A 66153-nucleotide genomic window follows, 5' to 3' on the forward strand; every position below is an offset into this window, starting at 1 on the left:
GAGACTAGTTTTAAATGCTGCCAAAACTAAACTGATGATTTTTTTCCAATGTCAGGGAAGTACCTGTATGTCCTCCCAGTATTTTGCCATTACAAGGGTGTGAGATAAAACATGTGACCTGTTACAAGTACCTTGGCATTTTAATCGATGATCGGCTTTCTTTTAAACCACATGTGGAAAATCTGATAAAAAAAAATAAATAAAAAAAATTAGATTGAAACTTGGATTCTTTTTCCGTCACGGGTCTTGTTTTTCTTTTGCTGCCAGGAAAAAAATTTTTGCTTCTACCCTCCTACCTGTACTAGATCACGGCGACCTTTTATACATGAATGCCCCTGCAAATTGTCTGTGATCCCTGATACAGTGTATCACTGTGCCCTAAAGTTCGTCACTGGTTGCATAGCCCTCAATCATCACTGCACTTTAACTCAAGTTGAGTGGTTGTCTCTGGCAGGAGACGAACGCAAATAGTATTCTCCGAAGCTCCATCAGTCGTGTTGGTGGCCATGGCTGGTCTGTCCTATTTGCCGGTGTCGCCTCAGCATAACCTGATTGGCCAGACATTGGATGAATAGAGATGGGGATCGATTGCTTCTCCCTGCTCACCCGGAAGTTAAGTCCACCTTTTTCAGAGGTTGAAAGTTGGAGGTTGAAGGTTTGTGGTTGAAAATTGGAGGTTGAAGGTTTGTGGTTGAAAGTTGGAGGTTGAAGGTTTGTGGTTGAAGGTTTGTGGTTGAACTGTTTGAGGTTGTACCTTTCAGGTTAAAATTTTGAGGTTGTTTTTTTTTTTTAATGCTAAATTTTATTAGGTTGATTTTTTATTGTTGAATTTTATGAGGTTGAACTTTTTTTGATGTTGATTTTTTATGTAAACTACATTTACCTAGCAATTTATATTCAAACTCTGATGGCACAGAAAAACTTCCATAATGTTGTTATATAATCCAAAAGATGAAAAAACAAACAAAAAATCAGCAGCAAGTCTGTTTAGACAAATATTGAATAGAGAGTGGATTCGAATTACCATTGTCAGTTTCAGCTTTACCAGCAATTTTAAAACATTTCTACATGTAGCCTCAGCATATTGTTAGTTAAAGCATGTTAAAGCATGCAGTATTTGAATTACCATAACCCACTTTGGTTTGCTCTACTGACAAAATTCCTGGGTGTCCCCGTTCTTGCATCGCTCCCCAACCTGCAGCCGACAACAGCGGTGCATCATCATTTGCGTTTTTTTCATGTACAGGCAAATGTTCAGGTCTTAAAGGATTAAGGAAAGATAATTCATTTTCTTCATCGTTGTGTATCTCACACCATACAAATAACAATAAAACACAATGTTGCATCTAGCCAGGTATCTCATACAGCGAGATGAATGCCATTACTAATGCAAGAAACTCAGATCAATTCAAAACACACACAAGTCTCCTCTTGATTTTGGATAGATTGTTTTTAAATCAATGCTCATGATTAAATAAGAGCTTTTATATGAAAATACATGTTTGGAAGCAGTGCAGCCAGTGGAAAAGCTATGAAAGGAAGCAAACAGATCATTTGGAATTATTCAATAGGCATTCATGGAAAATATAATTAAGTCTGTTTTTCAGAATTTTTTTAGGCCAGCAGAGAAGGCCTTGGAGGCCCTAACGGCCCGCCTACCACTGCTCTATAGAGAATGTAGTAGGGTTTATATCATGTACTATGCATTTTAAATTTAACATCCATCATTGTTGCTGGTCTATTAAAGATGTGGATTTAAAACAATGCAGTATTTTATAACCTAAATACAGCATAATGTTGGAATCTTTGTGGGGACCAGACAGTTCACATGCTATACACAAAATATAGTGTGAGTATCTTGTTAGAATGAAAGAACAAAAACACAAAAATATAGTACACCTCAGAGTCATAATGAAAGCCAATAGCCAATGGTAAATTTGCTGTCAGTCATTGCTGTGTTTGTACTACATTACAGTACATGACAGTTGAGATGGGCTGCAGTCCCCCTATGACCCCCTTGATGACAAGCAGTTATAGAAGCTGAGAATGAGAAATATACATATCTACATTCATGGATTAGTATACTATCAGAAGAATGTCTTACAGGAAGTCAAGTAAGACTTGAGACAAGACAGCTGGCATTCCTCTGAGACATCTAAAATGAATGCCAGCCAATAAGTTTCTCTTCTAAGCGCTGGTATTTCCTCCTGGAGTTTATCATTACTTAACACTGAGTCGATTAACACAGAGCCTATGTCATAACCAGCTATGCTTGGGTAGACATTTATGCTTGTGTTGCACCACTGAAATGGCAATCAGCAGCTAGTCAGCTGTGTTGAGTTTCTGTGTATTTCACGATGGAACTGGAGCTATTAGAAAGAAAAAGGACAACTGTCCAGTTGATAATCCACTTTTCAATTCCAGTGGTAAATGACGTTGGGGGGTACCTTTTGCAGAACCATTGAATAAGTAGAACTTTCCCCAAAAGGTAATGATGGTACAATACACTCACCTACACCACATTGGCTCAGTTTCCAAAACTGTTGTTCTGATAAAATGCAGATGAGAAATAACTCTTGTTGTAATTCACAGGATCAGAGACACATAGCATACAGATTTGGTGATTCTGTTGATTAAGTGATTCTGTTGAAAATACTACATTCATTGATGAGGAAATGAATGATCAGTACCTTCTAATAGAATTTGATCTCTATTAACCACATGCATACATATTACTTATAATATGAGGCCTTATATTCAGATATATGGCAATTAGGATTTCTCTACAGGATCCAGGTAACTCTATGATTCCTTTGATTAAAATGCTGTAAATGAAATGCTGGTATTTTATCCACATTACATTACAAAACAGATTGACACAGTGATCAAATACATGATTCATAAAAAAATACACCAAATTACATTAACTTCGCCAGATAACTTAATATATTTATTGTACATTTTTTTAAAAAAGGATTTATATTTATTAACTGCCTGAATTTTAAACATCTTTTTGAATTTAGAGACAGAAGTACTTGAATTTTACTCATCACAGAGACTGTTCCATGAGTTTACTCATTTAACTGAAACGCTTCAACTTCAAAAATTAATCCTTTAAAACTGTTATCATTTAAACATATTAGTTCCCCTATGTTCATATCGGCCTACTCTGAGAACAGTTTTTGAATGCAGCAAGGAAGTTGATTGTTTTGTGCCTTGAACATTACAAGAGGGGCTCAACAATATAAATAAATTTTAAGGTATTTAATTTAATAAAGATCGTGTTTGTTGAGTCACAGTGTTTTGAATGGTTTACAATTCTTATGGCCTTCTTTTGTAAAGACTTAGACAGACTTTAATGATCCACGAGGGAAATTACTTTGTTACCAGCTTTGTTGCTTATAAAGGTAAACACAAGAAAGATAAAATAAAATGAAATCAAAGTAAAATATAAAATAAAAAAGTTAAATCAAAAATTTACAGAATTAGCATTATGAAAAACTATACAAAAATAGTTGGCAAAACAGTGTCCGATATGGTGGTTTGGTCAGTTGCATAGCAACAGCGGCATGGATCGTGTCATAGCATGGTGTTTCATGTCAATGGTGTTTCCTTGTCTTGTCCACTGAGGGAAGGGTGTAAACGCCAGCAGAGTAGTGTCTGCCCGTAGAGTCTGAATCCGGGCACAGACATACTGTGGTCCTATGAACCAGGTCTCCAAAGCTCTACTCAAGACACACTCCCTCTGGTTCCCGTCAAGCGCACACAGTCCATCCATCTCGCCACCAAAGACCTCGCGTTCCCCTTGACGACAGACGGCACCGCCGACCCGAACCTCCTTCTCTGCTCTTCTACCTCCAACTCCAGTCTGGCATCCCCACCACTTCTTCTGAAGCTCAGCGGGACTTTCAGGCCCCACAGGGCAGGGGACACGGATAGGAACACACCAACAGATCACAATGGCCGCAACGACACAGCCAAAAACAAAAAGTCAGAAAAAACAAACAAAATAAAAGCAGCACAATAAGACCGATTCAAGGCACAGAAGAACAAGTCAGACAAAAAACAAAAACAAAACAAAAACAAACAACCATCAACACACTCAGAATAACCTAAACAGCTTATTCTTTGTGGGGCTACTGGCTACATGCAGCCACTCTTTCAGGCAAATTTTTCAAAAAAAGAAAAAAAAAGTGTGTCAGCCAGGTGTCAGCCACACTTCCTTACCTTCGTCAGACACTTTTAACATTGCAGACGCATTTTTTCACTGAAAGCAAAGCCCGGATGTTTTGGTTCAGCAACACGCTTTCAAAATAAAAGTTCGAATTTAACGTCTACTATAATATAATACAAGAAATAGCAACAGGACCTCAAATAAATACATAAACATGAAAAGAGTTTTATTATAAGCTCAATGGGCCTCATTCACTAATATGTGTGCAGAAATGTCCTTACTCTCCACACAAAAAAAAGATCCATGATCAGCAATCAGCATACTGCCGCATATGGCAAGCCATTTTAATATTTAAAAGTCAGTTAGTATGGAGGATTAAAAGTGCCACAATTAAATAAATAAATACACCATTAAATAATTACTTAAATGTGTAATTAATAAAAATTGGAATTAGATACATAAATGTTTTATTAAATGTGTCATTAATTCATTAAATACCAATTCATTTTATGTAAAACAAACGAACAAAAAACATATTTAATTATTTCACTATTTAATTAATTATTTCATGGTCCTGTGTTGCAGAGCATTTGTAACTGATGGTTCATATTGCTTTATTTTTATTTTTTTTGTTAACCTTATTCAATGATGAACACACTGTAAGAGCTATGAAAGAGAACAAAACGAAAATACAGTTACCTTTTCCTTATAGTAGTAAACTTATCATAACCTTACGAGAATTACCCAAATCAAATTATGTATTTTTACACTAATATACACTACCGGTCAAAAGTTTTAGAACACCACACTTTTTTCCTTTTTTTTTTTTTTTTTTACTGAAAATTATTCAGTTTGTGTCATTGCACTCTGAAATGAAAGCATAGAACAAATAAGCAATTTGAGTTGAAAAACAAATCATGGAATCAATTTATAGACCAAAATGTATTCTAAACTTTTGACTCATCAAAGTAGCCACCTTTGGCAGACATAACATCTGAACACACTCGTGGCATTCTTTCTACAATAGAAATCAAATATTCTTCAGAAAGTTTTTCCCATGTCCGTTGCAGAAGTTCCCATAAATGTTTCGCACTTGTAGTTTGCTTGGTTTTCACTCTTGTGTCCAGTTCATTCCGAACCAGCTTGATGGGGTTTAAGTCACTCCATGTTTTCAAGCTTACCATCTTATTCTTTTTTTCCTGACGTAGTTTTGGCATAGCTTGGACTTGTGTTTTGGGTCATTATCTTGCTGTAGGATGAACCATTCTATCCAGAGGGTCTTGCATGGCACTGCAGAATGCTGTTTTGGCTCAGGGTGCCGCTCACTCTGTACAAGTCACTGTTGGGTTTAAAGGGGTTAATAAATCCGTCAGCCTATCTATAACCTTGGAAGGAATCAAGAAGAATGTTACTTACGCTATCTCACCATATCAATCGTTGTCTTTCGCTTCGCTACAGCTTGCTCACAGATTAGGATTAGGATTAGGATTATTACACCCTAATATCTCACATGCTGGAGACCAGATAAAGCTAATCGGCTACACATAGAAACTCACTGACATATGAAAGGCAGTACTCCTCCCCATTGTCTTACGGGCGGGGTCTAGGTAGAATAAGGTCACTGTACGTCCCTGAAGTGGGGCTTTTGGTTCTTTTTACCCATAAGGTGAACTGACCAAAGCCTCAGCGCTGAAATCAATATCTATTTTCTGTGTACGAAATAAATACCCAAAACGTGAGAAATTGTCACGTGATTTGTGCGTAGGTGAACTACCCTTTCCAAACGGTATAAAGATCTTGGGCTGAAGGAGACCATCACACTTCTTCCTCCATGTTTGACAGTTGATGTCACACACTGTGGAACCATCCTCTCGCCTACTCGACGACGTACAAAGATCCTGCGTGATGAACCAAAGATTTGAAATTTTGATTCATCAGTCCATTATACCTTCTTCCAGTCTTCAGTCCAATGGCGGTGTTTCATGGCCCAGGAGAGCGTCTTATTCTGACATCTTAACAATGGCTTTCGTGCAGCAACTCGTCCTGTCAAACCTGCAGCTCAAAATCTTCTCTTCACAGTTGAAACTGAGACTTACTTACTACGACTACTATTAAGCTGTGTTTAAAGCTAATGTCCTGTGAGTCGCCTATCACACAAGCTTTTAACTCTCAGAAACTTGTCCTCTGATTCAGTTGTGGCTTTGGGTCTGCCAGATCGCTTCCTGTCAGAGTTTTCCTCAGTTTCTGAATGCCTTATGATGGTGAAGAAAACTGTACTCACTGACGCCTTGACTTTCAAGAAAGACCTACATTTTATGTTATGATGGTCTGTCTCTCTTCCATTGTTAATTGCCTTTTTCTCACCATTTTTGTAGCAACACACTACTTTCTGCAGTACAGTACTGTTCACCTCATGCTCATGAGGGTCTAGTACCACAGCATGTTCCAACACTGCTTTTATACAGACAGAGTAAGTGATCAAGAAAAGTCGGAACACCTGTAGGAATTAGTAGCACCAGCTTTCAAGGCTGATTCAACCTTCATTGCTGCAGAACAGCTTTAAATTGTTAACCCACTTCATGTTCCCTGAAAAAGGCCTTTTTGTATAATTTTGAAATGTACATCAATTTTTCAGTTTTGGGTTACCAAATCTTTTTTTTTTTTTAACCTCTGGCTGTTCAGTACTTACCTTTTTACCATTTCAAGCTATTCATTGGGCTTGCATGACTTGAATTGCAATAAATAACTGGAAAAATTAGGGTGTTCTAAAACTTTTTAGTGTACTTTTTTTTAACAAATATGCAGTTTTAACCCTATCAAAGATAACACAACACACAAAATATGACTTGTTGCATTAAAAGAACGATCCGATGTGAAGTGTTAATATCTGATAATGGACTCCTCGAAGGGCATTAACCCGCTTATACCATGGTCACTTACGAAATAAATAAATATTAGGTCAATTATTAATATGTTAATGTTGTTTTTACCATTTAAATCATAAGTTTTTCACAAGGAGTGGCTCAGCGGACTATTTAATGTTACATTACGTGATACAAAAGGTGTCCAAAGGATCATGCGAAATTTCCACAGAGTCTACAGATAGTTTCCTAAATCGTTTTTATTGCAAGAAATATTATCCACCATTCACTCTATTGTCCAGTTCCTCCGGTGTCACCTCCATGTGTCGCATCTCCTTCTTTTCATCTCCTTTTGTATTCCCTTCTCTCTTTCTCTTCTGCTGCACCCCAGTCTTCAAAATTATCAAATTCACCAAATAGGTTAAAGTTAACTATAAAATCACAAATTTTTTGTCAACTGTATTGCCGTTGTGATAAATAAACTGAAATAACGTATGTTCTATTTTTCTGTTACCTCCTACAGTGAAGAGCAGCAACAAAAGGCTGCGGCCGAGGCTACTAGAAAGAAAGCAGAGGTAGAAGCCAGTCTGCACACACTGAGGCTAGAAGGCGCAGCTGCAGCTGCTATCACTGAAGCTAATGTTTTAAAGGCAGCTGCTGAGATCAAGCAAGGAGAGTGAGATTGTTTGAGCTTAAAAAGTGAATATGCAGAACATAAGTCCATGGACTTGCCTTGAACCTCACCGAGACTCAAAGCTACTCAAACCCACGCCAGCACCAATGCACCAGCAAAAAATGGACAGCAGTGAGGCAGCGGAAAATAGCATGGGGAAAGGTAGAGACCAGTCAAGCGAGATCAGCCACTGCGAACCCTGTGGATATGACTTACCTGTTCAGCAAACATTCAAACAGGATGATGTCACTCTATATTATCCTCATCTGCAAACCTCAACCAGAATTGGCCCAAAGAACATCTGTATGATTCAAACCCATCCAAAAGCAAGTCCAGTCATCAATCTCAATCAAGCAATATGAGACAAACTGGCTGTAGCAACCAACCTCCTCAGCTACAGATGTATGCTTCTCCCAGATCCAATGAGCCCAGTTCCTCACCCACAACACATCTGGCCAAGTATTCAATACGTCGTGAGATGATAAGCTCCGGACTGTTGAGGTTTGATGAAAATGCTGAAAATTATTGGGCCTGGAAGGAATCTTTCCACAATTCTACAGCTGATCTAAGTTTGACATTTAGAGAGGAGCTCGATCTGCTGTGTAAATGGCTTGGGCCAAAATCTCAGCATGCAAAGAGGATACCAGCAGTTCACATCCATGATGCAGCACTCAATGACCCAAGCTTTGCAGCACTCACAGGAGGTTCGGAGCATAGGAAAGTCAGAGCATTCCTTTTGACCAAATGTGAGAACACCCATTTCTGTCAAAAAGAGGTCTCAGTGAACTCTGACAATAGCTATAACAACCACTCAGAAAAAAATATGGCTGGCCCAGACAAGCAATGTCCACTCCACAACAAACCACACCCCCTTGTCATTGGATGAGAGGAAAGCCTACCTTAAAGAGACAAACATTTGCTATAGGTGCTGTACATCAACCAGTCACCTAGCCAAAGACTGTGGTAAAAATGTTCAGTGCAGAAAATGCCAGAGTGATAGACACCCCACTGCACTACACCCAGGGCCGGCCCCCTGGATGACTAAGATCTCTGTAACCACAAGAGATCAAGGCGGGAAGCAAGAGGAATGAGCCACTCAAACTGTCACATCAAAATGCACCGACATCTGCGGGGCTACTGTCAAAGGAAGATCATGCTCCAAAATCTGTCTCATTAGAGTGTATCCGGCAGGCCATCGGGAGAGAGCGGTCAAGGCTTATGTTGTTCTCAATGAACAGAGCAACAAGTCTCTAGCAAGAACAAAGTTTTTCAAGCTCTTTGGGATTACAGAGGGCACAGCAGCATACACTCTGAAGACTTGCTCAGGAGTCATTGAAACCATGGGCCACAGAGCCACCAATTTCATCATGGAGTCATTAGATGGTAAGACTCACATTCCACTCCCTACACTAATAGAATGTGATATGCTCCCAGACGACAAATCGGAAATCCCCACGCCTGAGATCACCAGACACTATACTCACCTCAAGTGGGTCGTGGACAGGATCCCAGCTCTGGATCCCTCAGCAGCCATCCTCATCCTGCTTGGACGAGACATTCCAAGGGCACACAAGGTTCGAGAACAATGCCATGGCCCTCACAGTGCTCCTTATGCCCAGCGTCTCGACTTGGGCTGGGGGATCGTAGAACGTGTTGAGCGACGGACTTACATCTCTGTTTGGCCCTTTCACTAACAGTCTCGATATCAAAGAGAAGCTTGAAATTCCAGTACATCGCTTTGGCTTCTCAAAGGCTAACACACCGGAAGACCTGTTTGATGAAAAAGATAGCGTTGGTGAAGAGGTCTTCCAGCAAACACCACATGACGACAGGTCTGCCATGTCTGTGGAAGACAAAACTTTTCTGGAAATAATGGACAAGGAAGTTTTCATGGATGACTCACACAGTTGGGTTGCGGCGCTACCTTTCAGACTACCAAGTCAGAAGCCCCCCAACAATCAAGTGCAAGCAGTCAAGCACCTTTCAACTTTACGCCACATGCTTGCTAAAAAGCCAGACATGAAAGAACACATGGTTGCATTCATGCAGAAAATCTTCGAGGCAGGTCATGCTGAACCAACTCCACCACTCAATGGGAAACAAGAGTGTTGGTACTTACCAATCTTTGGAGTTTATCATCCACACAAGCCGGGTCAGGTGCAAGCAGTGTTTGACTCCAGTGCAAAGCATGATGGCACCTCCCATCTGAGTCCTGAAAAAGACAAAAGAAGTATTAGTCAACTCAAACATACAACTGCATAAGATAGCCTCTAATCATAATGCAGTAATGGAAGCGTTTCCACCTGAAGAATGTGCTAAGGATGTTGAAATATCTGGAGCTGGGTGTGGATCCTTTGCCACTGCAGAAAAGTCTAGGTTTTAATTGACAACTTCAAATTGACAGCTTTACTTTCCTTGTCTCTACAGAGGAGAAGCCATTTACCGGTAAGGGAATTCTCTCTACAGTCAACAGCGTATTCGATCTGCTGGGGTTAGTGGCTCCAATGACAGTGCAAGGCAAGGCTATAGTCAGAAACTATGCACTGAGCAATATGGATGGGACGACCCAATACCTGCAGAAAAGGAGACACAGTGGAAGTCCTGGAAAGAATCGCTCAAAGCACTTGAGCAACTGCACATACCAAGACCATACCTACCTGTTTCTTTACTCTTTATGCAGCAGAGGGAAATATGTGTCTTCTCCAATGCGTATACTGTGGCCATCTCTGCGGTTGCCTACCTCAGAGCCATTGACGATCAAGGGCACAGTCATGTAGGATTCTGTTTGGGGAAATCTAAATTAGCACAACGTCACTCCCACACTGTGCCTCATCTGGAGCTTTGTGCAGCCATGCTTACAGTCGAGCTAGCTGACATGTTAATGGACGAGCTAGTGGACGAGATATCAACATCCCTACAGTAAAGTTTTACGCTGACTCTAGAGTTGTGCTAGGTTATATCTACAATGCCAACCAGAGGTTCTATGTGTACGTTGCTAACAGAGACATGCAAGGAAGTCACTCGCTGATTCATTCTGGAAACGATGGCACCAAGAGTACCTGGAAACACTCCAGCCAATGAGGAAATGGCAAGCAGACCAAACCAACTTGCAAATTGGAGATATTGCGCTCCTAAAGGACAGTCAAGCCAAACGTAATGAATGGCCTACAGGACTTGTATACTATACCAGACGGGGAGTGTGCTGCCCCTTTAAGGGAGCAGGGGGATTGTTTACTCTGTCGTGCTGTGTGTCTCTTTAAACTTGCCATAGCTAGTTCCTTTCCATGCTCATTCACTTTTTCTCAGCTGTACCCGGCAATGCCTATGTCTGTGAGTAATGGTTGTTATTGTGTTGAATTTACCTGTAAAAATTTCAAAGACAGTTCATAATTCATGTGGGAAAAACCTTTTCTTTAAAAAAAAATCGGAGCGATGCTAATGCGCTAGCCTTTCAATGGCATTTCCAATGTAACGTTACCATTGAGCTAATCGGCGATTATTTGTTGGTGTTAAGTTGATTAAAAATTACACCTCTTTATGTGGATTTGTATTGTATAGGATTATTGTTTGTGTAAAAGAACAAGTCAAAAAAATGTAACATTTTATTGTTTATTTTCATGTTGCAGTTTCACAGTGCATCAACCGTGAACCGTGCATCAACCGTAAACAGACTGAAAACTCAACTGCTGACTCACCTGTTTATTGAAGATCACCTGTTAGCTATCTGCCAAGTTCACAACAAATAACTATGGCAGAATAATATATATATATATATATATATATATAATATATATATATATATATATATATATATATATATATATATATATATATTTATACCAAAGCAATGGATCAGACTAGACCAGCGTTGACCCCGCCCACTGACTTTGATGGGTGAGTTTGACAGATAAAATAAATTCATGATGCGCTGCAACACAGGACCATGAAATAATAAATTAAATCGTGAAATAATTAAATATGTTTTTTCAAAACATTTTTTTACATGAAATGAATTGGTATTTAATGAATTAATTACGTATTTATTAAAACATTTATGTATTCAATTCCAATTTTAATTAATTAGTGATCCATTTAAACAATTATTTAATGGTATATTTATTTATATAATTGTGGCACTTTTAATCCTCGATAGATATGTGTTGCAGATATCTTTAATTCTGTTTTGCCGCAACTCCATTCCTCCTATCCACAATTCTCATTTCAGATATCCGCAACTACATTCGTCCTAGGACAAATTACATCACTTTGGCCATTCATGTGTATGGGGTTTGTTCTAACTCCATCACAAAGATTTTATTGATAGCACGACATCACCACTTAGCACAACTCTAAATCTAGTTGCTCCTCTTAAAAAAAGGTAATAAATTGGGGGAGGGTAGCTCCATGGTATAATTCACAGTTGCGTAGTTCAAAGCCGGCAGTTTGGAAGCTGGAAAGAATTCGGCATTCCAATAATTCTGAAGGAGCTCACATAGCCTGGAAAGGTAATTCAATAATTTCTCCGTAAGATTAGAACAGCATATTGTTCTTCATTAATAGAAGAAAACAACAACAACCTCAGATTCCTTTTCAGCACTGTAGCCAGGCTGACAAAGAGTCACAGCTCTGTTGAGCCATCTATTCCTTCAGCCCTCAGCAGTAATGACTTCATGAGCTTCTTCACTGATAAAATTGTTGGCATTAGAGATAAAATTCATAGTACCCTTCCAGCTGTCAAAGATGTAAGTACAGTGCATTTAGAAACCTCTGTAGGACCTAGTTAATATTTGGATTCTTTCTTTTTGACTTCAGTTATTACAGCATCTAAACCATCAACTTGTCTTCTAGACCCCATCCAGACTAAATTGCTCAAGGAGGTTCTTCCATTAATTAATACCTCCATATTAAATCAGATAAACTTATCTTTATTAACAGGATACGTGTCCCAGTCTTTTTAAACTACTGTAATTAAACCATTACTTAAAAAACCCACTCTTGACCCAGATGTTTTAGCCAACTATAGGTCAATTTCCAACCTTTCTTTTATCTCTAAAGTTTTATAAAGGGTCGTTGCCAATCAGTTGGTTGATCATTTAAACAGGAATGGTCTGTTTGAAGAGTCTGGTTAAAGTTACCAATGATCTCCTCATGGCTTCAGATGATGGACCTGTCTCTAGACTTGTCCTACTAGATCTCAGTGCTGCATTTGACACTATTGAAGACTACTATTGTATTCTACTACAGAGACTTGAAAGCGTGATCAAGATTACAGGAACTGCACTAGACTGGTTTGAATCATATCTGTCAGACAGATTCCAGTTTGTCCATGTAAACAACAATTCTACTATATATACCAAAGTAAGCTATGGAGTTCTTCAGGGTTCTGTGCTACCTTATACATGCTTCCCTTAGGCAATATTATTAGAAAGCATGGTATAAACTTCCAATGCTACCCAGATGATACCCAGCTATATTTATCCATGAAACCAGATGAAACTAATCAGCTGGTTAAACTCCTAGCATGCCTTAAAGTCACCTGCTTTCATTGGATGGCATTACTTTGGCCTCCAGTACTACTGTGAAAAACCTTGGTGTTATATTTGACCAGGATATGTCCTTTAATACTCACATAAAGCAGGTGACCAGGACTGCTTTCCTTCGCCTTCGTAATATCATTAAAATTAGGGACATCCTTTAACGGAGTGATACGGAAAAGCTAGTTCATGCATTTGTGTCTTCCAGGCTGGATTATTGTAACTCGTTACTGTCTGGCTCCAAATAGCTCTTTAAAAAGCCTCCAATTGATTCAAAATGCTGTAGCAAGAGCACTGACAGGAATTAGCAAGAGATATCATATTACTCCAGTATTAGCTTCTCTTTATTGGCTCCCTTTAAAATCTAGAATTGAATTTAAAACCCTCCTTCTTACATACAAGGCCTTAAAAAGCCTAGCTCCATCATATCTGAAAGACCTCATAGAACCATATTGTTCCAACAGATCACTAAGATATCAAAGTGCAGGTCTACTTGTGGTTCCTAGAGTTTCTAATAGTAGAACGGGAGGTAGAGCTTTTAGCTATCAGGCTCCTCTCCCGTGAAACCAGCTCCCAGTTTGGGTTCGGGAGGCAGATACTGTCTCTTTAAGGTCAGGCTTAAGACTTTACTTTTTGACAAAGCTTATAGTTAGGGCGGGACTTAACCATCCCTTAGTTATGCTGCTATAGGCCTAGACTGCAGGGGGACGGTGCACTGAGGACAATTCCGCTCCTCTTTCTTCTCTGGCTCCTGTCCTCTAATCTCTTATAATTTATTTTCTATTACTGACCACTCCCCTCCCCTCCCTTCCCCTCCCTTCCCCTCCCCTCCGCTCCTCTATGGAGCTCCTCTATGGAGCTGTAATGCGTACATGGGTGCAGTCTATCGCTCCAATAGTATTTGGCATTCCAGCAATGCCATGAAAACCCCCCTTCACTTCACAAGTTCACTCAAGCCTTGTTTGTCATAAGGGAATGTTAAGAAGATTAGCATTTGTTTTATGATGTCATTTAACACCGGAATGACACGACTCAGAGTGGGTTGTGAAATCCCAGTCTTATCTGCAATTTCCCTCTGGAATGTAGTCTACCTGGGCCAGCCAGGTAACCAAGTGCGGACTGGACTTGCACCTGAGGAGGTACATGGATAGAGCGGTGTGTTGGGTGATGGAGATGCGGCTCCAAGGAGTTGCACAGCTCCAACAAAACATGCCTTGGCAGTCGGAAACGACTCATAAGCCATTCTTCACTTTCGTCAACCATGTTTTGCCGGTCCCTAAAGATGCGCTCTCCTGAATGCACAGGCAGCACTATCTTTCAGCAAGGCTAGATCTGCCATCTCTCCACTTCGTTGGAGGTAAATTTGACTCCTTTATATATCTTCCATGCCAATTAATTAATGAAATCAACTACAGATGGGCACAGTCATAGCACTACAAATCTTTCGGAATCACCTATCAATTATAGGCCAATAAACTATTTAATAAAGGCCAATATTGTTACATTTCAATATGAACATTTTCATATCGTCTACTCTATTGTAAAATGAATAAACTATAATTGAATTGCTATGATTGATGATTTTAATTGTGATAATAAATTATGAGGATTACACAGCATTTACGTTTGGTCCATACATTAGTAAATTCAATTATTGTTATGATTAAAGCCTTTTTTTCCTGATAAATTAAATTTTACTATACTATGCATTTATTTATAAGTGTGTGGGTTAACATTTCCAAGGACATTTCTTTCATCAATTACGGTCTGAAGAAGTTCTAAGTTTGTTTGCAGAGTAGGAAAAATATTAGGTAAGAAGAAATTGATGAATCCCAGATTTGTGCATCAAACATGCGTGCACACGGTTCACGCACAGATTCGTGCGTAGCCTATGCACAGTTCCTAAATGATGACCAATGTTAAGTGTTGCCCCACACCTCCACACAAGACTTCATGTATGGCACAATAAGTTTACAGTGCATGAGTATATAAGAATATTTTTCATTTAAAAGTTACTTGGTTGGAGGTTTGGTTTTTTTAGATTTAATATTGTGTATGTGTGTTTTCCAGCTAAGTTTGTCATTAATTGTCACACCCAAAAACTTGGTTTCACATACATGTTCAATTTTAACCTTATCAATTTTGAGCTTTGACTCACAGAGTATTTTCAATTACCAAACATTATACATTTTGCTTTACTTAAATTTAATGAGAATTTATAGAAACCAGTTTTTAAGGACTTCTTACTCATTTTCCACTGCACTCAGAAGCTGTTCCAAATGTTTACCAGAGCAATATATATTGGTATCATCGGCAAACAGCACAAATATTTGGACACCTCACAAATATCGTTCTACAAAATAAACAACAAAGGGCCGAGTACAGAGCTTTGTGGCACACCATATGTGACTTTCAATATTTTTTTTATTCTTTTGTTGTTTAAATGTACATAGTGAAATATTTTCCCCAAATTCCTTTGTTACTAACTATGACCTGTTCCTCTAATATTATATTTTTCAATTTTCTTCAAAAGCCTATGGTCAATTGTATGAAAAGCTTGTTTCAGAATGATAAATAGTCCTACCAGTTGCATCAAGGCCATTAAGGTGGACCTGGATCTGAAACCAAACTGATGATCGGTCAATATATTGTACCATAAAAATCAAGCCTTTGTATGAACAATTTCTGTGAAATCTTTGAAAATCGTGAAAGTAAAGAGATTGGTCTGCACATGGAAATGTCTGATGTCTGTCCATGCTTGGGAATGACTTTGGTTATTTTCATTTTAGGAGACAAGATACCAGTTTGAAAGGATTGGTTGCGGATGTGTGTCAATGGGGTAACAAATACAGTCAATTATATTTTTAACAAAAGCCATATCAAGTCCAGTTAGTGGACTTTTTGTTCTTAAATTAATGTCAATTATATCCGTTTCGATTACTCCATTAATAAAAATAGTAGAAATATTTTGTCTTATCATTGTTTCACCCAAGCCATCCTTATCTATCTGTTTCACAATCTCTGCTACTAAATTTTGGCCAACATTTATTAAAAGGTCATTGAATTAATTCATCAGCAATTTCCTTCGTTCGATAAATGCCATGACCCAAATCAAAGAAAATTAACCTCTCAAATTATCTCAAACTTCTCAAACTAATTAATCAACTTCTCACATTGTGCAATTTGAACCTGGGACTGTAAAATATAATATCACAGTATGAAAACACACACATAAAAAACAAATGTAATGAAAAACTAAAATGACCAGAAAGTTGCAATACTAGAGAGGGAACTATTCCCTTTTACACTAAATTAGCATTTTAATTCAAAACACAATTCTTTCACTTAAGTAACTTCATCCTTTTTTTAACAGTCTCAACAGAGCTTTCACACAAGCATCAAATAAAAAAGCAACAACTGATAAGTACTTTCAAAAAGAAAATATGTAGCTTTAGCTGAGTAAGCACTCATCTTCTATCAAGTGTTGTGCAATTCAGTCATTTCTTCAAGCATTAATCATAAGGCTGACATGACAATCACAACATTTCACTAACAGCCATTTTTAACAGACTCAGTTGGTGTTTTCATGCAAAATATGCGAAATAAAAAAGTGCAACTTCTGGGAAATATTTACAAAAAAATAAATAAATAAATCATTTGTAGCCAGCATCACTAGCCAGCATCACTAGCCACTATACTATCAAACCATATGGCTTGCAATGCTTTTTCGCAGTTTAACACTGTTTCTGATGTTGTGTTACAACAAATGTTTCAAATCCACACTTTCTTTTTGTGTCCATGACATATCTCCTCCAAAAAGTAGACATGGAAAACAGAAAAGTGAATTCTTTCTTTAAAACCAAGAAACACTCGTTATTTGAGTTATTATTATCCCATTCTCTTAACTTCCAACTTTCCTTCCAAAGACATTGAGGAAAATGGATTACAAATCAAGTAATCCACCTAATTCATGCTAATGCCACCACAGCTGAATTTCTTCTCCCTCCTCCCACTCTGGCACCAGCAGCACTTTTGACCAGTAGCCAGCAGCCTGATTTAACCCAAATGATCAGTGAATTACGGTTGCGTGACATGACACCTGTCAATCCCTTACAAGAATTAAATGAATGTAAGCAGACACAGCTGGGGCTTTTTTTTTTTTCTTTTTTTTTTTTTGCTGTTTACCAAGGGTAGCTTGGTTTAACCAAAACTTAAAACAACTTAAAAAATATTTTTCTCATCTTTTTTGAGTTAGTTTGGGAGGGCTTAGTACTGTTAGCCCATTTATACCAGGTGTCCCTGATTATATAAAGGGTATGCACCTGACATCACAGCAAACGAAGTCTGTGGTTAAAAAGGGACAGTTGAGCAAGGAGATTAGCCACATTAGTTTGAATCACAGGCTGCAATAGCGTCTAAATTGTAAAATTAATTTAAAAATGGGGAAGAACTGTTGTGCGAGTGACTGTACCAACAGATATGAAAAGCAGTGGGAGATATATATTTACAAATATCTTTTATATGTAAATATTCATTGTTGAGTCCAATTGTCCTTGATTTGATCTGATTCACATTTTTCCCCAGCCATGCTGTATTTACTAATACATTTCACCGTGTTTTCGCCACTCAGGGGGGCGTGGCCCAAGATGGCAGTGACGTCAATGCATACGCTCTGTTATTAATTATTCTCCATGTTCCTTGAACATTACATGACTTATATCTTATTTCTACTTCGTTAGTTCTATGTCTTACAAAGAATTTATATAAAATATTCTTCTTTTTACATGTATTTTTAATTCCCTTGGCAATACAGGGGTTTGCAATGTTAAAAGTTTTCCTACATTTCTTAATTTTTATAGGGCAATGTTTATCATACAATTCAAGTAGTAAGCATCATAGGCTTTATTTGGATCATCATTGGCATAGGCCGCATTCCAAGGTCTGCATGTTTTATGTTGATACATTTTACAAGGGTTACAACTAAGTAATTTTTTTATTTTTTATTTTTTGTCCTTGAAGAAATTATTATTATTATATTATTGCAATGGTTCAGAGCACAGCATGACTTGGGTTAGGGTTAGGTATGATATGGCTGTTATGTAAAATTTATTGAATTTGCTTAGGTGGCCCCTAATGCAAACTTCTAGTGTTGAAGGGAATAATTGAAAAGAACTCTTCTATTTTAACATTGAAGCAAAACCTGTGTTATATTCTGGATGCTGGAGGTTGCAGGCCGTTTTTTGGAAAGTGTCTCGAGATAATTTGTATTGTTATTGACGCTATATAAATTGAATTGAATTGAATTGAATTGAATTGAATTGAATTGAATTGAATTGAATTGAATTGAAGAGAAGAGAAATTCTTTTTGGGAATACATACAGTTCATACAGTTCGTAATGGTCAAATGTTTTGTAATTGAAATGATCATACTTACAATATAGACAATGCACATCATCAGCAACAATATCTAGTGTAGGAGCTAACTGTCTTTGTGTGTTAAGGAGCTGTCCATGTCAGAATTATTTATAATTAATAGTCCTTGTACTGTCAGTCCTCGTACATGCATAAATCCAGCACAGACCCACATACACACTCGATTCATGGTTCATGATAATAATGCATTGGTTTTTACATAGCGCTTTATCATAGACACTCAATAATAATGAGTATATTATTAATTCGCTCACTCAGTCATACCCAGTGGTGGTAAACTGCCTTGGTAGTCACTAGAGATGGGGACTTAAGTCATTATGACTCGAGTTGCTGTTTTGATGACTTGTGACTTGGACTTGAAAGGTTAAGATTCGGGACTTGACTTGACTTGAGACATGATGAATTCAATGACTTGATTGATTTTTTACTTCATGTTTTCACTTTGAATTTGAAATATAAAATAAATATCTCTAGCTTAGGAATGCTGTGATGATTGGATGACAACCCTGTCAATAAGTCATGCCTCTCTACCACTCTACCTACTACCTTACGTTTTGGAGAAATGTGCCCCCTTCTTATATTGGACAATCATCATCATGTTGGCAGGAGCATGTAAATGCTTTTGACTTTAAAAACGACATGAAGGGAAATGGGGCAACTACAGAATGCAAAACAGTGATTTCAGACAGCTACGCTACGATGTCAAACAGAGCTATTCTGGCAAGTATGTGCTTGTAAATTAGTTGTTATTACCCTGTTAGTTAACATAGCAGCTAATGTAATTAGCTAATGTTATACCATGGTCTGGGTGAATCCTCATTCTGATTGGCTGCGGTGTGTACATTAAAAAGTGTTAATGGACACCCATAAAGAAGTTCTGGTCAAATTACCTAATGACATTCTAAATGATTGCCCTGGCTTTGGTAACTGTGGCAACAGAAACAGAGAACATTATTTCACATTATACAACGACCAAGCAATCTGATTGGTCAATAAGACATGTAGAACATGCTCAAATCAGCATTACAGCACGGCTGACTAATCACTAAAAATATTGCTCCACCAAGTCTGTGGCAACATTGTATCCACCTCCATGGCAACACTGTAACTGACAGAGCTGGAACAGGAAACGGCTGAAAAATACGCTCCAAATGGATCGGTTTATTGTTAATTTCAGTTTTCAATATCTCAGTTTCGATGAATGGTTGGAAGAGGATGAGAATAACCAAAGAAAAAAAAGAAAAGAAAGAAAAAAGAAAGATTAGTGCCTATTTTGGATGAAGAACTGAATCAACTGGACTTGTCCAGGAATGAACGGATCGTGGCCAGATCAATGTCTTGGGCAGTCAGATATTTCCAGGACTATCTGAAAAAGCAGGATGTAGATTTTCCAACTCTGACAAAAGAAGAGCTGAACAGAATTCTTCATGAATTTTATGGGTCAGCGCTTTATTTTGTTGGTAATTGTTGTATAATCGAAATATTACCCTCCAGGGTGTGCTTAAACATAATTTGAACACTTCCATTTAAATGAATAGATAAGTCTTTCAGTTTTAGAAAGAACAGGCCACATGAGGTGTCACTGAGTTTGTTGCCATGGAAATGAGGACGTATTTAGCGACGTCATTATTATGCAAATACAGAGAAAGAAAAAAGACGCCTCTTAAAGAGACTGGAAATATGACAGTTCAAATAATAAAAATCCACATATAATCCATACATATATATGAAAAATTGTAAAAACAAAATGCCATTCAATTATTTATTACACACATATACAGTAGATATTCATCTAATATAGATGGGTTCAGACCCATCTTTCACACAACCAACTTGCAACTGTTACAAAAACACTTGAGACGTGATATAGTGAATCAACTACTACTTACTTAAACATTGTGTAAACACAGTTTATAAAATGCCATACATAGAGGGCCAGATCTACTAAAGGGTTGTGTGTATAAAAACGTGTGCAAAAAACAAAAACAAAAAACGTACAAACTGATTAACTAACAGCGCACACTAAAGGTTGCGTCTTTGCGTCAGGTGCAAAATAGCGCTTCGGCTTCCACTTAGCACGTTTGCCTCAGTTAATATGTAATACGGGGTGTTTGCATGCAATTTTGCGTTTCAGCCTTTGGGAGACAATGCAAATATATTAATTTAGCACGCGCAAAGCGATTTAGCAAATTCAATTCACGCATCTTCATTTTGCAACTAAATGTTCACCCATGAAACACATTCTTTTTTTATGCAGTAAATATCCAAATGGATCAGTTTTATCCAGTAAATAACTAGCGTGTTTCATATGTGCTTATCGTGGTCTACAATGAGGGCCCCTTTTATTTGGCATTCCATCACTGCGCCTTGTCTATAGATATATTGAGATGTTTTTTGCGTTTGTGTTTATTTGTCTCTACAGCAGACACTTACGATACAATAACACCAGATGTCATTTTATGCTTGCGGTCCCAATGGTGAACACAAATAGCGCACGCAACAAACTCATTTACATACGGCTGTAAGACTGTAGTCAGTCTTAGTAAATCACCTGCAAACGCAGTTCCAGCCCGCACGCAAATTGGGATCTTAGTAAATCCGGCCCATAATGAGCAATTTTGTTGGTTTAGCTCCCTTCACCTACATTTTTATTCTGTTAAATTCATATTGCGATCACAAAACTTGCTCCTCATTTAGACAATGAATTCAGAAAAAGGCACTTTAATTTTTTGATGCATCATAGTTATTAATCCCTATTTACTAAAACTAATCACATTGTGACAGATAATCATGTAGTAGTCAAACATAAATAGAAACATTAGTTTTAACTGTGTACAACTGTAAAAAAAAAAATAATAATAATAATAAAAATAAAATAACTTTAAGTGCTTGAAGAAACTCAAGAGCATCCAAAACTATGTACATTCAATTTCCTGCACGCATTGTTTTTGTAGTGATAATCAAAAACACAAAACAGGTAAAACATTAATATCGGTTCATAAAACCTACTAGAGCCAAAAACACTGGCTTACATTTTTTGCAACACCTTCCTTCTTAGAGGAAACTTATGTCTTAAAGTTTTGGGGCTGTACAGGTTTTTTTCTTTTCAGACAGGCCACACAAGTATTTCTAGTTTTTGAACTGCAATGCTGTACTGTGCTGACTGGCTTTTTGGTTTCTACCCATGACGCCTCAAATGCTCTCCTCAGTCTTCCAGCCACTGGAGTTCTTCCCGAATTTGTATACAAGCCTCCGGCCATCAACTCGCTCCAAGATCTCCCTTTTATAGTAATACCTGCAGGTTGAGAAGGATTACAGTCTCTGTTTAGTCTACTATCTATGACTAGTAGATACACACAGTGCATGTAGTCTTGTTCAACACTTGCTGTATTCACTGATTTAAGGCACTGGCAAGGGAATGAATGTCAAAGGCGGCCTCCTGTTTGCTTTATAATATCCTTACTTGTCATTGGACAAGGCCTACATTATCAATTTTACAAGTCAGGCTATTTGTCATGGAGAGTACTGAGACTATAAAACAATTGTATTTGTAGCCCCGGAAGACTTTTGTAAACTGAACTAGCTAGCTCGTAACATATCTATGACATTACCAGAAATGTGTTGTTTTTAGGTTTCAAATTTAGCACACAAAGAGCCAGCAAGTTTGGGGTGTGTGACACAGAGTCATTATCTGATCTTGATGTTTGTGCAACATTTTATTTATGTAACAAAGTCAACACAAATCTCAGTTACAGCTGGTATTTGAAGTACATATAAACTACCACATAAAATATTTGGGCAGATACTGTGGAAAGCTTGTGCAATTTTTACAATTTCACAATTTTCAAACTCTTCTGCAGCTGCACAGACTTACCTCATGGCACGGCTGAGTTTCTCATAAGTCATACTGCTGTTCTTTTTCTTCTGGCCCCACATCTGAGCCACAGCCTCAGACTTGAGGAACTTAAAGACACCCTCACGTCGGTCTTCCCACTTCATCAGGCCCTGATTCCTCTCTGGGTGGATCAAAATGTCCCTGATGAACTCCCACAGGTGAGTGCCACGAGGTACTGTGGACAGTGTGGCATAATAAGATAAATGTGTGTTTTCATGTGCATCGGTGTATTTGCATGGGCATGCAAGGCAAACAGACATACATGTGTGGCCTGATAAAAATGCAAAATGGATACAAAGTAGAATCTGTAAAACAGCTCGGGTACAGGTGTTTAATGAACAATGTTTTACATGTTAGCTAATACTGTATGTCACACCTCACCATGTTTATTTTTCTTTAGGTTATCATACATGCTGCCATGCTCTCTGCTGACTTTGGGAGGTCGTCCCCGTGGTCTTTTCAGTCGAGACTCCCCTTTCTCTGCTTTGACTGTGGGATAAATTAAAGGATTATCTTGTGCTTTTAAAGGGTAGATACTAGTACTAAATACTTGGAGCAACTCTGGGTCATGTGTCAGTGTACTAAAGATCGAACTGCTAAACCTCTGGTTAATGGATAATCCGCCACAGCTGCTTTTACTAAAACTCTGCAAGGAAGACTTAATCCAAAGAATCTTACAAAAATGTGTTTTTAGGCTTACTTGAGGTCAGAGAGTAGGAGAACTCTGGATCTGATTCACTACTTCGAGACTCGGGTGAACCAATGCTTCCAAAGCCAAACATTTGACCTTAACACAAGAAAATATGTTTCCAATATATATAATTCTTGGAAAACTACAGCAGTATTACATGTTAAATGTGAGAAATGTCAGGATGAAATACTCACTGTTGGAGGAGCTGTACTCACTGTCAGACTGATTATCTGACAAGTGCTCAGGCTCTCTTAAAGGTGGCATAGGCTCCGTTGCCAGACTTATCAGATCATAGTCATCCTGGTAGTCAAACTCTTTCTTGCTTACAGCTTCCTCAGCTGTAGATAGTAAGCAGTATTTATTAGCTTATTGTTTTTCACCCAGTTTTTATAGTATGTAAAATATCTATACAATATGTACCCTGGCCAATTCTAATGGTACTCAGCAAAGGGAAGTTTAAGTTGTCCAAAAAGTTGTCCAAGAGTTGACAAGTCTCACTCAGCTCTGGTCCTGATAGGCTCTGCAGCTCTGCAAAAAAGGATTTAAAAAAAGGCAAAAGGAGATGAAATTGAAATCTTTTGCCATAAACGTCATTCATCTGAAAGCACTGAAATATTTTCCAGACATGTTATTTCCACTTTTGGACCAGAACAAAATGTGAATATATTTCACTGTTGAAATTCTATAAATCATTCCTAAATGACAGATGTAGTTTACCATATTTAGTCTTTTGTTCTTGCAGACTCTGGTAGAGGTCTGAGCCAAGTTGTGGGCCAAAGACCGTAATGATCTGGTCCCGGTTCATCTGGCAGAGAGCAGGTCCATCTATGGCACAATAGTCCAGACTCAGGGTGCTTGCATCGAACTTGGTGCTTTCTACGTGGTCACTGATCCACTCCAGAACATGATCTGCTGTCCAGTAGTGAGGGCTGATCTGCCGGTACCACATTTGCCTGGTGTGGATTCTAGCAGGACTAACACTTGCTGTGGCAGAAGCTAATGGGGTTTCAAATATAGAAACAAATATTCTTTATATTATGACTTTATCTTTTTATTTCTCTGTTCTCTAGTTGCACTGATCAACAGAAACTTCATCTTCCTTCATGCATCTGATTAACTTCAATTGATTTACTGTTACGTTTCCAAATCACACAAGACAAATTGGGTAACAATTGTAATGCAGTAAATCTGTTCAGCTGCCTTTAATGTGGACAGATGCCTTTCTGAAGCACCATGCAATCTGGCTTTTTGTTTCTAAGGTCAGTCAAACAAAGCAAACAGAGTCATTTCAACTGTGATGTGACATCATTCTTCTGTTTGAGGATTGTGCTGAGTTAAACATTGACTACCTAGTAAATATTTGATCCAGCAGTGTCTAAATGAGGTCAAAGTAAAGGTGAGCAAGCTAATACTCCGTTGGCTGAAGTTTGAAAATAAAGGATCATGTTTACTGTGAGATTAGTCTTCAGCTAAAACAACCACGGAACTCAAACTTGTATATAATGTTTAACAAAGGTTTCAGAGTCCATGGTCTAAACCTTTATTGTTTCTATTGTGTCACGCAGGACACACATTTCACAAAAGTTTAAAACAGTGGCAGAAACGTCACAGCAACAGATGATGATCCACTTACCATTTATGTTGTATGCTGCATTACTGATCTGAAGGGTATTGATGCTGGGCAGCACAGTGGGCTGCTGCAGCAGGTCATCTGGCAAGCTGGTCTGATACATGGTGAGGTTGGCATGAGTTAGGACACTACTTAGGCACGACGAGGACATGTAGACACTAAGAAATATACAAGATACTTGATTACACACTCAAACACACAAATAGAAATAAAGAAAAGTGCCACATATTTAAAATGTTTATCACTTACATGACCAGAATTAGATTTCAGTTAAATTACAATTTGTTTACCTGATACAGTGCAATATGACGTCAAGAATGATGCTCCAAGACAATCCACAGTGTGAGTGTGTGTTGTATAATTTCCACTGTTCCAAGTATTTCTGCCCTTCTCTGCCTGTCTTCGCCGTCTCTGAAGAAAAGATGCACCTGCTGTTGCATTTAACTACATGTGGAGTTTTATAGCTCTGTAAAGGAGTGGTAGACAGACTCAGGTGAATTCAGGGGAATTCCACCTTAACCTGGCCACACCTCCATCCCTCCTCCTCCTCCTCCTCAGTTTTCTTGAGAACTTGATCAACAAAACAAACCTGTTCTGCTTTTCTTGTATGCTTCACTCTTGTCTCTTTCACAATATCAGTTGGCACTCAACTGTATTATAGATTAGCTTGTTTTTAGTTTTACAATTTGATTTTTATTCAGTTTTACTTAGGTTTGCTTTGACTTTTAGATCTCTTTAATTCAAGTGTAGATAGCAGTGCTGTAAAGTAAAAATGTTAACCCAGCTTCATACAAAATATCAGTTGTAATTTATTGCAGGGAAGAATACATGACACTGTACCTTATAGTAGACAATACGTTTACAGATGGTCACAGTTTTAAAAAACTGATGCCTGTTGAGTTTGTGTATGTCACTGAGACTTAGAAGATTCTATACACAGATATTACTTGTAATGCATTATAAATATATTTGTAATAATCGCAATCCACCATTTCATCTTTATATTCTCTCTGTTTATTGAATGAGGTCAGCTACTGGGGAATTTGTTAAATATCTGCTCAGAGATTGTAGGTTAATCACTTGAGTCTATCTTTAATGCCGCATATACTAAGGATGTCTCCGGCAGGCAATATAATAATTATATAAGAATTTTATTTGAAATGTACCAGTTGCTGTCATCCAAAAGGAGATACAGAGTCCCCAAAACTACATTAAACAGGCTGAAGAACTATTTTCCCTCAGTCTGTCAATATGTTGAATCAGTCAGTTTCTTAAGGGTGTCGTGACACCACGGTATTGAATCATTGTCAGTGCGGGGACATGGAAGCACTGCAGCCACTTTAATATTTATATACCATGGCACATGGCTGAGGTTATATTTTATGCATTGTCTGATATGTGTTTACTGCTGTACATTTGACCCTGAGACTGTGACTTGTAGTTTCTAATTAACTTTATCTCAAAATGTCAGTCTCTGTGCCAAGTTTGGTTGGAAAGGCCAAAACAAACCATACCGGCTCAACATCTATCAATGCAATGTGTTGGTTAGATAACAGTCAGGCTGCCTTCACTCAATTGAGGTCACCCAGCAGTGCCAACAACACAACTGAAGCCAACTTGACTGTTGACTTTAGAGGTGTAGCTCTATATTTTACTTGGCAGCTTACATCTAACTGCATATCAAGTAAGTGAGTAAGCTGAAGTTAGTGAAAGATGGTAGCAAAAACATGCATGATCTACTCAGAAGGCATTGTTTTTGAAAGTGCAAGTATTACCGTAACACTAGAAGGACAAATTCTATGGTTGATATTAGTATTTAAATATTTTGAAATATATACTGGTGCACTGCATGGAGTCATGATACAGGTATTTATCTTTCCATTTTAATGTTACCATATTAAACATGACTAACCTGTCATTCGTAACTATGCACCACAGACTTTTAACCTTGTTGTAAGCAGACCACACCTAAAGAATCTACTCTTAGTAAAGCTTACTATAAAACTATATCCAGCCTCCCCTTTATTTCCTATACCTTGGCTTTAGGAAATAAAGCACCTTGCACTACAGTTGTATTTGACTCAGAGTTATCATTTATCACTTCACCTTCCCCTCACCGATTCAGTATTGTCAAATTTAGGAATATGGTGTGACACTGAAAAACTAGTTCATGCATTTCTTATGTCCAGGTTGGACCACTGTAATTCCTTATTATAAACATGTCCAAATAAATCTCTAAAATATAATTTCATTTCTCCTTATATATGAGCGTATACTACTATGATCAAACCTGATCTTATCTTGAAGACTTCATAGTCCTTTATTACTCCAATAGAATTCTTAGATCTCAACACATAGGCTTACTTATGGTTTCTAGAGTCTCTAAAAGTAGTGGTAGTAGTGGGAGGCAGAGCCTGCACATTTTGGCTCCTCTCCTAAGGGAAACAGCTCACAATCTGAGAGACATCCTAGTCTGCTGGGGGTAAAGTCATGCTTCATCTTATGCACTCAGCACCTCTCTTCCCCCTCCATGCTTTTAGTGTAAATATTACATGTAATTAACTGTGTTTCTAACATGGTTATTTGAACGTATCATGAGTGATTGGATAGCAATATACCACCTGAAGATGCATGCCTTCACACCAGGTATCCAACAACATTTTTGCATTTTTCATGTAAATTAACAACATAATTGTGGGGCACAGTGGATGATTGACAGCTACCACTAATACTTACACTGTATCAGAACCACATTCAGCACTGTTAGTTGTGTGTGCTTCTCAACATTGGTGGTCAGGATGGATTGATATTCAAGGCCTGATTCTATTTATCTTTTACACATCGCTTAGTTGCAGTACACCAAGAAGAAATAGGGTGGGTTTTGGTTTGCTGGTAATTCAAGTCATCTTTTCAGACCTAGACTACCCTCTAGTGGCCAATGCTACAGTGGCCTATACAAAATCCTGCATTTGGTGGCATATTCTCACATTAACTCTTATCTTGTAAGGAAGGTGCATATGACCTTTACAATAATCTCATCTTCATGGGTCTTATGTGTAATTAGTAGAATAGTATTAAGCAGAATAAGCAAAACCATAAATTCTCACAGTGAACAATATTACATACACTTACTAACATACACACATACATCAGTAGTTTTCAGCTGTGTACAGTAAACATCTCAGTTTTCCGTGTAGTAGTCAGTTTTAAGCAGAATAAGCACCACTCAAATTCTCACAGTGAACCACAATATTCTATATTCTTATTAAGAGTAGGATATGGTTGTTATTGCCCTCAATTTTACTGTGAGAATTTGAGTGGTGGAATAAGCACCAGGTTCCTGACAGTGCTGCAGCTGCTGCTGTTGTACTCAAACCTCTTTACAGTCACAGATACATTTACCCTTTCGCTCACACAAGGGCATGCACTGGGAGCAACTGGAGGTTCAGTGTCTTGCTAAAGGACACTTCAGCATGCGACACTTTCCGGGGATCGAACCTCTAACCATTCTGACTACTTAGCCACAGTCACCCTGTCATCACCCACAAGCACCAAATCAACATCACAATCATGTTCTGCCCCTTCAGGTCAACCTAATTCGCCGATATTAGCGGCAAATGATGCAAAACATCGACCAATATTGCAATCTGCAATCTGATTGGCCACACCGTGTAACCACCCAATTGTCATTGGGTCTTGGTCATGTCACTCAGTGTGCTGGTTGCAACCCGTTGTATGATCAAATGGAAACAAAAGTGAAACCTGAGGCCTGTATCACGAAGCAGGATTTCGGACGAGGCGAGGTAACTTCAGGGCAGGACCAGCTCTTGGAGCGCCGCCAGGCACCCTTGGCCTCGAGGGGGGGGGGGGGAAATAAAGACGATAAAAATAAAAATATTTTTCTATGGAATTTATCATGGTTTGGAATACATTCAGAGATACCAGACTTTGGAGTTTGAGCTCCGATTTGCAAAATGCTCAATGTATTCAGAGCAGAAAGTCTAAAAGCTTTCTTCCCCATTCCCCATCTGTTCTGACCTTAGGAACAGTAAAATGATAAAAGTCCTGGGAGCGAAGACTGTAGGCCCTATTATTCAAGATTAGAACTGATGATAAATAAGAATGAGTCATCTGAAGAATAGCCTTATAAATCAACTCGTAACCAATGGCCGAACCGGCGCATATATAAAGATGGTCAATTTACCTTACTGTATAAGACACAATGATGAGTTAGATGTAACCCCTTTAACACATTGGGCTACATTAATAAATTAGAAAAGAAACAGAAAGGAAATTAATGTTTTATTAACTGTGTAGTTTAATAAGAAAACTGTATGTGGGTCAGACGTATAAGGATTTTAAAAGTGAAAAAAAATCTAAATCAGCTGCTATTAATAATAATAAAAGAACAACAGTACAACATCAAATCAACGTCTAAAAACCTACAGCTACTGAATTGATTAACATGTCCCGTCTTTCTAACAGAGGACATGTCCTGGGTAACAGAATACCTTTGTTATCCAGGAAGGACATATCGTTACCCAGAAGGACAAAACAACTATTTTTCCTTTATAATCGGGCACTAACTGGGTCTACTGTGTAAAAACATTAGGTCAATCGTCAACACATCAATGTCATATTTCACATGAAATAGGTCATTTTAGAATTTAAAAAATTATAAATGTGTTATTAGCGTTATCCAGAAAGACACATCATGGTGATACATCACGTACCACTGAGTGAAAAGGTCAAAATATCAACATTTTAAGAGAGATTTACTGACATTGTTATCTCTTTTGGGGGTACTTCAGAATCTGTTGGCTGATACAACACCCTGTAACATGGCTGTCCAAATCCAATTATGGTCATATAGCCACTTTATGTGTGATACACAGGAAGGACATTTGAGAATCCAAAAATGGGGACAAAAGTATTTCTTGAATAAAAATGTAAATGAGCTTAGTGTTGTTACTATATTTGTAGGTGTCATTACAACCACCAACATAATTATGCCCCAGTGTATCATTAATGCCTTTATTAAGATTTTTGACATTTTTAGCATAATTTTGTACTTGGATCTTTAGCCCGGACGTTATCCAGGAAGGACAGTTTTGTACTTTTGAGCTAAATAGGTCCTTAAATTTTCAGTTCTTACAGTAAATACTCATTTGAGCAAGTAAAGTGGGGAGAATTGAGTAACAACTTGTACTTTTTAAAATTTTTTATTTATTTTTACTATTAAAAATATGCCTCGGACACCAGAATTGCCATGTCTCGTCTTTGACCCATGTATGGTTTCATCCAGTATCAGTGTTTCCCATGTTTTTATGTCCCCTGAATGCATCAGATCAGATCAGCCAATTAGAAAACTGAAAACAGTTTAGCCCCGCCCACCGGTGTGAGTGCGTGTCAATCGAGGGAGGAAGAAAAACGAGATGAATTCAGTGAAACGGAGTCTACTGAAGGCAAACGAATAATCAGTGAGTGTTTGCTAAAAAAAAAGCCGATTAGCCGTTACACGATTTTCTCATATATTCATGCTCCTTGGAACAAATTTCAAACTGATGTATTTCAATTGGAAGTTATTTCGTGCTATGAAGACGACTGTCAATGAGACATTGCGCAACGAAGGAGTTTGATTTTATTTCATTTTTGAACCTTAATTACAATAACTGTGTTTTATTCACCATATCCCTCGATATTTCACGATCGTCTTATAGTTACAGTCACACGTTATAGTTACAGTCACAAAATCAGCATATATGTATTTGAGGAAAAAAAGATAGAAAGTGACTGATTTTCAATGTAAAAGTGATTGGAGGCCACAGACCACACAAATGCAGAAGCGGAACATAGAGCTTAGTAGAGTAGATAAATATTCTGGAAATGTTCTTCCCAATTCATAAACAATCATCTCCTATAATTAGGATTGGATCATCAGTGTAATGTAATGACTGACATCATTGCCACAGTAAATAAAAACACAGCCTGTCTGGAATGTATGGCTGCATAATTTGGTTGTGCATCTGTTTGATCAAATAAAATAATTGTGAACAAGGAAAATGTGTGACCTTCATTGCCTTCATGCTGACCCTGAGCCAGTGGCTAAGAGACATTTTTTCTTTCTGCTGTGGTACAAATCAAGACAAAATGCCACCCGATTTGACTGTTGTCATGCCATTGGAAGGGCGTAATCCTGATACAGTTAGCCCTTATATTCTTGATCATCAAAGATAATCCTTTAAAACAGGGGGAGGGGTTAAAGAGTTTTTTAACAGTCATATTATGTAAATAGGAAAATATGATCTGTGAAACATGAATTGGTTTATAGGGCAAATGAGCTCTGAAGTGGTCCTAATTTATAAATATGACTGTTTATAAGACAAAAATTAATATCTTGAATAAATTTGTTGACTAAATATCCCCTAAAATATGTTTGACTGATTTCATCCAGCTTGGCCCAGAAAGAGGTCTTTGGATGTACACCTGAGACAGCCATGGCTGAGAGCCAGATGAAAATTAAACTTTGTCGTAGGACAACAGTGGTGACATCGTTTGAAAGGTCTTGACCTGGGGAGTAACATATGTCAGTATGAGAGTTGTGGGCGGGTCCTGCTCCTCAAGTGTGCCCTTTGAACCTTGTATCTGAGACATATTTGAAAGCTTACTGTCCAACAACAAAACATGCTACAGACACAGGGTAAATGGTTTTGGAAAAGTATTGACCTCTGTTATAATACCTGATGGCAAACTAATACGTGGCGCTATTGACTAGTGTTGAAACCTTGAAAAAAACCCGATTTCACCTTCTTAACAATGACAAAGATGAAATCTGATCAAACAGTTGTGCTCCCCAGGCCCTAAAGCCCATGCAAAGTTTCCTAAGATCACAGTCACAATTTTACATAATAGAGAGAATACATCAGAAGTACAAAATGTATGGCGAGGCAAGCTGTTGTGTATTATGACGCGGAAAAAAATGTAGTTCCTGAATTCTTCTTCAGTGTTAGGGTTAGGATGCCGATATTACGGATCAGAAAACATATATCCACGCATTTTTCAAACAGAAAGGTGTATTCCCAACCTATATGCCTATATATATGTGTGTGTGTGTGTGTGTGTGTGTGTGTGTGTGTGTGTGTGTGTGTGAACAATATGTATATATATATGTGTATATATATATATATATATATATATATATATATATATATATATATATATATATATATATATATATCCTACCTGGTGTGTAAATTATCTGTATGTGCAAGAAAAAACTAAAGAATTTCATTTCAGCAATGCAACATTTTTTATGTATCATTAGGGTGATAACAGAACAGTGCACATTTTAAGAGACACTTATGTCATTCAACACGTTTGAAAGTAAGCCAAACAGAAACAATGTGGCCCGCCTCTCACTGGTGGGTCAATCACCAAGCTGTGTCTGCTCTGCATCTGTCACATGTACTCATTCACACAATCACACACACAGGGGTGGGGTCCATGTCCTTCACAGTCAGTCAGACAGCATCATCTGGGGAAAAAAAAAGATTTGGGAAGAAAAAGGTGAAGTCTAGAATTAACAGGCATACGGTAAACAATAATCCCAGGAAACTACCAAATTTGTGATATTGTCTTCATCTTAACTGCTGTCTGGAGTGCTGAGAGCACTTTGATCCTCCTCCTCCTCCTCTATTGTAGAAGGACAGAGGCATCAGGACCTAAGGCAGTCTTGTACTGCTGGAGGACCACGTGCATCTGCTCTGACACCTCTGAATGTTGTCTTCTTAAGAGACAGCAAAGTCCTTCGATGGTCTGGTCTACATTTCAAAGTACACAAGAGATTACATAATAGACACAATCCACAGTAAGATTTTGTATCTCTGTGATTGACAGACCTTGGATTTTTTTTTTTTTTCATTTTGAAAGGTATACTTTCAATGAATAATTTTTGTTTCAGATTACCATTCTCAGCCACTTTGTTCATAAGATCCTCTGCCTGCTTCTGCAACCATGTGTAGTGTTGCACCATCTCTAAAACCAAAACACTTTTTTCCTCCTTCAGTCGCCTCGTTATCACTTGGTCATGCAGTCTCTTCTTCATTGTGATGTTTGCTAAACCCAGTGACAATAAGATTAAAATACACCAACAAACCAAATGAATATTAAGACAATTTATATCTTATTAGTATGATTAGCTTAACAAAATTGACATACCACTGCCATGAACTTCCCATGGCCACACAGGGGACACAGTGCTCTCTCCAGTTGATATCTGCTCCACAAGAGCTACATCAATTTTTGCAGAGTCTGGTACTAGACCATTGTATCTGTGCATTTCCTGAAGAAGCATTTTTTTTCCTCTCCCAGTTTCCTTCGAAGCCGGTGGCAAAGCTTGCTGCTGTCTAAAGAGACATTAAGAACAAGAGCACAATCCAGATTGTCATGTACGGTACATGCAATTGCTGGTAGAATGCTAACGTATTAACCTGTTAAATGCAGAGATTAGATTGATTTCATGAATCTATTTTACTGTTATACCATTCTGGCGGTAGAGGGTTTGCTTGCATTGCACTGAGAACACTGAGGTAGAGTCCCACAATTGACTGCTGTAGTTCCTCCTGTGTGGTGCCTTCAGAGGTATGAGGTGTCCCTATAGAATTAAGAGTGGACATAAATTCACTATAACAGAACACATGACTTGAATGTAAGACCTTGTTTTGGACTACATATAAAACATTTTAATACACCTTGGTTGTAAAACATGCTATGTGCACTCTCTGGTGATTTGTGTTATGCTTACTGCCAGCTGCCCATTTGGTCACCTCAGAGATCCACTGTGTTGCCATTTCAGCTTGGCAATGTAGCTCTGTTTTTAGCTCAGCTAGCTTTGCAGTCTCGTCCAGGAGTCTTTGACATGTCTGATAAACAGCGTTATACAATAATAAGATTAAAGCACTGTAGGATAAACAGGCCAAGAGAACAGCAAATGTGTCACCAAATGGACCCAACAAAACCCTCAATACAGACTTAACTTTACATATCTAGTGGAAAGCGTTTGGTGTAGAAAGGCCCTTTTTTTGTGGTTCCACCCCAAAGCATGCAATGTAAGCATGTCAACACGCACTGTTGAAAACAAATAATGAGTTTATCAAATGCAATCTAAACAAAGGGAGCAAAATTGTGGCGACTGGATTAATCACCTGCTTTCGACATATATTCCGTAGTCAGGGCACAACGAGATAGGTAGCTGTTAACTTACTCCACCTCCTCACCAGCAGTTGTCCCTGCTCCTTCCTGGTTCATACCACTCCATTTGATCTATAGGTAATGATATGGCAGAAGGCTACATAACATGTCTGTGTATTAACTTGAAATTGTATCTTATTGCTGTTCTTGTAAACATCGACAATGAACATACAACACAAAAATACCTCACACTTAGTTGCATGAGCATGAGAGGGGGTAAGCAAATATCTCACCCCTGAACATATTAAGGGTTTTCAAAAGAAACCATGGCGACAGACAGTGACCTCCATTCCCTCTTCATCCAACTGCGAAGCCTTCTTGGATCTCTCCCTTGCTGCTATCCACTGGGAGTCCCCACACTTCCCTTTTCCCTGTGTCTGTGACATAGACAACAAATAAATTAAAATGAAAGCAATGGGGTCAGCTATATAGGCTATTGTTTCTCTTATTTCTATTTCAGTAATACAGCTATTTTGTGACATTAAAAATGTAACTTGCATTTTTCACTGTTTTTTGGATGGCCTCAGTAAATGTGGCGACTTCATTGTTCTTTGCCACAAAGTGCCCCTCAAAAAAGGCAGGATCATCAGAGCTAAGGAAGAAACAAAAATAGACAGATCCATTAATCACATAAAAATATAAAGGAATCGATAAAAACACTGGAAAAAAAGAGCACCTTCCACTGTGACCAAAGCGATATAACTTTCTGTTTCCATCAACAGAAACAGCCAACATTTCAGGTGTGCAGGCTGGACAGCTGAATTCACCACCGCAGCAGAGTTGGTTTTCCTCAAATGAAGAGTAGGAAAACTCTAAAAAACTGTGCTGCAGTGCATCTCCGTTGATATGTCCAGACTACAAGATGAAGAGAATTATACACTTTTGGATGTTGTCTACTGAAATACAGCTTTTTAATATGGTGAAGAACAAATATACTTACTCTTCCTCCACACTTTGTGCGATGCTCCAGCAACTTTGCAAAGGCCTGTCTGATTAAACCAGGAGCAATGATCTTCAGTTCCTGAAAGGAGCTCAGAAGGTCCAACGTGTACAATGTGGACACGTGAAGAGAGGCTGGCCAATATCCACTCCTAATGAGGTCCTTTAATTCAGGAGTCCACTGCCTCTGACATGTTCCACACAAAAATAGTGGCTGATGCAAATCATAACACCCTCGGAACTTAATGCAAATAAATATCATCATAAATACTTAACAACCACATACTTAATACAAATGATCTGTGTAGTGTAGTAAATTGTTCTTACCATTGATGTAATTAAAATCACTGGTTTTCCTGGTGATGTGATCACATGTGTGCCCCACAAGAACAGCATGGTGGCTTCACAGTTGGCAAAATACATGCTGACGAAAACAGGAACCACTCAGTTACATTATCTGTAACAAGCTAGAAATACATAAGGAAAAAATTAAGACTTCAATTAAGACTTACCTTGCTCATGGGTGCAATATCTATCCTCCTGTTTCATGATGCATGTAGTTGGTGGAATGGCTTTAAAAAAAACATTAATGATGCATTCTCTGTTGTGGAGTGGCTGCTTTTTGTGATGCAGTACATCACAGTCACCACAGACCCACTCTTCAGGAAGACGATCTTTTCACCTAAGAAGGCAAAATGATTATGAAAAATTTCTTGGGAATAAAGTGCTATAAACTCTATTTAAGATATTCTGCATTAGGTGAGTTAAACAACTATTATTTATTGGAATATCTGTCTCAGGGTTTAGCTCCTCACAGTTGGGCACAAGAGGTCCTAATTCATTTTTACATATACCTGCGGGTTGCTTCCGAATATCCAAATTTTCTACCAGCCCAAAAGTTACAATAAATACACAATGATGAAAATTTAAAAAAAGCCCATCATGGAGTAAGTTTAGTATTTAAGAATACCAACCGAATGATAGCAGGCTCATTGCAGAGGCAACACAAGGGATGACCAACAGCTTCCTTCTCTATGAGGCACTGGAGGTTGTGTGGTCTTGACTCTTTCCAGCGCTCTGAGGCTTTGTGCTAACGGACAAACCAGGATGATAGAGAGCTTCTCTGAGGCTCAGCAGAATGACATAATGCCAAAATAGCAGAGAGCTTTTCCATATATTTTTTTCTGTTAAAAAAATTATATACTTGAGTTATAAAAGACGATTTTAACAATCATTGGATAACAACCATAACAACCAACTCAGCTAATCAACAGATAGTATACACATGTTTTCATCAGTATGGAACTGGTGTTAATCATTTCTGTTCTTCATCTATGTAACGTGTTGTCTTTAGAGTTTAAGGTTTATTGTAGGTTTATTGTATCTAAAGTTAGATTCATTCTTCACTGTGATTTACCAAATTTCTCCAGAGGAACTGATGTTGATGGTAAGGTAGGCACATCTTCCACACTGGATGACAGGGAGCACTCAGCTTGAGGCTGTGCATCTGTAAATCAATCAGCACACAGAAAAATAATATTGGATTATGGATGATCTTGATTGCAATCATGTTCACACAATGTTTTTTGTTTTTTACCTACATACTCATTGCTAAATAACAACTGATAAACTCATGCAAACTATATTAACATGAAATACTGCAATGCCGGTTAAATAAATGTTATCTGCTTATCAATACATCAACAATTTACCAACAACTACCTGTAGCTGAGGTTCTGCGTTGCCCACCACATCTCCCCCTGGGCTTTCCTTGTTCTTGCCTTGTCCTTTTAGCCTTTGTTGCAGAGTCTTGGAAGGATGCCCGTTTCCAGATCTCAGATGCTTTCCATATGTAGATAAAAGTCTGGTCAAACTTGTATGGTTAAATGTACTAAGAGCAAAAACAGATGAATAATCAAAGCAAACACCAGCATCTATAAATTCAGGGATCTATACACTGTCTGACCTTTACCAGATTATCCCCATCTGTATTCCATTTCATGATTTCTACACATCCACACAGCATGCCTGGATGTTAAGTGCAGTACAAAACCTTTCTATACACATTAAATCAGGTATATAATTTGTCACCCACATGTATGGTCAAGTAATGTTTGATGTAAACACTAACCTTGGCTTCAGCAAGAATCCGGTCAAGCCTCATTTCAACAGCTATGTGCCTCCCCTCTTTGTAATGGGGATTCTGGGGGTCAGTGGTACAAGTTTTGTCCATTGGAATACAGACAAACAAATAAACAAGTACAGACAAACGGGCAGACTAACAAACAGTTGAACCAGCTGGCTAGCTACACTGTAAAAAAATAAATTGTAAAAAAAACGGTACATTTCTGGCAGCAGGGGCGCAATTAATTAAAATACAGTTTTAAAACATTTTTAAAAAATTAAATCCCCTAAAAATATGGTAAATAAATGTTGTATTACGAACAATAATTCTTAAATTAACAGAAATATGCTGTTATCCATCGATTTTAATTACGTTATTTTGCCAACAAAAGAATGTGATTCATCTTTCAAAACACGTCAAAAACTGTTGCAAAACTAGATATTTGGTTAGATTGCAAGAATGTACTATTAATTTTAGAAAACATCAAATGGATTTCATTGTTTTACGTTATTTTTAACGTTTAATTACAAACATTTTACATTTTAAAATAATGAAATCACCAATAAAGTCGGAAAATTAACATTGTAATATGAATAATAATGCTTAAAGTGCAGAAATGTGCTCTTATTAGTTGTTTTAATGGCATAATTTATAAAAAAAAAGAAAAAAAAATAGTTGAGTTACCAATTTACATACAAGTCACCACACATCCACAACACTGATTAGAAACTTGGTGAAACGTCACTGGAAATGAATCCATACTCTATACCAGGGGTCAGCAACCCTCAACACTCAAAGAGCCATTTGGAAAGAAAACACTGGGAGCCACAAAACCCCTTTGACATCTAAAACGAAGCCGCAACTTCGAACACCACAACTGCCGCACATCGGCAGTTGTGGTGTATATTTTCTGCAACAAAAAATTAAATACATTTTATTTTAATGTTAAAAGATCACCATCATCAATTCAAATTTAGAATTATATTTAAAAAACTAACGCACTAAAATAAAAATACATTTGAATTAAATACTCGACAGCAACTAGTAAATGAGCTGCAATGCACTGTGGGAGTTCAGTGTTTTTTGGTTGATGTTACAACCATGAGTGTGGTGTGGCATTCAGTGTCATTCAGTTGTTGTGTAACTCTCGCTCGTTCACTGATGAGTGACGAGTTGCCACTATTCTGAGGCAGTAAGTTAGCGTGAAAAAGTGAACAGCTTTGATCAGCATCCTTGCTCTGCACCGCTCGCTGCAGAGAGCTGCAACAGAGGAACGAAAGAGCCGCATGCGGCTCCGGAGCCGCGGGTTGCCGACCCCTGCTCTATACAGTTGACGAGGTGTGGTGTCCGTACTTGAACTACTAGTTGATCGTAGTGAAGTTGCAGTTTCTGAGCTGTAACCACCTGAAGAGAAGACAGAAAACATTAGCTGTTAAATAATAACAGCTAATTACAGTTTAAGAGGCAGGACCAGGATAAAGGTGCAAGAAGATACAGCCTTTTCCAACACCACAGCAGTCACACGAGCTCCACTATAGATGACACCGTTTTTTTGGGACAGACAAGCTTGCAAGATCTCAACACACTACAAAGAAAATACACACCAGACTGATTATACATGGGAACTAAATGAACAACATATTGTTGTTGGGGGAACTATTGCTACTGCTGGATACAAAAGTCATTTTTTTCTGTACATTGTGATAAAGTATCCTGTGTTCATCCCATAATCCCATCCCATCATTAGTTGTGTGTCATTTGCTACCGAATCAGAATCTAGAGAAGATAGACCCAACTGATGATACTAATTTCTAAGCACACTGTCAATTTACTGCTGCTGATTGTACTATATTACACTAAGTTACAGGTAGATTTCATTATTTTTCAGCCCATCTAACCCAAAAGAGTAACTGTGTGCAACAGATGCATGTACTCACCAGAGAGGGGCATCTCATCAGACTGTGTTACTGGACTTGTACTGGTACTGGTGTTGTATATTGATGTGCTGAAGATAGAAGTGATCACCGCTGACAAGTCTTATCTTGCATTTAAAAAGGTTTATTTACAAGAAAGAACAATGTCAAACTCTTGCCGAATCTGAGAGAGCCTCTGGCCAATCGTCGAATCCCCTCTCCCATTCAGCTCCCACAGTCACCTTATATAGGATGGTCATCCCCGAGAACCCCCATACACAAACAAAGCTTTAGGTTGTATGTCCTGGCTCGTTTTACGAACTGGCATCTGGTAAATGACCTTTTTGACCTTTAACCATTAACCTTTAACTTTATACATCCTTCACAACCCCCAGGCACAGGAAAGGGACAGATAAGAAGAACAAGAAGATAATATACTACATTCCCCCCTTCGAGGCTCCTAGAGTCTCGACCACCAAAAAACACGTACACACATTCAAACACAAAAACATATTCATTATTATAACAGAATAATATGTCCTTCTTACAGTGCCAGTTACAGCACAACCCTTAACGATACAACAAATTCATGGAGTGTGAGAGCGAAAACCTATCAGACAGTCATCTTTCTTAAAATGTCCACCTTTCAATCTAGACAGGAAATTCTCTCACGGCCCCTCTGTCTCAGGCGACCACACAGTAGTACTCCAAGCCTACTAAAAAGAAGGATTTCTAAAAGTTATAGGGAAATATCTTAAGCAGAGTATATATATGGATACCTCAGAAAATAAATCAAAACCATATCCAACATCAGGCTGGTCGACCCATCGGACCCTCCATTGGACCTTTCCCTTCCTAGCATTACTTTCCTTAAACACCCCGAAAACAAAAAGAAAACAACTGAGGTTCCAATACATCCACTTTCTTAACAAGCACATAACTCAATTACATTTTTTACAACACTGATAAAACAAAAGTATGTTGCACTGTGATTCTTTTCCACTTTGCTCCATTCGTTTCCCACTGGCACTGCAAAGCTTCATCACAGCGTCCTAGTTCAGGGTCCTTCAGTCCCCGAACACCCAGCTTCTCACATTGATCCTCCTTCAATGTCCTTCTAAGTGGAGAAAAGACAGCACACCAGTATCTTTGCAAACATTAAAACGAATAGACACAATATATTTAAAAACAAACATCAACACACACACATTTCTCCTTGACTCTGTGGATGATAAACTGCCCCAAGACGCTGTTTAATACCCAGTTTCTGTAAAATCAATTTCACAGTCTTATCCACAAACTCCTTCCCGTTATCCGAAGATATTCGATCAGGAAGTCCCCACCTGCTTATGACCTCCCTGCACAGAAACTTTGCAACTGACTGAGCATCCTTTCACTTAGTTGGACAAGCTTCAGGCCATCGTGAAAATCTATCCACGACGACCAACATGTACCTCTTTTACCTGCAACCGGTTTTATCATATCGACAAAATCCACCACCAACTCACGCATTGGACCCCTTGGCGTTGGAATATGACCTGGAGGAACCATCACACCCCTCCGAACATTATTTTTCAGACAGATAGTGCACCTGCTTATAACATAATCAATTTGCTCAAGCAAATATGGTGCCCAAAATCCATACTCTTTTATAATCTTCCTCCTAACTTCCCCCCTTGCAACATGGGCTAAGCCATGTGCTTCCTGAATCATCAATCCCAACAGGTCTGGAGGTGCTACTATCAGTCCCTCATGATTTCTCCAAAGACCAGTAGAATCCTGTGTTGCCCCTCGATCTACCCACAACTGTTTATCCACCTCAGAGACAGCTTCCTGCATTAAGACCACATCTTTCACTGTAATCTTATCCTCCAAATCTACTTCATGTGTGACCAAGAAAACTTTACCCAACTTCTCAGCTCCTGTCACTGCTTTTGCAGCCTCATCAGCCGCTTTATTACCCTGAGTGACTCTTGACACATCCTTCTTATGTGCTGCACATTTAGCTATTGCTATTTCTTTAGGTTTCATCATAGCATGGAGATGTTCCATTATCTGAGTGTGATGTTGTATTGGGGAACCATCTGTTTTCTTAAACCCTCGATTTTTCCATACCGATCCAAACAAATGACACACATTATGAGCATATGCAGAATCTGTATAGACCGTCACACGCTTGCCTTCCGCTAAAAGACATGCTTCAGTTAACCCCACCAATTCAGAAAGCTGCGCTGATGCAGGCTGCGGTACCACTTCCGCTTTCTCAACAACAAATCCTGTTCCCTGGGCTTTTACCACCGCATAACCAGCACTCAAATTATCTCCCACACGATAACAGGACCCATCTGTCCAATACTCTACATCTGCCTCACGCAGTGGGAGAGCTTTCAAATCTGACCTTAATCTTGAGTATTTCTCTGCTTCTTGAACACAATCATGTGGTTCACCATCTTCTGGAGTTGGCAAATTCTCAGCTGGATTTATCGTAACACATCTGACTAATGTGACATCCTCCTGTTCTAAAAGCCTATTATAGTCTCTAAGTCCAGGCATGGTCAACGTATACCTGCCATAGTTCAAAAGATTTCTGAGACTATGATGAGTAAGAATTGTCACTGGATATCCCCTCGTGACCGAAGATGCTTTGTCATACATTAAATAGACTCCCACCATTGCTCTATAACACAGTGGTAGTCCAAGTTCAACATCTGAGTAAGCAGTAGAATAATATGAAATAGGTTGAGGACTGGTCCCTGTACCGGTTGGCTGACAAAGAACTGCACATGCATATTTTCCTTCAGCTGAAGTAGATACGTACAACAGAAAATTCTTAGAATAGTCTGGAAGTGCTAATGCTGGAGCTTCTTGTAACCTCTGTTTAATCGTTTCAAAGGCTAATAAACCATCCTGTGTCCAGAGAAGATTACAGTGAAGTTGAGTACTCCCAGTATCTTTAATCATAGCCCTTAAAGGTCCTGTCAAACTTGCATAATCTTCAATCCATGCTGAAGAGTAACCAGTGATACCGAGGAATGTCATCATCTCCCTGACTGTTCGGGGCTTTGGAGCCTTTCGAATAGCCTCTAAATGACTGTCAGAAATACTTCTGTGGCCCTGTGATATTGTTTGACCCAAATAAACTACCTTCTCCTGACAATATTGCAACTTCTTCTGTGAGACCTTGTGACCATTTTCTGCCAAAATCTGCATCAGCTTAATTGAGTCTTCATGACATGTTTTTTTATCTGGTGAACAAATAATAATGTCATCTACATATTGAACCACTGTACTTTTTAATTTTTGATCTAGTCCTGCCAAATCATCTTTCAATACTTTATTGAAAATATGAGGACTATGTTTAAATCCCTGTGGCAACCTTTTGTACACATAAAACTGTCCCTTGTATGTGAACCCAAACAAACCCTGACTTTCTACGCTCAGTGGAACACTGAAAAATGCACCACATAAATCCAATACTGTAAAATGTGTAGCATTTGGGGGAATTTGAGCTAACAAAGTATGCGGATCTGGCACTTCTGCTGGAAAATCGGCTACTACTTCGTTCACAAATCTCAAATCATGAACCAAGCGATAGGAATCATCTGGTTTCTGTAAAGGCAACAATGGCGTATTGCTTATAGGATTTTGAGTTATCTTCAGCACATCTGCTCTCAGAAGTCCTTCAAGCTGTGGTTCAATCCCTTGAACTGCCTCTTCTTTCAGTGGATACTGATTCTTCCAAGGAGGTCTGGCTCCAGGTCTAAGCTCCACTTTCACTGGTTGAGCTGATTTAACAAGACCAATATCAGTACTGTATCGAGACCACAAACATTCAGGTACTTGCTGTAACATTTCTCTCCTCAAAACGTCTGCGTCCATTTCAACCCCACATATCGTTTCATGTGTCATTTGGACAACTTGTGGTCGCCCATGTCCTTGAGCAGATATCATAATCTTGAGAAACCGCTGATCCTCACTCTTCCAGATGGCAGAATTTCCCTCTACTGGTGCAAAAACAGCTTTTACTGCTTCCGCCATCATTTCTCCTATATCTTTCTGTTCATATTCTTCAGACACCATCAAAGTCACATGTGGTACACTCTCTTTGATTTTATATTCTTCACTCACATATTCATTCATATCAATCATCATTGCTGCTCCTTGTGGTCCCAAAATTATACAAGACGAGGTGAGTTCAACTTCTTTTGGTTGATGACTTATCCACTCCTCACAATTTGACTGGGCAGCGTCCTTAAAATACTTGAGCGTACAATGAAGCGAATAGTCTGGAAGTTTTGCATCAGGCATATTTGCTACAATGAACTTCTCCCACAATTTAACAGGTTCCAAAAACTCTGCACTAAGATCTCCAATCCAGCATACTGAAGAGGCCTCCACATCTGTTGTCATCAATAGTTGGTAAGCAGTATCAGATGGCATCTCCACCAAACAGCCATCGGGTGTACACTTTATAACACACTTCAATCTGCATAAAGCATCTCTTCCTAACAGTGCAATAGGTGTGTGTTCTGAAACCAATATAGGTATTGTAGTCTTTTGATTTTTGTAACAGAGCTCAATTGGTTTTGTAAGAGGTACCAGCTGTTTCACTCCCTCAAACCCCGACCAGACATAGGGAGGTGTATAGCATCTTCAGGCCGAATACAGATGAAAGCCGCTCCGCTATCTACCATCACTTCTAATGGTCTATTATTTACTTTCACCATTATTGTTGGATCTTGTTCCGGCCCTGACACCACCAGCTGACACCCCCCTTTCGAATTTTCCGGGCACCCCTAAAATCCTTGCTCTGGACCCCTATAAGGGTTCGCCGGTCCCCGGATTATCAATTGCTGACCTCTGAATCCTCCTCTTGCATTTCCCCTGAAGTTTCCTCTGAATTTCCTCCTGGTCTATCACACTCACGAGCAAAGTGTCCAAACTGTCCACAGTTATAACACACTTCTGAGAACTGTTGGAAATTAAAGTTTCCTCTTCCTCTTCCAAAGGTTCCTCGACCTCTTCCTCTCCATATTTGCAGCTGGCCAAAAGTTGGTTGTGTGTTATAAACAACCGGGACCACTGGGGACGGTTGAGGTGATTGAAACTGAACCTGGTTTGGCTGCAATTGTGGTGGCGGCTGATTTTGTTCAGGCTGGCTCTGTAAAACTAAAGCCTGCTTCTTCTCCTTCTTCTTGTTATACACCAATTGTATTTAATTGAGTTTCCGAAGAGTTTCTTGATCTTGTTCCTTCTGATCATACTCCTTCTTTCTATACAGGTCCACTTGATGTGCTACATGGTCTGTATATACACCCTTCGCCATATTTCCAAGACCAACCACTTCTGCCAATTTGCTCCGCACTGGTAGAGGTAGCCCCTTCTGTATCTTGGCTCGCAAAATTGATTGCTCCATTTGACTCTCCTCTGGATCGTTTCCTGTGACATTTCTCCACACCTGATAGGCTCTTGACACATAGGCTCTCGGATTTTCTTCCTGTCCCAGTGGCTCAATGAGAATGTTGTCGGGGTGTATATTTGTCGGAAATGTATCTTTCAATGCTCTCCATACTCGACCTCTATTTGCTGCAAACAGCTCTGAATCATTTACAGCAGTTTCCACATAACGGTTTAATCCAGCTCTCTGCAAAATCTCCCCCATGGCTGGAACCCCAAGTATATTAGCCAGCAATCTCTTAATGTCTCCTACTGCAGCTTGCGTCCCCACCATGATCTCTTCCAACTTTGAGATCCAAGGGTGTGCTCCATCTTGAAGAGTAGGTAACTTCTCAAGTATATCTGACATGTCAGTACTCTGCCAAGGTTTATACTCCAAGTTCTGACCTCTTATGACAACTGGACACATCTTACCAGGCTTCTTCTCTTTCCTTGAACGCAGTTCATATTCCTTGTCCTGTTTTTGGGAACCTGTTTTCCGCAACTCTTTCTTCTGAATCTGCAGTTCTTGTAATTGGTCTTCTAATGCCTTTCTTCCTTTTGGTGTAGTGCATTTGTCCAGACATCTACAGCATCGATCTATATTCTCTTCAACTTCTCTTAAAATCTGTCGTCTTTCTTCTTCTCTATAAGCAGTTTTTATCTTAGCAGACTTCAAAAGAGTGGGACTCTCACTTTCTTCATCACTATCCTCATTCTCAATCTCATTTTCACTTCCACTTTCACCTTCAACTTCACTTTCATCTCTCAGTTCCATTCTTCTTCCTGTTGTACCTCCTCTTCTTTCCGCTCTGGCCAGTAGTCGTCTGACTGCTGGATCATATCCTCCCATGGCTTCTTCTTCATCACTCTGATCCTCCACTTCTCCAAAATCCATCCTTTTAATTCTCAATCGTCCTCCGGTCTCCAAACGTGTCGTTTTCTTTTTACTTTTTGTACTTGGATACATCCTAATAGTTGTCTCTGCTTTCCCCACTTCTATAACCTGCTCAGCCTCATTCTTAATGTGGTAATTGCCCTCTTGACTAATTACCGGAAGCTGAGGATAAACTTCCCTGAGCTCCATCTCCTTCTTATACGGCGGAGGTCCCTGTACTGGAACTACATGTGAAAAGGGTGCATCAATCTCTGCCATTAACTTCTCTGTTTTCTTCACATTCTTTTTCATTTCATCTACAGTCTTCTCTTCACAGTCTTTCTTCTTCTCCATCCATTTCTGTCCCTCCTTCTCAAACAACTGGAGAATGCCAAGCTCCGTTTGTCTCTTCTGTTTACGTCTTTCACCTTTTCTTCCTTTCTTTTCGTCTGCCTTATATGTGGTCACAAGCACCTGTATTGTTTTTATTACTTCTGGATTAAAGGTTCCTATCACTGGCCATGATTGCTCAATTTCAGGCCAACGCTTACACCATTTCTGTGACATCTTTGCAATACCTTTAATTAAAGGGTTATTCTTCTGAACTACCTCAACAGGCGTAGTTACTTTTGAGTTATCCATTTTTGATATAATAGTAACACCCCCTTTTTATCTGTAATCAAATTCAACCTAATTAAAAATAACCTTAACTCTATTCTATTATCCTATTATTATGTTTATTTTAATTGATACACTATTATTATTACTACCTATATTCCCCCTTTTTATCACAATCAACAAACAAATGAATCAATTTGCCAACTTCAGAGGATGCAAAAACAACCCTACAGATGTAAGAGCAAACAACGCCAGGTCCACACACAATATCAACCATATACAAACAACCGATCAAATTGCAAGGTACAGCTTCCCCAACTCAGCAGAAATTAAACTCTGTTTTCTGAATGGTCAGTCATTGCCAAGCCTCAAACTGCAACATACATGCTATGTGCAAACAAATGAATATACTGTTGTTGTCCCAAATCTGATTACCAATCACACAATATATGTATCATCAATATCAACCATTAACAAATGCGTAGAGGTCAAAAAGCAGGTAGATTAGAAAGAGTCTGTGGATAAAATCACACTGGCCTTATTGCTGGGTTCAGATGCGTGTGCTGTCGTCTGCAAGCCTCAGGTTTCCTGTGAGGTAGACCAGCTGTTCTCTCCTCTGCCTCCAGACACCCCCCTTGTCCTTTTACTTCCTTCTTGAACTCTCACCCCATAAAAAGAGACAACAGGCAAACACTTTAACATTGTAGAAAACCACTAAGTACAATACACTCTTCAATGTGACTAACACATTCCTGCCAACACTTTCCTTTATTATTTCTTTAAATATAAAGTCCTTTTTCTGGGGCTCATATATTTTAACAGTTTCCAAAGTCCTCCAAGCAGAGGCTCATAGTATTTTAACCAAAAAAGTCCCCACAAAAGGCTCATACTATATTTATCAAACGTCCTTTACAGGCTCATAATATTTTAGCAAGTACTGAATATGTAAGTATATTATTATTATTTTCATCTCCTTAATCTCCTATTTCCTAATTTTATTCGTTTTATTCAACATAAAATCTAATATATTACTTCATAAAACCGGTTGCCACACAAACAACAAGGATCCACAGACAACACATACAGAACACACAAATTTAAAGTGATCACACATTTCTCTTCCAAATAACTAAGCCTCTAACTTCTCTCTAACTTCTACCTCCGACTTTAACTTCTAACTAACTTCTTCTTTTAACTAACTACTATTTTCCCTTTCTCTGTTAACTATTCCTATTTTCTTCTCTTTTCTTTTTTAGGCGATTCTTTCTAGCGGTCCTAGACCTGCCCAAGTAGCCTCAAGCTATAGAACCCCTTTTTCTCTATTCCTTTTTAACTCTTATATCCTCTTTTCCTATTTTCCTCTAAATTTACCTCTTTTTTTAAACAAAAATTCAAATGTTCCTAATTCCCCTGGGCCCAGGAGTTCTCTCTCTCTCTTTTTTATCCTATTTTTACTTTAAGCCAATTCCTTTGAAGCCAATAAAGCCAATTTTCACACTGCTACCAAAGACCATGTGTCTTACTAGTTACAGCGGTAAAGGGCCCCTCCACTTAACTTTGCACGATGTGAGTTCAGCGCCTCATGCTACTAATTAGGCTTTTCTACTCTTATTTCTTCTATTCCTTTTCTATTCTCTTCTTCGCTTTTTCTCTATTTGTAGGCCTACTCTTATTTCCCTTTATTCCTTAATCCTAACTTCTCTTTTTCTTATCTTCTTATTTCCTTTAAATCTATATCGTCCATTCCCCCCTTTTGCGTTGCCAGCAACGCAAAGAAACCTCAAATTTAGAAATTTAGAACGACGAATAACTTCCAACAGCAGCACAACAACCACCCCACAAAGAGTCTTAAACGGTGTGTCCCCACAGCAACACTGCACAGTCCCCACGAGCAAACCAGCGCACTATAATGTGAAAAACTCACCCTGTATATAAGTCGACTGATGCGGGAGTCAGCTCCTCAGGACTGAAAGCAGATGCTGAGAGGCCACAAACACGTCCAAGTTCGTGACGCCAAAATTGTTGTATATTGATGTGCTGAAGATAGAAGTGATCACCGCTGACAAGTCTTATCTTGCATTTAAAAAGGTTTATTTACAAGAAAGAACAATGTCAAACTCTTGCCGAATCTGAGAGAGCCTCTGGCCAATCGTCGAATCCCCTCTCCCATTCAGCTCCCACAGTCACCTTATATAGGATGGTCATCCCCGAGAACCCCCATACACAAACAAAGCTTTAGGTTGTATGTCCTGGCTCGTTTTACGAACTGGCATCTGGTAAATGACCTTTTTGACCTTTAACCATTAACCTTTAACTTTATACATCCTTCACAACCCCCAGGCACAGGAAAGGGACAGATAAGAAGAACAAGAAGATAATATACTACACTGGCTCTGCTCAACTGTTGTTTGCTCTGGCTCCTTGGAGGACTGTCCAAGACATATTGTTGGCCTTATTAAAGGCATTGATTGCATTGATTAGTACAGGTGGACCTAATAAGTAGATTTTGCCAATGCACATTTTTTTTAATGTGAAAGTTTATTCTGCACAAATTGAAACACATACTTGTCTTTTTGAGCAGTGACAGACATTTCCTGGCTTCAACTGGTCTCAGGACAGAAAGGAGGTCACTCTCCTGCAGGTAGCTCAGGTCCTCAACTCCTAAACATTGCAGATGCTCCAGCAAAGGCTCAGGGTCTCTCAGTTTAGGCACTGATTTGATGAAAGACAGAAGCGGACTCTCTGCATCCATGACTAGGAGGACTAGAAGGGATGAAAAATACGTTTTTACTGTCACATTTTAATCTCTCAAACTCCAGATGACTCTGAGTCAAAAATGCTATGCTTAAGTGAAATTACTCTTGTCCCACAAAGCTTGTACACAGGCAAAGGGTAATAATCTAGTCTCGCTCAGGCTTTCAACATTTCATGCTTGTTTCACTTCATACAATGCAAATGCTGGCACATAGGACACATCATGAGGTGTAACAAAGTATACGTGCTGGTCCTGCGTCACAAGCATGAGCTCAGTCTGTCTGAATTCAAGTGCCTCACCTTGATTTAAACACAGAAAGAGTACCTTTTCGTACTGAGTGCCTTTCCACTGCACCATGGTAGCTGCTCAACATTGGGTTCTTTGACTGAGGTTTCTCCTACTGTGGAGCACACTGCTTCACTGTACAGTTCTGCATGGAAAGGAGTGGAGTTCTTAACCACCAGTTTATGCCATGAAATCAACTCTCACCACTTATCTGCAGAGAGAAAGAAAAAAAAAATGATGAATCATGAAATTTGCCAAAATCAAAATAAATGCTATTGGTTGTGAAAAAGTCGATCTAAACTGTGTTAGCAGATCTCCCCTCAATAAACCAGAAGATGATCGTTAGCTTATCCTTTCCATATTTTTCAGTATTGTTTTGAATTTCACTGACTAGTGTTGCACCAAAATTTAAATTTGAAAAACCTTGAAAAAGGCAGAGTAGGTCACTACTCCTATGTTTGTGAGAGGCAAGAGGAAGATAAAAATATTAGTTTTAAGAAAGAGTAACTGGTTAAAATAAACCATTACCAAATCTCAGTATCATTTATAAAACATTTGTTCTCTCTTCTTTGGAAGAAAATCCACTTAAAATGTCTCACTAGCGACACCTGCAAGTGGAGGAGTAGGAGCAATCTGCGTGGAAAGAAGACTTTGACATTTTGACACGTTACATTAAATCCAGCTTCCTATCCTAGCCAGAAATCATGCCATTTCAAGTCACGCAGTCAAGGTTATGGCCAAAAAACTAGAAGAGGGTTATTAATCGATTATTGTTCATTGTTGCAGCTCTAAACAAATGTTGTTCCTCTTTCTCTCCGCCTGTGTCAGTCAGTTCACAAAAGTAAACGTAATGACTAACTGTTAAGTGCTAAGCTAACGTTAGTGTAAATAAAATAAAAAGTGGTTGGTCTGGCTAACTACTAACACCCATAGATATATATCTATGACTAACACTGGTAGACGCCACGTGAAGACGCCGCCGCCGGCCATACTTTTGTCATCATAGTTAGCTAACATTTCAATTGACGACATGCTAGCGGATTGGTTTTGTCGACTGAGTAAAGTCAGAGGCATGGTGGTAAATAAAGCTAATACTACTAAGCTTCAGTTTGATACTTGCCTTCTGCCTTCGTCCTTCCTCCAGCCTCGACATTAGCTGCTGTTTGCTCCAAGTTTCTGTGACCAAACTGGAAGAGCCGCGTGGTGGTTGCTGACCTTGTTAAGCGTAACATCAAAGACAGATGATCAGTGTCGCAACAGCCAATGGCATGTCTTCCTCTTCTTCTTCTTTTTCTTCTTCTTCTTCTTCTTCTTCTTCTTCTTCTTCTTCTTCTCCTTCTTCAACCGTTTCTGTCGACCAATCCAAACGGGACCCGCGCTTTTCAAAGCACGCAGTCCAAAGACGTGTCGCGTTCACGTTTTTGTCTTTTGTGTTTGTGCAGGGAGACATTGCAGCAGTAAAATGTCTCCTGATTACACGTGTTTTATTCAGACATGCTGTGAAATAATTCAAGACGTTGTGATTTATATTGGATTGTATATATATATACACACAATAGCCTACAGTGTTAAATAGTTATTTTACTATTAATTTCTCAATAATTTTAAAAGATTTTTTTTAGTTTTAACTTTTGTTGAATTTTACAGTTTATTCCATTAAATAACAGACAGATGGATTCTCACAGTTACAGTGGTTTCATCAATTAAAATCAGTCTCCTTTCGTTGATTGTCCAGATTGTTTCTGTATTTTAAAAATACAAAAATAATCTGTAAAAAGAAACAGTATAAACAGTAAAAAAAAAAAAAACAGTAAATATAAAAGTCTGTAAAGTCTGTATATATTACATTTTTTTTACAGTGTAACTTAGAGAGATAGAAAGATGAATAGACAGACAAACAGATGGATGGATAGAAAGATAGAGAGATGGCTCTTAAAAGTGCCTTTGGGTTGGTGAGGTGGTTTAGGGTCAAAGGTCAGGATATGGTTTGACAGCAACTACAAGAAGAACAGAGGCAAACCCTTAGTGCTCTAGCTGGGTTTGTTTTTTATGCAGAAAGGTTTGATTGAAAACAGATCACGTTTTTTTCTAAATCAATCAGATACCAGACATGGCTAGTTTTCCCTCACAAGTTAGATCGTTTTCGTATTCTTGCGTTTAATGATTGAAACCATTCAAAATCATTGCTTTAATACATAAACCATGTGCTTCATGTAAGCAAAGTAAGGCATTAGCTCATGAAACACTAGCAGGACAGAGACATATCATACCTGTCCTGGAGAGGACTCAGCGGAGAAAGGGCAGGGGTCAGGGGTCATGGACTAAGGAATTTCTACAAAACTACTACTACTACTACTAATGATGATAATAATAATGATAATAATAACAATGAAAACGATATTAAAAATAAAGCTGCATGCAGCAATGAGGGGGTCCAAGCACATAGGTCATAAGGCTAGAAGGGAAGTTTCGAGTGAATCAGCCAAAGATTGGCGAAAATACGAGCTGACTTCCTGGTTGGCGGCTCCGTCGGCAAATTTGATTGGGTGTAGCGGGCAAATGGATTGCACAATGAAAATGCCCCTAAGTAACTTTTGTGCGGTTCGGTCTGAAGATAGTCTCTGCTGATTTTTCGGGAGAATCGAACAAAATTTGCGTGCGACCTGTGAATCTTTTTAAAGGTTTTGGACAAAATCCAATATGACGGCCAAATTTTTACAAGTGTGTGAAAAGTTTTGCCAGATCCTGAAAGGGGACATTCCAAAGTTTCACTTAACATGAAAATTTTCTTTGAAATACTAACACGTCAAAGAGAAAAGAGCAAAAACGCAATTTGTTAATTACAGCGCCCCTAGAGGCCGAATGACATCGAATTTTTATTGCGCATTTCGAAGGGAGTCCCGAAGCGTCCAACCAAGGTTGGAATTCGGAAGTGTCGCCGAGATACGAGCAAACTTCCTGTTTGGCGGCGTCGCCGCCGACAACGATTGGCTAACATGAAAAGTTGCCATGAACTATCAATGGGGCACCCCATAGTACCCGTGGATGTCACAAAGTCATTTCAAATATGAAGTCATCAAGAGATATGAGAAAAACCATTTTTTTCTAATTACAGCCCCCTAGAGACCAAATGGCACCAACTTCATGATTTTCACTTGGGATCAGGTCAGGACCCATATTGCCAAATGTGATGTCAATATGTCACATCGTTGCTGGGATATGAGCTTATATTGAAAACCGCGCCTTCGCCGCTGATTTTGATTGGCCGCAGCAGACGAACGAAGTGGAAATGAAAAAAACCCATCTAGGAACTTTTGTGCGGCTAGGTCTGAAGATAGTCTGTGGCGATTTTTTGTGAGAATCGGACAAAATCTACGACCCGTGAGTCTTTTTAAAGGTTTTTCACAAAATCCAAAATGACGGAAAATCTATCATGACGTCATAGGACACACGATCCAAGGATCACAAGGATACCTTGTTTTTGAAAATTGGGCATACGGTTCAAAAGTCCAAATGTACTTCCAACTTTGACCTGTTGGTGGCGCTAGAGTGTACTTACTGGCAACATGTAACTCAGTCAAATTAAAGATACAACTGTCCTTAAGCTTTGTGCATAATTTCACAACTTTTCACCATACGGTTCTATGGGCTGCCATAGACTCCAATGGCAGAAGAAAGCGGAATGATAATAATAATATAGCTGCATGCAGCAATAAGGGGGTCCAAGCACATCGGCCATGGGCCATAAGGCTACATGAGAAGTTTCTAGTGAATAGGACAAGGATTGGCGGAAATACAAGCGGCCTTCCTGGTTGACGAATTTGATTGGCTGTAGTGGGCAAACAGATTGGACAATGAAAATGCCACTAAGCAACTTTTATGCGGCTCAGTCTAAAGATAGTCTGTGCCCATTTTCGTGAGAATCAGACAAAATTTGTGACCTGTGAAACTTTTTAAAGGTTTTTGACAAAATCCAATATGGCGGCCAAATTCTTGCGATTGCGTGAAAAGTTTTGCCAGATCCTGAAAGGGGACATTTAACGGTATCAGCAAACATGAAAATGTACTTGGAAATCAAGAGAAAAGAGTAAAAACGCATTTTTGTTAATTACAGCGGCCCCTAGTGCCTGAATGACACCAAATTTGGCATGTCTCCTTGGGTGGGTGCTGGAGACGTACGGGCAAATTTGATTTCGATATGTCAAAGCGTTCCCGAGATATGACCTCACATCCGGTCTGGAACCTTCGCCGCCAAATTTGATTGGCTGTTGCGGGCAAACGGATTAGACAATGAAAATGCCACTAAGTAACTTTTGTGCAGTTTGGTCTGAAGATGGTCTGTGACGGTTTTCGTGAGAATCAGAGAAAATTTTTAGACGCGTGAAACTTTTTAAAGGTTTTTGACAAAATCCAATATGGTGGCCAAATTCTTACGATTACGTGAAGAGTTATGCCAGATCCTGAAAGGGGACATTCCACAATATCAGCAGACATGAAAATCTAGTCAAAAATCCTAACACGAGAAAAGAGCAAAAACGCAGTTTTGTTAATTTCGGCGCCCCCTACTGTCCGAATGACACCAAATTTGTATTGCACATTTCGAAGGGAGTCCCAAAGTGTCCAACCAAGTTTGGTCTTCGGAAGTCAAAGCATCGCCGAGATACGCGCAAATTTCCTGTTTGGCGGCGTCACCACCAACAACGATTGGCTTACACCAAAACTTGGCATTAACTATCAATGGGGCACCCTATAGTACATGTGGATGTCACAAAGTCATTTCAAAAACAAACCCATCAAGAGATAGGAGGAAAAAACATGTTTTTCAAATTACAGCGCCCCCTAGAGGCCAAACGACACCAAATTCATCGTGTCCACTTGGGGCCGAGTCAGGACCCATATTCTCAAATGTGATGTCAATATGTCACAACGTTGCCGAGATATGAGTTCACATCGAAAACGGCACCTTCGCCACCATATTTGATTGACTGTGGTGGGCATACAAATGCGACGGTGAGGACGCCAATTAGTAACTTTTGTGCGGCTTGGTCTAAAGATAGTCTGTGCCGATTTTCGTGAGAATCGGACAAAATTTGCGACAAGTGAAACTTTTTAAAGGTTTTTGACAAAATCCAAGTTGGTGGAAAATCTATCATGACGCATTTTGACGAAAGATACCTTGTTTGTAAATTTCGGGCATACGGTTCAAAAGTTACGTGCGCAAATTTATTTCCAACTTTGACCCATTGGTGGCGCAAGAGCGTTCTTATTGGCAACATGTAACTCAGGCAAATTAAAGATCCTACTGTCCTTAATCAACGTGCAAACTTTCACAACTTTTTACCATACGGTTCTATGGGCTGCCATAGATTCCAATGGCAGAAGACAGAAGAATAATAAGAAGGAGAAGAAGAAGAAAACGTAGAAACACAATGGGTTCCAGCAGCTTCGCTGCTTGGACCCCAATAATAATAATAATAATAACAATAATAACACTACCAAAAACAATGGGGTTCCTGCAGCTTCGCTGCTTGGACAGCTAGATTTCCCCCCTTTTCGCTGGTCTCACATTTGGACTTACTGTGACAAAACCTTAGCTCCTATCAGAAAAATAAGCAGACCGTGGGTGTCGTAAGACCTTCCTGAAGACTTTGAAATTTTTTTTGTCCTTGTAGAGTAAATATTTTGGATACACTCACGAGTTAAAGACAAAGATCCTTCTCCTTTTCTTAGAAAATCTTTGCATTGGAGTGAATGGAGTGGAGACAGGTACTTTACCGCAAACAGAGGCTCGCAGTTTAAATTCTGTGCGTCTCACTGCTTTGCTGAATACATTGTGAGAGACACAACAAGTTTTTCTACAACTATGGAAGAAATCATGTGTCTGGTGTGTAAATTGTGGCCAGGACGAGCGTGGAAAGAGAAAAATTTCAGGCGATTCCACACACACTCTCTCCCTCTAAGTACGAACATTCCACACTCTAAAACGACTTTTTTTGAAAAAGGTCATGGTCATTGAACAGTGATTGATCAACAACAATAAGACCTATCAAAACGAGATAACAATGCACCAATACACAAGGCTCGTGTCTACATTTTAAAGTTTAAATAAAGTATCTAGGTGAAAGTATGCCTGAGCAGTAGACTTTGAAAACTGTCTCTTTTTTTTGGGGTTCTTTTTTTCGTCCATCCCATTCATTTCCAATGGGAAATTTTTTGCAGTTTTTCGCGAAAAGCTATAGGGGCTAGGCCTCAGACAAAGCCCCGTAGCCCTTAAAAATGATAATAAAGATTCGGAGAACAAGAATGTGGACGCCCTCTGGGCATCCACCTAAATAGGAAGAAGAAACACGCAGGATAACAATAGGACCCCAATAATGCTTGGAACCCAATAATAATAATAAGAAAACGTAGAATCACAAAGGGTTCCTCGCAGCTTTGCTGTTTGGACCCCAATTATTACAAGATAAATGACAGACACAATTAGAAATAACATGTTACGGTTTAGGGAACTGGACCCTGAAAACTAGTGCAGTAAAACAAAAAAGAGTTTATTAACTCACGGAGGCACCACAGGAACACACGGCATGGACACAGACGAACCAACAAAGGACAAAACAGGGAAAACATTGAAGTCAAATACATGAGGAAACAAGACACAGGTGGGGCAACTGCATACATGTGAGACACACGAGGTACTCACAGGAGGGAAAACACAGGAAGACAAGACACAGAACTTCAAAATAAAACAGGACATGGACAAGGGAGTGGAGACAAACCATGGCACAATATCTGTTGTGCTAGGTTTTGTTTTTTGTTTTTTTTTAGAAAAAAAAAAAAAAAACTTACCTCTTGGCTAATAAGAGCCCACAGTTGTTTCCTCCTGAGAAAGTTCTCTGGCCCAGGAAAAAGGTCTCTTAAATCATCCCGACTGAGGGTGTTGAGTAAGGCCTCATCTATGCTCGCAGCTGTAAACAAAGTCAAATTATTAACAAACCTTTTAGAATTAAAAACCATATACCATTTTTACCTATAAATTTAGCACTAATCAACTTGACAAGGTAAATTGCAGTGTCTGTGTTATTCCATCTATTATCTAAGAATAAATTTAAATAAAAAAAAATAGACACTTGGAGTTGTGAGATAGCAAAATAGCTGAAATACATTTTGTTTCTGAGATCAGTATCATCATGCATAATCAATAATTAAGTTAAATGGTAATACACATTAATATTATGTAGCATATGCAACAACACCTAAACATACTATTTAGAACCTAAACAGTAACGTCATCCAATTCCAATGTTAAGGCCCTTTTAGTTGCTCCTGGAAGGCATGAAAAAACATCACAAGTCATGGATAGGTAAAGTTGGATCACTCTAGATCAGTTTTTCAGTCTTTCAGCTGTCAAAAGTGACAAAGAATCTGACACCTGGATAAGCTACTCAAGGGTGACTGAGCAAAGGCTAAATTCAATATGTGGAAATGACAAACAATAAGGCAAACAGTAACTTAAATGTCATTATTTGACCATTTACCACCATAAAGCTACTCCAGCTTAGCTAGCCTTGGCTATGCTGAGGAGATATTTTAAAATATACTCTTCTCTATACTTCTTCTCTATACCTCTCTATACTCTTCATTCACAGATTCAAAACAATTAGAACCTAAATCATGTCAAATCATTAAAATATAATGATTTTCTTGTTTTACAGAATGCGTTCAGCACACCTAGCTGGCCAGTTCTATAAAGTAACGAATCCATGCTGTCTTTCACTGCTTGTTCACCAGGTAAATCTATCTGTGTGGCAACACGCAGGCCTCTCTCTCATCAACACACAGAGCTGCGGTCACAGACTATGGCTGCGGTGACCTGCTTGCTTCATGTGTACTGTTGCTTTAATATGCAAGTTACTGTTGCTTTAATATATCCACATTCATAGAGCACATGAAAAAAAAATTATTGCGGAAAATTTAACGTTATCAACAACATTTTCAATTAGTGAGAAAAAGCATAAGAAAACACTACTAATCCAAAAAAGCGTTGAATAAGGTCAAGTCCATCTGAACTTATTCAACGCTTTTTTGGATTACCATGACCTGGATGACTGAGAACCTTCACAGACAAAACACTACTAACCATGTTGTAGTAACGTTATCAAACCTGCAAAGTCATCTAACGTTAGCTAAGTTAGCTAATTAGCTGTATTTCAGATTGAAGAGGCCGATATTCATTGATACACAGTTTTCGCGATGAGTGGAGTAAATGTGAAGAGTAAAACTGTAACGTAATTGAAAAAATTATAACTTTATAATTTTTAATATACCGGTGTTTTCTTCTTACCGCAGCAGAATCCAGTCCAGATAGGCTGTGTTCTCCCAAACGTCGCAGAGCAGACTTGACCACATGAGGGTAGTGAAGGGGGGTTGGTGCAGACCATGTCAGTCTGTGTAAAATGCGTAAATAACTGATAATAATGACATACAAACATACATAATTGGCGAATACTGGAACTATAAATGATATTTTAATTTCTAGGCCGGTTGTTGATCCCTGTATAATCACATCACTATGATCCACCCCGCCACCCGTCCAGATACTGACCTCTCAGTATGTGCCCGCCAAAATTAAGTTCAAATGATTCAGACAGAAGCAGTTATATGTAGTGCTGCTCGTACTACAAAGATCAAATACCTGTACTACTCCTTTTTGCTATTTGTGTTTTTCTAGTATAGACTCATTTTTCAGATTAGTGGAGATTTTTCCATGGCTTAAACATCTTCTGTCAGCATTCATCTGTCCAGCGAATTTCTTTTTCGGCGGAACATGGCCTGTTGGAGGTGTGCAATTTACTTTGTTTTCATTGCCTTAACATTGAAGTCCCTCTTGAGCCACATGAATGGCACATAGTCGCAGTCCCGGTCTTCGTGTTATATGCGGGATTGATGGCTGTACTGCTGAATACAGAGTCTTCAACTCCTTTTACTACCATATTAGATGCAAACATGCTTTGTATTTTGCCACTGGACACCCACCTATTGGATGGATGACATCAGCTACAACTGACCTATCTCAAGTTGGAAGTGAACATTTTGACATCCCAGTTTTTTCTGACTGTGCCACTGAAACACAGGGAATGCAAAGGACCAACAGTGGCGTCAACATACCTGTGATCTCAAATGAAATGTTGAACCCACAGCCTACATGTCTTCAGATTCCACACCCTGATAATCAGGTATATTGTCAGTTTTGTATGATAATATTATTCAACATTTGATGTGAACGTCTTATATGTACATAGTATATTAATGTATATTGTTAACACAACATACTTACAGGAAGGAGCTGGTGCATCAAGTGCAAATATTAGACATGCAGCTACATTTGCCATAAATGTGAGGGAGAGATGGTTATAGTTTGGGTAAGTGAAACTGGTGTCCATAGGTACCCAATACTTGTATACATTTGTAAATCCCGCAGACCATGTAATGCACATTTGTAACCATTTTGACTCTGTTTTTATGCAGTTTTGCTGTTGTAGCTACAGTTAAGGCACATACCTTACTGTATGTCATGTTGGTACCACAAATGAGATCAATCATTTTCAAATTGACAACACAACACAGCTGATTGACTAATATAATTTTCAGGATCTTGCTGACAGTTACATTACAAATATAGACTTTGTGTTTATGATACATTTGATTTAATATGTGGAAGCCAAATAATAATTGAGTTTATATGTATGTTTAATAAAATATGCAATTTCCCACAGTGGAATGGTGCATGAAAGGCTTGAAATGCACCTTGAAAGTGTTTGAACAGTGCTTTGACTCTGAAAAAAGTGTAAGTACCCCGAGAGGGTGTAACCTGACATTTCTCTGGATAATTTCATATTCCAACTGTCCACCTGTAACAACAGCCTCATATTTATCCTCAATTTCAATATTTTTCAAAACTTAATGTTAGCTTTAATTGTTGTAATGCTGGTGCTATTAGGATGCAATTAGTATTAGTGCTAGCATCTTTCAGTAACTACAAGCAACAGGGGGAGACATATTTTGATGTAATTTTGAACATGCAAATGCTCCACATCGTTCAAGGACAGTGAACTTTTTGGTATGATCAATCTTCAAATGAGTCTTAAGAATGGTTATGCTAGTTGTATTGGACAAACATCATGTATCTTACACTACATTCTTGACTGTCTTTCAGAGGAGCATCAACAACATTGTTTCTGAAGTCCAGCAGTATCAAAGTACTCTTTTGAGCACCTTGAGAGAAAGTGAATGAAGAGGATCTTTGAAAGACATTCAGGCACCATGGAACAGCTACAAGAGGAAGTACTGGCAACATTAGTCAGTTTTCAAGATCCTTTCTCCTTCATGGCCACCACATACAGTGGGGGAAATAAGTATTTGATCCCCTGCTGAATTTGTAAGTTTGCCCACTTCCATAGAAATGATCAGACTCTGGTTTTTATGGTTGTTTACTGGTTATGGGTATAGACAGAATATCAGTCGAAAATGCATAAAAAACACACAATCTAAAAGTTATAAATTGTTATGTATTTTATTAAGGGAAATAAGTATTTGATCCCCAAGCATAACACAAGTCAGTACTTTGTAGAGAAACCTTTGTTGGCAAGCACAGCGATGAGACGTTTTCTTGTAGTTAGTCACCAGGTTTGCACACAGCGCAGGAGGGATTTTGGCCCATTCATCTTTACAGACAGTCTCTAAATCCTTCAAGTTTCTTGGCTGCCTCTTGGAAACTCGGAGCTTCAGCTCCCTCCACAGGTTTTCGATTGGGTTAAGGTCTGGAGACTGACTAGGCCACTCCATGACCTTAATATGCTTCTTCTTGAGCCACTCCTTTGTTGTCCTGGCAGTATGTTTTGGGTCATTGTCATGTTGAAAAACCCACCCACGAGGCATCTTCAGTGTTCTTGCTGAGGAAAGAAGGTTTTTGTCCAAGATGTTACAGTACATGGCTGCATTCATTGGCCCCATAATGCGGTGAAGTTGCCCTGTACCCTTTGCTGAAAAACAGCCCCAAAACATGATGTTTCCACCTCCATGCTTAACCGTGGGTATGGTGTTCTTTGGGTCACACTCACGTTTTTTCATCCTCCAAACACGGCGGGTCGAGTTAATGCCAAATAGCTCAACTTTGGTTTCGTCAGACCACAGCACTTTCTCCCAAGCCTTCTCTGAGTCATTTAGATGTTCACTGGCAAACTTAAGGCGGGCCTGTACATGTGCCTTCTTGAGCAGGGGGACCTTGCGGGCACTGCATGAGTTCAATCCATAACGGCGCAGTGTGTTGCCAACTGTTTTCTTGGTGACGGAGGTCCCAACTGCTTCCAGATCATTAACAAGCTCCTGCCGTGTTGTTTTAGGCTGCTCCCTCACCTTTCTCATCATCATCCTCACTCCATGAGGCGAGATTTTGCGGGGAGCTCCAGACCGAGGACAGTTGATGGTCCTTTTATGGGTCTTCCACTTGCGAATAATGGCACCAATAGTTGTCACCTTCTCACCAAGCCTTTTGCTGATGGTTTTGTAACCTATACCAGCCTTGTGCAGGTCTACAATCTTGTCCCTGACATCTTTTGACAGCTCTTTGGTCTTGCCCATGGTGCTGTAGAAGTTGGAATGTAAGAAACTGATTCTTAGAGCAGGTGTGCTTTATATACATGACGAGTTAAGATCAGGAGTATTGGTAATTAGTTGACTGAGCACAGCTGTGTGCCACATGCGCACCAGCCAATCTGTAGGAGCCTGAATTCTAAGTGAATTGTTGGGGATCAAATACTTATTTCCCTTAATAAAATACATAACAATTTATAACTTTTAGATTGTGTGTTTTTTATGCATTTTCAATTGATATTCTGTCTATACCCATAACCAGTAAACAACCATAAAAACCAGAATCTGATCATTTCTATGGAAGTGGGCAAACTTACAAATTCAGCAGGGGATCAAATACTTATTTCCCCCACTGTATATGCAAGACAGCGCCATCCAGTGGCTTTTTAACCCAGTTAAACCAGAGGAGGTAGTTGTGTCTCAATGGGTTTGTCGAGTTAAGGAAGGACAATCAAGAGTTATTGGAATTAAAAACAGAAGTTTTTACTATATATCCTTGGTATCCTAGGATTCACACCACGCCACAGAGTTGCCACAAAGATGGATTTTTGTATGATATTGTTGATGGGAGCCTTTTCAAATCTCACCAACTGTTTTCAGTGAAGCCTTCTGCTTTACAGATCATTTTATACACTGATGAAATAGAGATCTGTAATCCTCCCGGGTCACATGTTTCAGTAAATAAATTACTGATGGTTTATTATATTTTAGGAAACAAACCCCAAGCCACAAAACCCCTTTGACATCTAAAAAGATAACACTGTATATATCATTTTCACATCTATGCTAGGCCTGTTGTGTGTTGCATTGGTGAAATGAAACAACTGCTGAATTATATATTTAAAAAAAAAAAAAAAAACACACTAAAATAAAAATACATTTGAATTAAATACTCGACAGCAACTAGTTAATGTGCTGCAATGCACTGTGGGAGTTCAGTGTTTTTTGGTTGTTTGATGTTACAACCGTGAGTGTGGTGTGGCATTCAGTGTCATTCAGTTGTTGTGTAACTGTCACTTGTTCACTGATGAGTGACTAGTTGCCGCTATTCTGAGGCGGTTAGCGTAAAAAAAGTGAACGGCTTTGATCAGCGTCTTTGCTCCGCACCGCTTGCCACAGAGAACTGCATGTGGTACCGGAGAGCCGCAGGTTGCTGACCCCTGGTATAAACAGAAGGAGCAAGCTGTTTGATTTTCCAGCCTTTGACCTCATTCGGCAAACTCCACAGGACATAATACACATTCTCGAGGGTGTTGCACCAATGGAAATTAAGTGTTTTAAAATACCTTGTTCTGTCTGGACAGATGGAGTTGGATGTGTTCGATTCAGCTATGCAGAGTTTTCCTTTGTCACTAGTAGATGTACGTGACAAACCCTGCCCTATAAGTGGCAGTACCTTGGCATCAAATGGTAACTTAAACAGTCCTCAGGGGAAATGCTGACATTGCTGAAGATCATGTTGTGTGTCGTGGCAAAATGGGAGAGAATGAACCCAAGCGCAGGACTCAGATGTTCAGGCTCAACAGAAGTTTTATTAACAAAAGGTCTTGAGCAAAAAGTCTAATACACAAATAACACGATTCCAGAGGCTAGCTGGAGGACTGGCAACTGGAAGAACTGGCAGAGAATGGTAGAGTGGAGAGTCCTTAAGTATGGTTCAACATAACGAGAGATGTGAAACAGGTGGGAAGGTAGCCCAGCCCCAGCATAGCAATCAGCAGCTCACTCCACACATCTGAAGTGAGAAAAGCAGACATGAAAGTAAACCAAAAGAGGGCAACAAGTTGCCTCCTAACAGATCATGCCTTTTCTGCTGAATACTGCAGAGAAAAATTAGTATGTTCAGTTTGTTTTGGACTTAATTGAGATAGTTCAGATACTTTTTGCTCCTGTTTTATCTGTGCAGACTGTATCAAGACTGAGAAATATGATTGAACAGCACCTGAAACAGTGTAAGCAACTTTTTCCTGAGAATAATGTAATTCCTAAGTAAAATCAAATCAAATCAAATCAAATCAAACTTTATTTATAAAGCACCTTTCATGCATGGACATGCACCACAAAGTGCTTTACACACAAAAAACAAAAAACAATTACAAGTACATAAATCAAAAACAATTACCCCCACCCTCCATACTGCACACACACACACACACACACACACACAATACTGACAACAGGGAGACATGGGATGACACTGAGAATCGAGGAAGCGCCATCTTTGGGGCCATCCACTCTGGGAGGAGTCACAAGCTGAGCCACAGGGGGCACCAGCACCCAGGCCCCCCGACCCTGACAGACGAAAGCCAGCCGGACCAAAGGGACCCAGGGACAGCGCCCCCAGCAGCAGCCCGGACACCGCTCCCAGCATGGAGGACCCCTCTAAGGAGACATTACATTACCTGCTGCATCTCTTTGCCCAAATAGGTTTCCCGGACCAGGGACAAGACACATGTGCATGAGATTTGAGTCAAAACACTGTTTTTTCAAACAGCGGTCATCTAAATTGAACTTCAAAAATGTCTGTCTGTAAGTCACTTGTGAAACATAATCAGCTTTTTGAATGCTGTCAAAATGAAATGGGTATGGAGCATCCGATTTTTATTTTTTTTTTTGTTTGTTTTTTTTACAGGCTCAGTAGGTAGAGCGGGTTGTCCATGAACCAAAGGGTTAGCGGTTCAATCCCCCGAGTGTGCCATATCCCTGAGCAATGCCAGTTGCTCCCAGTGCAACTGGCATTGGTGTGTGAATGTGTGTGTGCTTGTGTGAGTGAATGGGGGGATGTCTCTCTGACTGTAAAAGCGCTTTGAGTACCTTTGAGTACCTTTGAGTAGGTAGAAAAGCGCTATATAAGAGCAAGACCATTTACTAATTCAGCTTTCTGTGAAAAATATATAGTTGTAGGACCTACTTACTAACTAAGAAATACAAAGACAAATATTCTCAGAACAAGAATAATAATCTTTTAATAATAATTTTGCAGTGCACCGTCTGCATCCATGTCTCCCTTTGTTTATGAATGAATGACGTGATCCGCTCCACTTGGATGGAGACTGTCAACAGTGTTAAATGATGGTGCGTTCAATGGACGTGAATTCAATGGGAATTTCCGAAACATGGAAAACGTCTTTGGACAAATGCAAACGCACTGCATAAATCAATGCACTTTATTGGAAGTTCAAAAACAATAAAGTGACATACAAAAGGAGGACTGACTTGGAGTCAAATGATCAAATTACAAAATGGAGTCAAATGAAAAATCAGAGAATTTAGAGATCTTGGAAAGTGACATTGAGAACGTGTTTGGGGAAAGGCTCAAGAGATTGAAAGCATCAAGGAATGCAAAACTGGGTGCATTAACAAAAAAGAAGAATGAAATCATCAATTGATGGAAAATGTGTGTAATATTGAAGTTGTGAAATCCAAAATGGAAAATTAGTTTTATAAACTATGCAAAGAAATGGAAGAGTTGAATGATTTTGTGCATGATTTAATGAGCACTCAGGATGCAAAGGAAGGAGAAGTTGATCAGATGGTATAAACCCAAGGCAACCACTTTAAAGGAATTCATGGATGAAGTGACAAAATGGACTGCTCATGCCCCTATGTACAATGTGTCAGAAAGCAAAGATGTGTTATCAAAAACTGTTACCCCACTGGACAGCGCTTTAAATGTAGAGTACATGTTCAAAAGTTTCAAAGAGGTCCTCATTATCTTCTATTGCATCTGCAAAGCTCAAGCTGCAAGGATGAAAGGCTGAATTGTTGGCACGTGCAGCCATGCTGACACAGAAACAAGCTCTGGAAAGGGAAGAAGCTATCATAAAAACAACTTGAGCTGGAAACAGAATTAGCAGCTAACATAACAAAACTGAGTGTCATTAAAGAATTTGAACAACTACATGTTGATCCACCCCCTTCAGGAGACAGCATGAACAACTACTTAGAGGATGGATTAATTGGGGACCCATATAATGAAATGAGTGAGGTATATACTCAAGGAAAGGCCCTGCTTGTAAGGACAACCCTGGAGCCCGCTTGCGCACATCCAAAGACCAACAAGCAAAAAACAATCAATAAAGTGTGCAAACCTGCTGCTGAAGATGCTATTTCCAATGCCATAAATTACACACAATCAATGCCACCAGGTACCTGAAATCAATGTCAAGCTCCAGCACATCATTTCTAGTATACAGGCAGCTGGCAAGAGTCAGAATGCATGAATTATGGGGTAAAAGTAAGTTTTACTTAGGTTTCCTAATACAATTTAAATGTTTTATAGTTGTATGTACATAAACCTAGAAATACTATATACTATATAAAGGGATGCAAAAAATTGTACTCAAGTAAAGGTACTGTTACTTCAGAATAATATGATTCAAGTAAAAATAAAAAGTAGTCATCCAAATAATTACTTAAGAGTGAAAAAGATCTTGGTGAAAAAAATACTCAAGTACTGAGTAACTGTTGAGTAACGTGTGATTTATTTGTTAACACAAGCATTCAATCAGACAGACAAATACAAAATAATCAGCTTTGGACAAATTAGAGTTAAACCAATCAATAGAATTAATTAAAATTAATTACAAAATAGCTTCAAATAAAATAATGAGGTTAATCCAAGTACTTCAATAAAAATTAAATAATAATCAATAAAACTCAAGATGTTGAGTTTTTGAATTTTGACATTTCAGCTGGAGATTACCGTTTGTTTAGGTACACACAGAAGACACCGCATAATGTAGCTGCTGTTTTGCACTTTTTGTAAGTCAAACATGCTTTCAGTGTGAGGCCATGGGTGTTCCACCTCGTCTGTGTCTGCATTGCTGACCGTTGATTTTGACATTTTTCATCCGTTTTTGTTAAGCCGCAATCCGCCGCTGAGGTTGAGCATGGTCACGTGACGAGACTGCGCGCTATGTTTGATTGGTGAAACACAGTCACGTGGTAGAGCCTTTGGCCGAAGTCTCGCTCTCTGTCAAAATAAAACATTAAAATGAGCCGTAAACGCGGGAGAAGTAACGATCTCATTGTAGCCTAATGTAGCGGAGTAAGAGTACAGTTTCTTTTTCACAAATCTACTCAAGTAAAATTAAAGAGTATGGTGATTTAAAAATATTCCTAGAAGTACAATTTTTTCAAAAACTTACTCAAATACATGTAACTCGTTACTACCCACCTCTGATATTTTCACCAGCCTGCATTAATTTGGGTTAACAACTTTTTTATGTTATGTTATGTTATGTTATGTTATGTTATGTTATGTTATGTTATGTTATGTTATGTTATGTTATATTCAGGATTCATGTTTTTGTAGTTAAATGAAAGAATCGATTGAACTGATTATTCATTACAAGTTCTCCCTGCAAATAAATCTGTCATGTGTTAATTGTTTTATTTAGCTAGACAAAACAAA

At 38.9% G+C, this 66153-nt stretch overlaps 2 protein-coding genes and 2 long non-coding RNA genes across 6 annotated transcripts; all 4 read right to left on the bottom strand.

Annotated features, from left to right (window-relative positions):
* Window positions 1-20423: 20423 nt before the first annotated feature.
* Window positions 20424-25354, bottom strand: elf3 (E74-like factor 3 (ets domain transcription factor, epithelial-specific)). Of its 3 annotated transcripts, none has more exons than XM_047584268.1 (9): window positions 25182-25354; window positions 24895-24985; window positions 23979-24257; window positions 23682-23789; window positions 23456-23599; window positions 23271-23357; window positions 22952-23059; window positions 22550-22745; window positions 20424-21970 (listed from the first exon to the last, which is right to left on the bottom strand). In XM_047584268.1, the coding sequence occupies exons 3-9, from the start codon at window positions 24208-24210 to the stop codon at window positions 21868-21870; spliced, it is 978 nt and encodes a 325-aa protein (XP_047440224.1). In that variant the 5' UTR covers window positions 24211-24257; window positions 24895-24985; window positions 25182-25354; the 3' UTR covers window positions 20424-21867. The 3 variants fall into 3 exon arrangements, with proteins under 3 accessions (XP_047440224.1, XP_047440223.1, XP_047440222.1); XM_047584267.1 differs by having other exon boundaries at window positions 23979-24086; window positions 24895-25049; XM_047584266.1 differs by having other exon boundaries at window positions 24895-25049.
* A 6869-nt stretch (window positions 25355-32223) lies between these two features.
* On the bottom strand, window positions 32224-34509 carry LOC125007437. Its single transcript, XR_007112688.1, has 8 exons — window positions 34374-34509; window positions 34095-34212; window positions 33695-34017; window positions 33433-33544; window positions 33109-33296; window positions 32857-33006; window positions 32539-32711; window positions 32224-32425 (listed from the first exon to the last, which is right to left on the bottom strand). It is a non-coding gene; the product is annotated as an uncharacterized LOC125007437 (long non-coding RNA).
* A 126-nt stretch (window positions 34510-34635) lies between these two features.
* LOC125007220 lies at window positions 34636-37350 on the bottom strand. Its single transcript, XR_007112664.1, has 9 exons — window positions 37211-37350; window positions 36802-36921; window positions 36497-36586; window positions 36054-36263; window positions 35592-35761; window positions 35407-35503; window positions 35081-35266; window positions 34817-34995; window positions 34636-34732 (listed from the first exon to the last, which is right to left on the bottom strand). It is a non-coding gene; the product is annotated as an uncharacterized LOC125007220 (long non-coding RNA).
* A 2892-nt stretch (window positions 37351-40242) lies between these two features.
* Window positions 40243-48130, bottom strand: LOC125006152. The gene is made up of 3 exons (XM_047581922.1): window positions 47973-48130; window positions 46664-46709; window positions 40243-43731 (listed from the first exon to the last, which is right to left on the bottom strand). Exon 3 carries the CDS (start codon window positions 43555-43557, stop codon window positions 40465-40467), a length of 3093 nt encoding a protein of 1030 aa, XP_047437878.1. The 5' UTR covers window positions 43558-43731; window positions 46664-46709; window positions 47973-48130; the 3' UTR covers window positions 40243-40464.
* Window positions 48131-66153: the final 18023 nt, after the last annotated feature.

Source organism: Mugil cephalus, chromosome 4 (assembly GCF_022458985.1).
Source record: "Mugil cephalus isolate CIBA_MC_2020 chromosome 4, CIBA_Mcephalus_1.1, whole genome shotgun sequence".
In the NCBI taxonomy this organism is placed as follows: Eukaryota; Metazoa; Chordata; class Actinopteri; order Mugiliformes; family Mugilidae; genus Mugil; species Mugil cephalus.

Coding starts and splice junctions, on each gene's coding strand:
- elf3 (XM_047584266.1), bottom strand. CDS start 25,042: ATGTCCTCGTCGTGCCTAAGTAGTGTCCTAACTCATGCCAACCTCACC. Junction 23,358..23,455: donor TGAGTACAGCTCCTCCAACA/GTGAGTATTTCA, acceptor TCTTGTGTTAAG/GTCAAATGTTTGGCTTTGGA. Junction 23,060..23,270: donor CTCCTACTCTCTGACCTCAA/GTAAGCCTAAAA, acceptor TTTATCCCACAG/TCAAAGCAGAGAAAGGGGAG.
- LOC125006152 (XM_047581922.1), bottom strand. CDS start 43,557: ATGCCATCTGATACTGCTTACCAACTATTGATGACAACAGATGTGGAG.